Here is a 72,089-nt window from a genome sequence, read left to right on the forward strand (position 1 = left end):
TTCAGTGGATGCTGCGCGACAAAGCGTGTGTCGGTATATATCTGTACTGTGGGTGTTGCTGGACAACGGTGTTGGTATGTATCTGTACACTGTGTGTGGCTTGACAACGTGTCTCGGTATATATCTGTACTGTGGGTGTTGCTGGACAACGTGTCTCGGTATATATCTGTACAGTGGGTGTTGCTTGACAACATGTGTCGGTATATATCTGTACTGTGGGTGTTGCTTGACAGCGTGTGTCGGTATATATTTGTACAGTGGGTTTTGCTTGACAACGTGTGTTGGTATGTATCTGTACAGTGTGTGTGGCTTGATTACATGTATCAGTACATATCTGTACAGTTGGTGTTGCTTGACAACATGTGTCGGTATATATCTGTACAGTGGGAGTTGCTTGACAACGTGTGTCGACATATATCTGTACAGTTGGTGTAGCTTGACAACGTGTGTCGACATATATCTGTACAGTGTGTGTTGCTTGACAACGTGTGTCGACATATATCTGTACAGTGGGTGTTGCTTGACAACATTAGTCGGTATATATCTGTACAGTCGGTGTTGCTTGACAACATGTGTCGACATATATCTGTACAGTGGGTGTTGCTTGACAACATTAGTCGGTATATATCTGTACAATGGGAGTTGCTTGACAACGTGTGTCTGTATATATCTGTAGAATGGGTGTTGCTTGACAACGTGTCTCGGTATATATCTGTAGAATGGGTGTGGCTTGACGACATGTGTTGGTATGTATCTGTACAGTGTGTGTGGCTTGATCACATATATCAGTACATATCTGTACAGTTGGTGTTGCTTGACAACATGTTTCGGTCCATATCTGCACAGTGTGTGTGGCTCGACAACGTGTGTCGGTGCATATCTGTAGAATGGGTGTTGCCTGACAACGTGTCTCGGTATATATCTGTACAGTGGGTGTTGCTTGACGACTTGTGTCGGTATATATCTGTACAGTGGGTTTTGCTTGACAACGTGTGTCGACATAAATCTGTAAAGTGTGTGTGGGTTGACAATGAGTGTCGGTATATATCTGTAGAATGAGTGTTGCTTGACAACGTGTGTCTGTATATATCTGTACTGTGGGTGTTGCTTGACAATGAGTGTCGGTAAATATCTGTTCAGTGGATGTTGCGTGACAAAGTGTGTCGGTATATATCTGTACTGTGGGTGTTGCTGGACAACGTGTGTTGGTATGTATCTGTACACTGTGTGTGGCCTGACAACGTGTCTCGGTATATATCTGTACTGTGGGTGTTGCTGGACAACGTGTCTCGGTATATATCTGTACAGTGGGTGTTGCTTGACAACATGTGTCGGTATATATCTGTACTGTGGGTGTTGCTTGACAGCGTGTGTCGGTATATATTTGTACAGTGGGTTTTGCTTGACAACGTGTGTCGACATATATCTGTACAGTGTGTGTGGCTTGACAGTGAGTGTCGGGTATATATCTGTTCAGTGGATGTTGCTGGACAACGTGTGTCGGTATATATCTGTAGAATGGGTGTTGCTTGACAACGTGTGTCGGTATATATCTGTACTGTGGGTGTGGCTTGACGACATGTGTTGGTTTGTATCTGTACAGTGTGTATGGCTTGATCACATGTATCAGTACATATCTGTACAGTGGGTGTTGCTTGACAACATGTGTCGGTATATATCTGTACAGTGGGAGTTGCTTGACAACGTGTGTCGACATATATCTGTACAGTTGGTGTAGCTTGACAATGTGTCTCGGTATATATCTGTACAGTGTGTGTTGCTTGACAACGTGTGTCGGTATATATCTGTAGAATGGGTGTTGCTTGACAACGTGTCTCGGTATATATCTGTACAGTGGGTGTTGCTTGACAACATGTGTCGGTATGTATCTGTACAGTGGGTTTTGCTTGACAATGTGTGTCGACATATATCTGTAAAGTGTGTGTGGCTTGACAATGAGTGTCGGTATATATCTGTACAGTGGGTGTTGCTTGACAACATGTGTCGGTATATATCTGTACAGTGGGTGTTGCTTGACAACATGTGTCGGTATATATCTGTAGAATGGGTGTTGCTTGACACATGTGTCGGTATATATCTGTACAGTAGGTTTTGCTTGACAACGTGTGTCGGTATATATCTGTAGAATGGGTGTTGCCTGACAACGTGTCTCGGTATATATCTGTACAGTGGGTGTTGCTTGACGACTTGTGTCGGTATATATCTGTACAGAGTGTGTGGCTTGACAACGTGTATCAGTACATATCTGTACAGTGTGTGTGGCTTGACAACGTGTGTCGGTGCATAATCTGTACAGTGTGCGTGGCTTGACAGTGAGTGTCGGTATATATCTGTACAGTGGATGTTGCTTGATAACGTGTGTCGACATAAATCTGTAAAGTGTGTATGGCTTGACAATGAGTGTCGGTATATATCTGTAGAATGAGTGTTGCTTGACAACGTGTGTCTGTATATATCTGTACTGTGGGTGTTGCTTGACAATGAGTGTCGGTAAATATCTGTTCAGTGGATGTTGCGTGACAAAGTGTGTCGGTATATATCTGTACTGTGGGTGTTGCTGGACAACGTGTGTTGGTATGTATCTGTACACTGTGTGTGGCTTGACAACGTGTCTCGGTATATATCTGTACTGTGGGTGTTGCTGGACAACGTGTCTCGGTATATATCTGTACAGTGGGTGTTGCTTGACAACATGTGTCGGTATATATCTGTACTGTGGGTGTTGCTTGACAGCGTGTGTCGGTATATATTTGTACAGTGGGTTTTGCTTGACAACGTGTGTCGACATATATCTGTAAAGTGTGTGTGGCTTGACAATGAGTGTCGGGTATATATCTGTTCAGTGGATGTTGCTGGACAACGTGTGTCGATATATATCTGTAGAATGGGTGTTGCTTGACAACGTGTGTCGGTATATATCTGTACTGTGGGTGTGGCTTGACGACATGTGTTGGTATGTATCTGTACACTGTGTGTGGCTTGATCACATGTATCAGTACATATCTGTACAGTGGGTGTTGCTTGACAACATGTGTCGGTATATATCTGTACAGTGGGAGTTGCTTGACAACGTGTGTCGACATATATCTGTACAGTTGGTGTAGCTTGACAACGTGTGTCGGGTATATATCTGTACAGTGTGTGTGACTTGACAACGTGTGTCTGTATATATCTGTACAGTGGGTGTTGCTTGACAATGTGTGTCGGTATATATCTGTAGAATGGGTGTTGCTTGACAACGTGTCTCGGTATATATCTGTACAGTGGGTGTTGCTTGACAATGTGTGTCGGTATATATCTGTGCAGTGGGGGTGGCTTGACAACATGTGTCGGTATATATCGTTACAGTGGATGTTGCTTGACAGTGTGTGTCTGTATATATCTGTACATTTGGTGTTGCTTGACAAAGATTGTCGATATATATCTGTACAGTGGGTTTTGCTTGACGTGTGTCGACATATATCTGTACAGTGTGTGTTGCTTGACAACGTGTGTCGACATATATCTGTAGAGTGGGTGTTGCTTGACAACATTAGTCGGTATATATCTGTACAGTCGGTGTTGCTTGACAACATGTGTCGACATATATCTGTACAGTGGGTGTTGCTTGACAACATTAGTCGGTATATATCTGTACAATGGGAGTTGCTTGACAACGTGTGTCTATATGTGTAGAATGGGTGTTGTTTGACAACGTGTCTCGGTATATATCTGTACTGTGGGTGTGGCTTGACGATGTGTGTTGGTATGTATCTGTACAGTGTGTGTGGCTTGATCACATATATCAGTACATGTCTGTACAGTTGGTGTTGCTTGACAACATGTTTCGGTCCATATCTGTACAGTGTGTGTGGCTCGACAACGTGTGTCGGTGCATATCTGTACAGTGTGTTTGGCTTGACAACGTTTGTCGGTATATATTTGTACAGTGTGTGTGGCTTGACAACGTGTGTCGGTATATATCTGTAGAATGGGTGTTGCCTGACAACGTGTCTCGGTATATATCTGTACAGAGTGTGTGGCTTGACAACGTGTATCAGTACATATCTGTACAGTGTGTGTGGCTTGACAACGTGTGTCGGTGAATAATCTGTACAGTGTGTGTGGCTTGACAATGAGTGTCGGTATATAACTGTACAGTGGATGTTGCTTGACAACATGTGTCGGTATATATGTGTACAGTGGGTGTTGCTTGACAGCGTGTGTCGGTATATATCTGTACTGTGGGTGTTGCTTGACAGCCGCAGGTCGGTATATATATTTGTACAGTGGGTTTTGCTTGACAACGCGTGTCGACATATATCTGTACAGTGTGTGTGGCTTGACAGTGAGTGTCGGGTATATATCTGTTCAGTGGATGTTGCTGGACAACGTGTGTCGGTATATATCTGTAGAATGGGTGTTGCTTGACAACGTGTGTCGGTATATATCTGTACTGTGGGTGTGGCTTGACGACATGTGTTGGTTTGTATCTGTACAGTGTGTGTGGCTTGATCACATGTATCAGTACATATCTGTACAGTGGGTGTTGCTTGACAACATGTGTCGGTATATATCTGTACAGTGGGAGTTGCTTGACAGCGTGTGTCGACATATATCTGTACAGTTGGTGTAGCTTGACAATGTGTCTCGGTATATATCTGTACAGTGTGTGTGACTTGACAACGTGTGTCGGTATATATCTGTAGAATGGGTGTTGCTTGACAACGTGTCTCGGTATATATCTGTACAGTGGGTGTTGCTTGACAATGTGTGTCGGTATCTATCTGTGCAGTGGGGTGGCTTGACAACATGTGTCGGTATATATCGTTACAGTGGATGTTGCTTGACAGTGTGTGTCTGTATATATCTGTACATTTGGTGTTGCTTGACAAAGATTGTCGATATATATCTGTACAGTGGGTTTTGCTTGACGTGTGTCTACATATATTTGTACAGTTTGTGTTGCTTGACAATGTGTGTCGGTATATATCTGTACAGTGGGTGTGGTTTGACAACATGTGTCGGTATATATCTGTACAGTGGGTTTTGCTTGACAATGTGTGTCGACATATATCTGTAAAGTGTGTGTGGCTTGACAATGAGTGTCGGTATATATCTGTACAGTGGGTTTTGCTTGACAACATGTGTCGGTATATATCTGTACAGTGGGTGTTGCTTGACAACATGTGTCGGTATATATCTGTAGAATGGGTGTTGCTTGACACATGTGTCGGTATATATCTGTACAGTAGGTTTTGCTTGACAACGTGTGTCGGTATATATCTGTAGAATGGGTGTTGCCTGACAACGTGTCTCGGTATATATCTGTACAGTGGGTGTTGCTTGACGACTTGTGTCGGTATATATCTGTACAGAGTGTGTGGCTTGACAACGTGTATCAGTACATATCTGTACAGTGTGTGTGGCTTGACAACGTGTGTCGGTGAATAATCTGTACAGTGTGTGTGGCTTGACAATGAGTGTCTGTTTATATCTGTACAGTGGGTGTGGCTTGACAACATGTGTCGGTATATAACTGTACAGTGGATGTTGCTTGACAACATGTGTCGGTATATATGTGTACAGTGGGTGTTGCTTGCCAACGTGTGTTGACATATATCTGTACAGTGGGTGTTGCTTGAAGACATGTGTTGGCATATATCTGTACAGTGTGTGTGGCTTGATCACATGTATCAGTACATATCTGTACAGTGTGTGTGGCTTGACAACGTGTGTCGGTGCATAATCTGTACAGTGTGCGTGGCTTGACAGTGAGTGTCGGTATATATCTGTACAGTCGGTGTTGCTTGATAACGTGTGTCGACATAAATCTGTAAAGTGTGTGTGGCTTGACAATGAGTGTCGGTATATATCTGTAGAATGAGTGTTGCTTGACAACGTGTGTCTGTATATATCTGTACTGTGGGTGTTGCTTGACAATGAGTGTCGGTAAATATCTGTTCAGTGGATGTTGCGTGACAAAGTGTGTCGGTATATATCTGTACTGTGGGTGTTGCTGGACAACGTGTGTTGGTATGTATCTGTACACTGTGTGTGGCTTGACAACGTGTCTCGGTATATATCTGTACTGTGGGTGTTGCTGGACAACGTGTCTCGGTATATATCTGTACAGTGGGTGTTGCTTGACAACATGTGTCGGTATATATCTGTACTGTGGGTGTTGCTTGACAGCGTGTGTCGGTATATATTTGTACAGTTTGTGTTGCCTGACAATGTGTGTCGGTATATATCTGTACAGTGGGTGGGTTTGACAACATGTGTCGGTATATATCTGTACAGTGGGTTTTGCTTGACAATGTGTGTCGACATATATCTGTAAAGTGTGTGTGGCTTGACAATGAGTGTCGGTATATATCTGTACAGTGGGTGTTGCTTGACAACATGTGTCGGTATATATCTGTACAGTGGGTGTTGCTTGACAACATGTGTCGGTATATATCTGTAGAATGGGTGTTGCTTGACACATGTGTCGGTATATATCTGTACAGTAGGTTTTGCTTGACAACGTGTGTCGGTATATATCTGTAGAATGGGTGTTGCCTGACAAGGTGTCTCGGTATATATCTGTACAGTGGGTGTTGCTTGACGACTTGTGTCGGTATATATCTGTACAGAGTGTGTGGCTTGACAACGTGTATCAGTACATATCTGTACAGTGTGTGTGGCTTGACAACGTGTGTCGGTATATAGCTGTACAGTGGATGTTGCTTGACAACATGTGTCGGTATAGATGTGTACAGTGGGTGTTGCTTGCCAACGTGTGTTGACATATATCTGTACAGTGGGTGTTGCTTGAAGACATGTGTTGGCATATATCTGTACAGTGTGTGTGGCTTGATCACATGTATCAGTACATATCTGTACAGTGTGTGTGGCTTGACAACGTGTGTCGGTGAATAATCTGTACAGTGTGTGTGGCTTGACAATGAGTGTCTGTTTATATCTGTACAGTGGGTGTGGCTTGACAACATGTGTCGGTATATAACTGTACAGTGGATGTTGCTTGACAACATGTGTCGGTATATATGTGTACAGTGGGTGTTGCTTGCCAACGTGTGTTGACATATATCTGTACAGTGGGTGTTGCTTGAAGACATGTGTTGGCATATATCTGTACAGTGTGTGTGGCTTGATCACATGTATCAGTACATATCTGTACAGTGTGTGTGGCTTGACAACGTGTGTCGGTGCATAATCTGTACAGTGTGCGTGGCTTGACAGTGAGTGTCGGTATATATCTGTACAGTCGGTGTTGCTTGATAACGTGTGTCGACATAAATCTGTAAAGTGTGTGTGGCTTGACAATGAGTGTCGGTATATATCTGTAGAATGAGTGTTGCTTGACAACGTGTGTCTGTATATATCTGTACTGTGGGTGTTGCTTGACAATGAGTGTCGGTAAATATCTGTTCAGTGGATGTTGCGTGACAAAGTGTGTCGGTATATATCTGTACTGTGGGTGTTGCTGGACAACGTGTGTTGGTATGTATCTGTACACTGTGTGTGGCTTGACAACGTGTCTCGGTATATATCTGTACTGTGGGTGTTGCTGGACAACGTGTCTCGGTATATATCTGTACAGTGGGTGTTGCTTGACAACATGTGTCGGTATATATCTGTACTGTGGGTGTTGCTTGACAGCGTGTGTCGGTATATATTTGTACAGTTTGTGTTGCCTGACAATGTGTGTCGGTATATATCTGTACAGTGGGTGTGGTTTGACAACATGTGTCGGTATATATCTGTACAGTGGGTTTTGCTTGACAATGTGTGTCGACATATATCTGTAAAGTGTGTGTGGCTTGACAATGAGTGTCGGTATATATCTGTACAGTGGGTGTTGCTTGACAACATGTGTCGGTATATATCTGTACAGTGGGTGTTGCTTGACAACATGTGTCGGTATATATCTGTAGAATGGGTGTTGCTTGACACATGTGTCGGTATATATCTGTACAGTAGGTTTTGCTTGACAACGTGTGTCGGTATATATCTGTAGAATGGGTGTTGCCTGACAAGGTGTCTCGGTATATATCTGTACAGTGGGTGTTGCTTGACGACTTGTGTCGGTATATATCTGTACAGAGTGTGTGGCTTGACAACGTGTATCAGTACATATCTGTACAGTGTGTGTGGCTTGACAACGTGTGTCGGTATATAGCTGTACAGTGGATGTTGCTTGACAACATGTGTCGGTATAGATGTGTACAGTGGGTGTTGCTTGCCAACGTGTGTTGACATATATCTGTACAGTGGGTGTTGCTTGAAGACATGTGTTGGCATATATCTGTACAGTGTGTGTGGCTTGATCACATGTATCAGTACATATCTGTACAGTGTGTGTGGCTTGACAACGTGTGTCGGTGCATAATCTGTACAGTGTGCGTGGCTTGACAGTGAGTGTCGGTATATATCTGTACAGTCGGTGTTGCTTGATAACGTGTGTCGACATAAATCTGTAAAGTGTGTGTGGCTTGACAATGAGTGTCGGTATATATCTGTAGAATGAGTGTTGCTTGACAACGTGTGTCTGTATATATCTGTACTGTGGGTGTTGCTTTGACAATGAGTGTCGGTAAATATCTGTTCAGTGGATGTTGCGTGACAAAGTGTGTCGGTATATATCTGTACTGTGGGTGTTGCTGGACAACGTGTGTTGGTATGTATCTGTACACTGTGTGTGGCTTGACAACGTGTCTCGGTATATATCTGTACTGTGGGTGTTGCTGGACAACGTGTCTCGGTATATATCTGTACAGTGGGTGTTGCTTGACAACATGTGTCGGTATATATCTGTACTGTGGGTGTTGCTTGACAGCGTGTGTCGGTATATATTTTGTACAGTGGGTTTGCTTGACAACGTGTGTCGACATATATCTGTAAAGTGTGTGTTTGACAATGAGTGTCGGGTATATATCTGTTCAGTGGATGTTGCTGGACAACGTGTGTCGATATATATCTGTAGAATGGGTGTTGCTTGACAACGTGTGTCGGTATATATCTGTACTGTGGGTGTGGCTTGACGACATGTGTTGGTATGTATCTGTACACTGTGTGTGGCTTGATAACGTGTGTCGGGTATATATCTGTACAGTGTGTGCTGACTTGACAACGTGTGTCTGTATATATCTGTACAGTGGGTGTTGCTTTTGACAATGTGTGTCGGTATATATCTGTAGAATGGGTGTTGCTTGACAACGTGTCTCGGTATATATCTGTACAGTGGGTGTTGCTTGACAATGTGTGTCGGTATATATCTGTGCAGTGGGGGTGGCTTGACAACATGTGTCGGTATATATCGTTACAGTGGATGTTGCTTGACAGTGTGTGTCTGTATATATCTGTACATTTGGTGTTGCTTGACAAAGATTGTCGATATATATCTGTACAGTGGGTTTTGCTTGACGTGTGTCGACATATATCTGTACAGTGTGTGTTGCTTGACAACGTGTGTCGACATATATCTGTAGAGTGGGTGTTGCTTGACAACATTAGTCGGTATATATCTGTACAGTCGGTGTTGCTTGACAACGTGTGTCGACATATATCTGTACAGTGGGTGTTGCTTGACAACATTAGTCGGTATATATCTGTAGAATGGGAGTTGCTTGACAACGTGTGTCTATATGTGTAGAATGGGTGTTGCTTGACAACGTGTCTCGGTATATATCTGTACTGTGGGTGTGGCTGTGACGATGTGTGTTGGTATGTATCTGTACAGTGTGTGGCTTGATCACATATATCAGTACATGTCTGTACAGTTGGTGTTGCTTGACAACATGTTTCGGTCCATATCTGTACAGTGTGTGTGGCTCGACAAGGTGTGTCGGTGCATATCTGTACAGTGTGTTTGGCTTGACAACGTTTGTCGGTATATATTTGTACAGTGTGTGTGGCTTGACAACGTGTGTCGGTATATATCTGTAGAATGGGTGTTGCCTGACAACGTGTCTCGGTATATATCTGTACAGTGGGTGTTGCTTGACGACTTGTGTCGGTATATATCTGTACAGAGTGTGTGGCTTGACAACGTGTATGAGTACATATCTGTACAGTGTGTGTGGCTTGACAACGTGTGTCGGTGAATAATCTGTACAGTGTGTGTGGCTTGACAATGAGGGTCGGTATATAACTGTACAGTGGATGTTGCTTGACAACATGTGTCGGTATATATGTGTACAGTGGGTGTTGCTTGCCAACGTGTGTTGACATATATCTGTACAGTGGGTGTTGCTTGACAGTGTGTGTCGGTATATATCTGTACAGTGGGTGTGGCTTGAAGACATATGTTGGCATATATCTGTACAGTGTGTGTGGCTTGATCACATGTATCAGTACATATCTGTACAGTGTGTGTAGCTTGACAACGTGTGTCGGTGCATAATCTGTACAGTGTGCGTGGCTTGACAGTGAGTGTCGGTATATATCTGTACAGTCGGTGTTGCTTGATAACGTGTGTCAGTATTTATCTGTACAGTGTGTGTGGCTTGACAATGTATTTTGGTATATATCTGTACACTGGGTGTTGCTTGACAGTGTGTGTCTGTATATATCTGTTCAGTGGATGTTGCTGGACGTGTATCGGTATATATCTGTGGAATGGGTGTTGCTTGACAACGTGTCTCGGTATATATCTGTACAGTGGGTGTGGCTTGACGACATGTGTTGGTATATATCTGTACAGTGTGTGTGGCTTGATCACATGTATCAGTACATATATGTACATTGCGTGTGGATTGAGAACGTGTGTCGGTGCATAATCTGTACAGCGTGTATGGCTTGACAATGAGAGTTGGTATATATTTGTACAGTGGGTGTGGCTTGACAACGTGTGTCGACATATATCTGTACAGTGGATTTTGATTGAAAACATGTGTCGGTATATATCTGTATAGTGGGTGTTGCTTGACAACGTGTGTCGACATATATCTGTACAGTGGGTGTTGCTTGATAACATGTGTCGGTCCATATCTGTACAGTGGGTGTTGCTTGACAACATGTGTCGGTATATATCTGTACAGTGGGAGTTGCTTGACAACGTGTGTCGACATATATCTGTACAGTTGGTGTAGCTTGACAACGTGTGTCGGGTATATATCTGTACAGTGTGTGTGACTTGACAACGTGTGTCTGTATATATCTGTACAGTGGGTGTTGCTTGACAATGTGTGTCGGTATATATCTGTAGAATGGGTGTTGCTTGACAACGTGTCTCGGTATATATCTGTACAGTGGGTGTTGCTTGACAATGTGTGTCGGTATATATCTGTGCAGTGGGGGTGGCTTGACAACATGTGTCGGTATATATCGTTACAGTGGATGTTGCTTGACAGTGTGTGTCTGTATATATCTGTACATTTGGTGTTGCTTGACAAAGATTGTCGATATATATCTGTACAGTGGGTTTTGCTTGACGTGTGTCGACATATATCTGTACAGTGTGTGTTGCTTGACAACGTGTGTCGACATATATCTGTAGAGTGGGTGTTGCTTGACAACATTAGTCGGTATATATCTGTACAGTCGGTGTTGCTTGACAACATGTGTCGACATATATCTGTACAGTGGGTGTTGCTTGACAACATTAGTCGGTATATATCTGTACAATGGGAGTTGCTTGACAACGTGTGTCTATATGTGTAGAATGGGTGTTGTTTGACAACGTGTCTCGGTATATATCTGTACTGTGGGTGTGGCTTGACGATGTGTGTTGGTATGTATCTGTACAGTGTGTGTGGCTTGATCACATATATCAGTACATGTCTGTACAGTTGGTGTTGCTTGACAACATGTTTCGGTCCATATCTGTACAGTGTGTGTGGCTCGACAACGTGTGTCGGTGCATATCTGTACAGTGTGTTTGGCTTGACAACGTTTGTCGGTATATATTTGTACAGTGTGTGTGGCTTGACAACGTGTGTCGGTATATATCTGTAGAATGGGTGTTGCCTGACAACGTGTCTCGGTATATATCTGTACAGAGTGTGTGGCTTGACAACGTGTATCAGTACATATCTGTACAGTGTGTGTGGCTTGACAACGTGTGTCGGTGAATAATCTGTACAGTGTGTGTGGCTTGACAATGAGTGTCGGTATATAACTGTACAGTGGATGTTGCTTGACAACATGTGTCGGTATATATGTGTACAGTGGGTGTTGCTTGACAGCGTGTGTCGGTATATATCTGTACTGTGGGTGTTGCTTGACAGCGTGTGTCGGTATATATTTGTACAGTGGGTTTTGCTTGACAACGTGTGTCGACATATATCTGTACAGTGTGTGTGGCTTGACAGTGAGTGTCGGGTATATATCTGTTCAGTGGATGTTGCTGGACAACGTGTGTCGGTATATATCTGTAGAATGGGTGTTGCTTGACAACGTGTGTCGGTATATATCTGTACTGTGGGTGTGGCTTGACGACATGTGTTGGTTTGTATCTGTACAGTGTGTGTGGCTTGATCACATGTATCAGTACATATCTGTACAGTGGGTGTTGCTTGACAACATGTGTCGGTATATATCTGTACAGTGGGAGTTGCTTGACAACGTGTGTCGACATATATCTGTACAGTTGGTGTAGCTTGACAATGTGTCTCGGTATATATCTGTACAGTGTGTGTGACTTGACAACGTGTGTCGGTATATATCTGTAGAATGGGTGTTGCTTGACAACGTGTCTCGGTATATATCTGTACAGTGGGTGTTGCTTGACAATGTGTGTCGGTATCTATCTGTGCAGTGGGGGTGGCTTGACAACATGTGTCGGTATATATCGTTACAGTGGATGTTGCTTGACAGTGTGTGTCTGTATATATCTGTACATTTGGTGTTGCTTGACAAAGATTGTCGATATATATCTGTACAGTGGGTTTTGCTTGACGTGTGTCTACATATATTTGTACAGTTTGTGTTGCTTGACAATGTGTGTCGGTATATATCTGTACAGTGGGTGTGGTTTGACAACATGTGTCGGTATATATCTGTACAGTGGGTTTTGCTTGACAATGTGTGTCGACATATATCTGTAAAGTGTGTGTGGCTTGACAATGAGTGTCGGTATATATCTGTACAGTGGGTTTTGCTTGACAACATGTGTCGGTATATATCTGTACAGTGGGTGTTGCTTGACAACATGTGTCGGTATATATCTGTAGAATGGGTGTTGCTTGACACATGTGTCGGTATATATCTGTACAGTAGGTTTTGCTTGACAACGTGTGTCGGTATATATCTGTAGAATGGGTGTTGCCTGACAACGTGTCTCGGTATATATCTGTACAGTGGGTGTTGCTTGACGACTTGTGTCGGTATATATCTGTACAGAGTGTGTGGCTTGACAACGTGTATCAGTACATATCTGTACAGTGTGTGTGGCTTGACAACGTGTGTCGGTGAATAATCTGTACAGTGTGTGTGGCTTGACAATGAGTGTCTGTTTATATCTGTACAGTGGGTGTGGCTTGACAACATGTGTCGGTATATAACTGTACAGTGGATGTTGCTTGACAACATGTGTCGGTATATATGTGTACAGTGGGTGTTGCTTGCCAACGTGTGTTGACATATATCTGTACAGTGGGTGTTGCTTGAAGACATGTGTTGGCATATATCTGTACAGTGTGTGTGGCTTGATCACATGTATCAGTACATATCTGTACAGTGTGTGTGGCTTGACAACGTGTGTCGGTGCATAATCTGTACAGTGTGCGTGGCTTGACAGTGAGTGTCGGTATATATCTGTACAGTCGGTGTTGCTTGATAACGTGTGTCGACATAAATCTGTAAAGTGTGTGTGGCTTGACAATGAGTGTCGGTATATATCTGTAGAATGAGTGTTGCTTGACAACGTGTGTCTGTATATATCTGTACTGTGGGTGTTGCTTGACAATGAGTGTCGGTAAATATCTGTTCAGTGGATGTTCGCGTGACAAAGTGTGTCGGTATATATCTGTACTGTGGGTGTTGCTGGACAACGTGTGTTGGTATGTATCTGTACACTGTGTGTGGCTTGACAACGTGTCTCGGTATATATCTGTACTGTGGGTGTTGCTGGACAACGTGTCTCGGTATATATCTGTACAGTGGGTGTTGCTTGACAACATGTGTCGGTATATATCTGTACTGTGGGTGTTGCTTGACAGCGTGTGTCGGTATATATTTGTACAGTTTGTGTTGCCTGACAATGTGTGTCGGTATATATCTGTACAGTGGGTGTGGTTTGACAACATGTGTCGGTATATATCTGTACAGTGGGTTTTGCTTGACAATGTGTGTCGACATATATCTGTAAAGTGTGTGTGGCTTGACAATGAGTGTCGGTATATATCTGTACAGTGGGTGTTGCTTGACAACATGTGTCGGTATATATCTGTACAGTGGGTGTTGCTTGACAACATGTGTCGGTATATATCTGTAGAATGGGTGTTGCTTGACACATGTGTCGGTATATATCTGTACAGTAGGTTTTGCTTGACAACGTGTGTCGGTATATATCTGTAGAATGGGTGTTGCCTGACAAGGTGTCTCGGTATATATCTGTACAGTGGGTGTTGCTTGACGACTTGTGTCGGTATATATCTGTACAGAGTGTGTGTTGCTTGACAACGTGTATCAGTACATATCTGTACAGTGTGTGTGGCTTGACAACGTGTGTCGGTATATAGCTGTACAGTGGATGTTGCTTGACAACATGTGTCGGTATAGATGTGTACAGTGGGTGTTGCTTGCCAACGTGTGTTGACATATATCTGTACAGTGGGTGTTGCTTGAAGACATGTGTTGGCATATATCTGTACAGTGTGTGTGGCTTGATCACATGTATCAGTACATATCTGTACAGTGTGTGGCTGTGACAACGTGTGTCGGTGCATAATCTGTACAGTGTGCGTGGCTTGACAGTGAGTGTCGGTATATATCTGTACAGTCGGTGTTGCTTGATAACGTGTGTCGACATAAATCTGTAAAGTGTGTGTGGCTTGACAATGAGTGTCGGTATATATCTGTAGAATGAGTGTTGCTTGACAACGTGTGTCTGTATATATCTGTACTGTGGGTGTTGCTTGACAATGAGTGTCGGTAAATATCTGTTCAGTGGATGTTGCGTGACAAAGTGTGTCGGTATATATCTGTACTGTGGGTGTTGCTGGACAACGTGTGTTGGTATGTATCTGTACACTGTGTGTGGCTTGACAACGTGTCTCGGTATATATCTGTACTGTGGGTGTTGCTGGACAACGTGTCTCGGTATATATCTGTACAGTGGGTGTTGCTTGACAACATGTGTCGGTATATATCTGTACTGTGGGTGTTGCTTGACAGCGTGTGTCGGTATATATTTGTACAGTGGGTTTTGCTTGACAACGTGTGTCGACATATATCTGTAAAGTGTGTGTGGCTTGACAATGAGTGTCGGGTATATATCTGTTCAGTGGATGTTGCTGGACAACGTGTGTCGATATATATCTGTAGAATGGGTGTTGCTTGACAACGTGTGTCGGTATATATCTGTACTGTGGGTGTGGCTTGACGACATGTGTTGGTATGTATCTGTACACTGTGTGTGGCTTGATAACGTGTGTCGGGTATATATCTGTACAGTGTGTGTGACTTGACAACGTGTGTCTGTATATATCTGTACAGTGGGTGTTGCTTGACAATGTGTGTCGGTATATATCTGTAGAATGGGTGTTGCTTGACAACGTGTCTCGGTATATATCTGTACAGTGGGTGTTGCTTGACAATGTGTGTCGGTATATATCTGTGCAGTGGGGGTGGCTTGACAACATGTGTCGGTATATATCGTTACAGTGGATGTTGCTTGACAGTGTGTGTCTGTATATATCTGTACATTTGGTGTTGCTTGACAAAGATTGTCGATATATATCTGTACAGTGGGTTTTGCTTGACGTGTGTCGACATATATCTGTACAGTGTGTGTTGCTTGACAACGTGTGTCGACATATATCTGTAGAGTGGGTGTTGCTTGACAACATTAGTCGGTATATATCTGTACAGTCGGTGTTGCTTGACAACGTGTGTCGACATATATCTGTACAGTGGGTGTTGCTTGACAACATTAGTCGGTATATATCTGTAGAATGGGAGTTGCTTGACAACGTGTGTCTATATGTGTAGAATGGGTGTTGCTTGACAACGTGTCTCGGTATATATCTGTACTGTGGGTGTGGCTTGACGATGTGTGTTGGTATGTATCTGTACAGTGTGTGTGGCTTGATCACATATATCAGTACATGTCTGTACAGTTGGTGTTGCTTGACAACATGTTTCGGTCCATATCTGTACAGTGTGTGTGGCTCGACAAGGTGTGTCGGTGCATATCTGTACAGTGTGTTTGGCTTGACAACGTTTGTCGGTATATATTTGTACAGTGTGTGTGGCTTGACAACGTGTGTCGGTATATATCTGTAGAATGGGTGTTGCCTGACAACGTGTCTCGGTATATATCTGTACAGTGGGTGTTGCTTGACGACTTGTGTCGGTATATATCTGTACAGAGTGTGTGGCTTGACAACGTGTATGAGTACATATCTGTACAGTGTGTGTGGCTTGACAACGTGTGTCGGTGAATAATCTGTACAGTGTGTGTGGCTTGACAATGAGGGTCGGTATATAACTGTACAGTGGATGTTGCTTGACAACATGTGTCGGTATATATGTGTACAGTGGGTGTTGCTTGCCAACGTGTGTTGACATATATCTGTACAGTGGGTGTTGCTTGACAGTGTGTGTCGGTATATATCTGTACAGTGGGTGTGGCTTGAAGACATATGTTGGCATATATCTGTACAGTGTGTGTGGCTTGATCACATGTATCAGTACATATCTGTACAGTGTGTGTAGCTTGACAACGTGTGTCGGTGCATAATCTGTACAGTGTGCGTGGCTTGACAGTGAGTGTCGGTATATATCTGTACAGTCGGTGTTGCTTGATAACGTGTGTCAGTATTTATCTGTACAGTGTGTGTGGCTTGACAATGTATTTTGGTATATATCTGTACACTGGGTGTTGCTTGACAGTGTGTGTCTGTATATATCTGTTCAGTGGATGTTGCTGGACGTGTATCGGTATATATCTGTGGAATGGGTGTTGCTTGACAACGTGTCTCGGTATATATCTGTACAGTGGGTGTGGCTTGACGACATGTGTTGGTATATATCTGTACAGTGTGTGTGGCTTGATCACATGTATCAGTACATATATGTACATTGCGTGTGGATTGAGAACGTGTGTCGGTGCATAATCTGTACAGCGTGTATGGCTTGACAATGAGAGTTGGTATATATTTGTACAGTGGGTGTGGCTTGACAACGTGTGTCGACATATATCTGTACAGTGGATTTTGATTGAAAACATGTGTCGGTATATATCTGTATAGTGGGTGTTGCTTGACAACGTGTGTCGACATATATCTGTACAGTGGGTGTTGCTTGATAACATGTGTCGGTCCATATCTGTACAGTGTGTTTGGTTTGACAACGTGTGTCGGTATATATTTGTAAAGTGTGTGTGGCTTGACAACGTGTTTCGGTGCATATATGTACAGTGTGTGTGGCTTAACAACATGTGTCGACATATATCTGTACAGTTGGTGTAGCTTGACAACGTGTGTCGGTATATATCTGTACAGTGTGTGTGGCTTGACAACATGTGTCGGTCCATATCTGTACAGTGTGTGTGGCTTGACAACGTGTGTCGGTATATATCTGTACAGAGTGTGTTGCTTAACGTGTATCGGTGCATATCTGCACAGAGTGTGTTGCTTGACAACGTGTATCGGTGCATATCTGTACAGTGTGTGTGGCTTGACAACGTGTGTCGGTGGATATCTGTACAGAGTGTCTTGCTTGACAACGTGTGTCAGTGCATATGTGTACAGAGTGTTTTGCTTGACAACGTGTATCGGTACATATCTGTACAGAGTGTGTTGCTTGACAACGTGTATCGGTGCATATCTGTACAGTGTGTTTGGCTTGACAACGTGTATCGGTGCATATCTGTACAGTGTGTTTGGCTTGACAATATGTGTCGGTACATATCTGTACAGTGGGTGGTACTTGACAACGTGTGTCGGTATATATCTGTAGAATGGGTGTCGCTTAGTAACAAATACCGGTATACATCTTTACAGTGTGTTTCGCTTGACGTTTGTCGGTATATATCTGTACAGCATATTTCGCTTCTCGTGTGTCGGTATATATCAGCGAAAATAGGTGTCGATCGGTACATACGTATACAGTGGATGTTGCTTGACAACATATATCGGCATATATCTGTACAGTGTGTTTCCCTAAATAACATTTATATTTCTGTATATATACAGTACATATCTGAATTATAAGTCTGTTCGTCAGCTGAAACCTCCAGCTAAATATATTTACTGAATGTCGACTAAGCTTCAGAATTGTTATATGCAGAATATATTAGGAAGGTTGTTCTTTTTACCTCTCCACATCAGTTAGATCAACAAACACTACGAGGTGATACATTACTTTGGTGGTGGTCAAGGGACGAGATACACATTTTTCACGGCTGTTGGTCCAAGGGAAGCAACTCCTGATGTGTCAAGCGGACAACCTGGCAAATACTGGCAGTTGTCACTATAATGTGTGAAGCCCATTTCTGGTGTCCCTAGCCGTGATATTGCTGGAGTATTGCTAAATGCGGTGTAAACCCACACTCACTTGTTTCAACTTCAAAGAATGGCCTGTTTGGTTCAGGAAAACCCATGTGATGTCCCTGGAATATAAAACAACATTCACCGATTCATTCGAGAGTAATGCTCTTCATCATTCCATGTTCGACCACAATTTACTAATCCATTTCATACGCAGCGTTAATTTTCTAAAAAGATCAGTTGTGGTAATGGCGTTTTAACGAGTGTTCAATATTGTCAGGAAACCGATACAATAGATTAATGTAACAAGAAGATTTTCTATCATTTGTAAATCTGGAACAACAGAACTATGGTTACGTTGCTTTTGCTTAAAGTTTGTAAGTCATCACCTTCATCACCTAATACACAGCTTGTATCGAGGGCTTGCTCTGGTTCCGAATCTGGTGCAAAAAAACACCAACGCTTTTAAAAACCTTTTACATCAATCTTTTTTAGACAATCGTTTAGCTGTAGCCCTGTTTCAGGTGTTATGAACAGTTAAAAATGCATATTTTGAAAGGACATTCATCTAACTCCTAACTGACCATTTGGACATTGTTGATAAATCTTAGAACTGTTTGTTAAGACATTTACAAATCTTGTATTCTCAGTTTCCTAAAATGTGTTGAAATACGATCCTGAGTGAGTTATTGCTGTTAGATATTCATCTTCAAACCGAGAAATCTAACAGTCGCAAGTTATACGAAAGTCTAAGATCATAGAAAAAAACAGTTTTGTACATCGCAAAACATATGCAACTTTGATCAGAAAACAAAGAAGCGTCCAGTGGCTGTACATCAAGCACCGAGTGGTCAGGTTCGATGGACCTGACCACTCCCCGTACAATTGCTGTGGACAGTAAACGGACATCAAAGGGCGTTTGACCTCAGGGGGAAGTTCACTCAGACATAGAACTAAAATGACCCCGGTCAGTACGTTTACAACCACACACCTGTTACGTGCGTCACTTTGAAACCGGATTGCTCAAACAGAAATAGGTACTCGTGAAAGACATGAAATTTACTGATTTTATGCTTTGATTGGTTCCGCTTTATTGGTTCACAGGTGTGAATCAAGGAGAGAATGTTATGTCCGCCAGTCAGTACTATTTCGGCTTGTTTTCACAAGTCATACCGGTGTTAGACAGCATGAGCAATGATGCTGGCCTTTTGGTATTTGCCGTTTGTTTTCTTATGGAGATTTGCATCACATCGGGCAAGTGAGTGAGGGAGATGGATCACTCGATACAGAAACCGTACATGAACTGAATTATTCATAGGCAAGACAATGCATGTTGCATGTTTTTTTCTCGACCCGGACACCGTTTTCGATAACAATGCTTCATATTGTACACAAATTGTGATTTATTTAAAACGGGACAAACAAACATAACAACTTATATTGAATGCATGTGAAACATAGATTATGTGAAGGGTGTCCATCTAATTAATGCAATTGAATGCAAAAAACAAGTAGAAGAAACGCATGGGCGATTTTGAGAAAACTGGACTCATGTAGCTGCGGCAAAAGCAATACAATTATACTATTTCCTTCCAAAAAGTCATCTTTGTGTGATTGTAAACTACTTCATCGCCAAAACGCAGCAACTTTAAGTCTTTTCATTTGTTTTAGAAGCGTTTAAAGAAATGTTCGCCAAAACGTCACCAAAGAACATGCAAAGCCAAATGCATGTTCAAGTAAGCGGAAAAGCATGCGGAATCGATCACTGTAAAAAGGCAAACGTTGTGTTACATTTTGTCATTCGTTTTTGCCTGGAAAAGAGGAAATCATCATGCCACGACCGAGTGCCGCCAATCGAAACATCGCCATAGGCCGCCTTGAAGCTGGGGAGTCGCAGTCTGCAGTTACCCAACATCAACGTTAATCAGGGCACCATATCTCGCCTTTGGGATCGTTTCCTGCAGACCTAAGATCGTCCGAGAAGCAGCGATCCAAGAGTTACCACCCAAGCCCAGGACCGCTACATCCGGGTTGCTCACTTGCGTCATCGTCATGCCACAACGCATCCCTGGCTTGAGAAGAATTTCCGACCAAACTGTCACGAATCGATTGCGTGAAGTGGGGATTCGACCAAGAAGGCCAGTTGTCGCCCCTGTTTTGAGAGACTTCCATCGGCGCCATCGCTTGCAGTGGTGTCGTAGAGTGGACACTTTAGAACCTTAACTGGAACCTTAGCAACTGGAGGCGAGTCTGGTTCAGTGATGAATTACGATTTCTTCTTCACCGACTGGATGGAAGACAACGTGTTTTAGGTCAGAGAAATGAAAGTTTTGCTCCTAATTGCATTCGACAGGTCGGCAGATTCGGTGGAGTGTCATGGTGTGGGGTGTAATGTCCAGCACACAAAGACCTGGTTTAGTGGTGGTTCAGGGGGGATTTGACAGCAATTCGGTACATCAACGAAGTCCTTGCACGTCAAATGCTTCCGATTATGGACCGAGAGAGGAAGTTGTTCCAACATGACAGCGCGTCTTTACATACAGCACGCGTCAGGGCCCGCTATCGTGCCAATTCTAACGTCAATGTCTTGCCATGGCCTTCCTGATCACCAGATCTAAACCCAATAGAACAACTATGGATGAACTCGATCGACGTGTACGTCAACGTTAAAACACGTCTCAGACACTTCCACAACTGGCCATTGCATTGCAAGAATTCCGCAAGGGCAACTTCGTGGACTTATCCAGTCTATGCCGAGACGGTGCCCAGCAGTCAAGTAAACAGAAACACAACAATAAAGGCTGCTGTTGTGTTGCAATTACACGAAATCATTGCTTTTAGAATAACGCAATACATTCTTCTATAAATGTCTTATGCGTTTCTTTTCTTTTTGGAAGAGTGTATATTTAACACTCAGTTTTGATAGGAAAATCAGATATGTCTTTCTGTTTAATCATACACTTTATATATAACGAGAATTGTGTTGTGGAAATATAAAAAAATATCCTTATCAAAAGTTGTGTCCTACACAAAGAGCAATTGCCGTGGTCCAAGAGTGAGTTTACAAAGGTACAAATGGAATTTCCAAATTTAACGCAATATGGGCAAAAATGACGTTCGATCCAATTCCCTACTTCTAATATATTCCCGTGGGTTATATAAAGTAACAACATGATTTTCCTTTGTATGTGTTTGTGATGTGTGGCACCGATGAGGCAGGATGCGCTCGCCTTTTCACGAACAACCGGCATAATCATCGTTCGATAGGGGATTCTTAAGTTCATGATACAGTTGGAATCGTTCAACAGGCTTTTAGCACAGTTTCATGTGAAGGGTTCCATTGCTTTCTTTGAACGGTATACAGTAAAAGTAAACAAATACACGAACTTGATAATGTACAATACCTTTATTCAACTCCAATACATCATATGCAAGAAACAAAAGATGAACAATAATACTGTATTCTTTATGTACAAGACATTATGGCAGGTATTCACTGCTATAGGAACCTCTAATGTAACGATCGATGATATATACATGAAACAGACTACCATGTATTGCATCTGTGTTATAAAATGAAATGGAGTGGATATGCTCACAAATTACGAAATATACAAGACACTGAACACGCACGACAATAATGCATACCGGATGCCAAATTAATATGTTGAAGAACAGTTTGAGAAAACAAATGAATTGGACCAATGGAAAGGGTCTATAACGAATAATACAACATCGCTAAACAAATATATATAACATGTACTTAATAGGGACGTCAATCATTCGGGATGTACATTGACAACGTTCACACAAATATATTTAAGCCATCGTTGAACAAACATGGAAAAGTTGAAATATTGTAGTAAACTCTTTTACAGGAAGCATTTTACCTGATAGAATATGTTCTCTGTGACCTGTTTGTAATTTAAGTGACATGAAACAAAAATTTGTTTCTATTTTTCATTCGTATTATGAACTTAATTTTCAGAGCATTAACACATTAACAGCGTTACATATGTTAACCATGAACCAGTTAGGAATAGGAACAAAATAACAGAAATACATCAACAATAAAAATCAATGAGATGAGTACAAAATCCATACCCGAACTTGTCGAGAGATCACTTGATATCCTTCACAACATTGCTGAGGTTTATTAATCTAATAATGAAATATATGCCACTGCACACGAGGATGTTTCGTTCCAATAGGATATTAAATCACATGCTTTATATTAACACATTGTCAATTTAATCTCCTATGACGCAATCTCCATCCTCAGTTTCAAAATTCAACGAATCATACAGTTTCACTCAGCCCAGTGACGTGCAGGCCGCTGTAAACGCACCTTATTAGTGATCTAATTTTGTTAAGGACATCCAGTGACCCCTAAGCGCAAACACACAAAGGAAATATAGCCACACACATATACACGCGCTCACACAGACACACACGCACTCAAACACGCACAGAGACACGCAATTGATGTGATAGATGCTATGCCCCTCCTTGCATCATAAACAGGGGGACCATCTTCTCCAGGACATGTTTCTTTCCGAAAATATCAGCCTTTGCGTCTCTCAGATGCCGGTATACGACACTACGCGGGGTGCATCCGACCCGGAAGAAATTGATGTCACCTGTGAATAGAAAAAACATCAAGTCAAGGCAGAGATGGGTGTGGATGTGAAACCGGAATTAATTATACCTACATGATTTTCCTAATTCCCGTCACCCAGTGAGTTGATAAGCATATCGTGGTGAATGCTGTCATCTCCTCCACTGGGATTGCCCGATGTGATGGCAATTGGGCCAGACACAGACACCAGATAGGCCATGACGGAACTGTCGGGAACACGAATGCAGACGCTATCTTTTGTTCCAACGATATCGTAGGCATCACCGACCCCAAGATTGTACATCCATTCTCCTTTGGGTACAACACAGCTGATACCACCTGGGTAGCATCTTTCCATAAAGTTCCAAAGGAGAGGGCTGAAGTCGGGCTTGGCTGCTTTCAACTGATCCAAGTTGGACAGACACAGACATATGGGTTTTGTTGCAGGACGTTCCTTGACTGTGTAGAGCCTTCGAATGGACTCGGGGTGTTTGCAGGAGGCTCCTATGGCATACACGGTGTCTGTGGGAGTTCCAACCACACCACCATTACTCAGAATAGCAGCGGCGGCTCTTAGATCGGAGGATTTATTTGACTCGTACAGCGTGCATGGAGGGTAGCTTGTTTTGCCTTCAATTTCTGCTCTGGCGTCCTCCAAATGTTTGTCCACAATTTCCTGTGGTGTGCACCCCACTCGAAAATAGGTGATCTCACCTACAAGCACAAGGGAGAGATTGGATGTGAACAGACTTTACAAGCAGGGTGGCTTTCAGTTTACTTAATGAGTGATTCAGTATTACAAACGACCGAACTCTCCCCTCAGCTATGATATATCTTTGCCAAACGTTTACATTCTTCATGACTCGTCAAGAAAATGTTATACTTTGAAAACAGCTGTTCATAATTATAGCTCCTGAGCAGTTTGGTTCCACCTCCGAATGACATGTTTTGTATTAAGAATGGTAAAAGAAGTATTTCTTAGGAGTCACACATACCTTGGTCGATGTTCATACAGTTGACTACTGTTGATGCGCTCAGCTCTCGGGAATCGCCATCACAGATGACGCCATCAAGCTTGTGTCCTGCAAAAGAAATCCAGTATGGTATGAAAAGGGACTAAAAGTGCACATGAATTTCACTTTAAGTATGGACATCATTGCAGACATATGCACTCCCGTAAATACCATATCCTTCTGCTTTCAATATGTTGTAGCGAGATAAGCGCCTCATGAGTCACCTTGACTTTTGATGCAAATTACATGTATGTAAATGATACACATTTCAGCTCGCCGTTTTATTGAACCGATCATCTAAGGTGAAGAATGTTATACCATGTAGTAACCCGATTTGTAAACGTATACCTACCCAGTGAGTTGATAAGCATATCGTGGTGAATGCTGTCATCTCCTCCACTGGGATTGCCCGATGTGATGGCAATTGGGCCAGACACAGACACCAGATAGGCCAAGACGGAGCTGTCAGGAACACGGATGCAGATGTTGTCCTTTGTTCCAACGATATCGTAGGCATCACCGACCCCAAGATTGTACATCCATTCTCCTTTGGGTACAACACAGCTGATACCACCTGGGTAGCATCTTTCCATAAAGTTCCAAAGGAGAGGGCTGAAGTCGGGCTTGGCTGCTTTCAACTGATCCAAGTTGGACAGACACAGACATATGGGTTTTGTTGCAGGACGTTCCTTGACTGTGTAGAGCCTTCGAATGGACTCGGGGTGTTTGCAGGAGGCTCCTATGGCATACACGGTGTCTGTGGGAGTTCCAACCACACCACCATTACTCAGAATAGCAGCGGCGGCTCTTAGATCGGAGGATTTATTTGACTCGTACAGCGTGCATGGAGGGTAGCTTGTTTTGCCTTCAATTTCTGCTCTGGCGTCCTCCAAATGTTTGTCCACAATTTCCTGTGGTGTGCACCCCACTCGAAAATAGGTGATCTCACCTACAAGCACAAGGGAGAGATTGGATGTGAACAGACTTTACAAGCAGGGTGGCTTTCAGTTTACTTAATGAGTGATTCAGTATTACAAACGACCGAACTCTCCCTCAGCTATGATATATCTTTTTGCCAAACGTTTACATTCTTCATGACTCGTCAAGAAAATGTTATACTTTGAAAACAGCTGTTCATAATTATAGCTCCTGAGCAGTTTGGTTCCACCTCCGAATGACATGTTTTGTATTAAGAATGGTAAAGAAGTATTTCTTAGGAGTCACACATACCTTGGTCGATGTTCATACAGTTGACTACTGTTGATGCGCTCAGCTCTCGGGAATCGCCATCACAGATGACGCCATCAAGCTTGTGTCCTGCAAAAGAAATCCAGTATGGTATGAAAAGGGACTAAAAGTGCACATGAATTTCACTTTAAGTATGGACATCATTGCAGACATATGCACTCCCGTAAATACCATATCCTTCTGCTTTCAATATGTTGTAGCGAGATAAGCGCCTCATGAGTCACCTTGACTTTTGATGCAAATTACATGTATGTAAATGATACACATTTCAGCTCGCCGTTTTATTGAACCGATCATCTAAGGTGAAGAATGTTATACCATGTAGTAACCCGATTTGTAAACGTATACCTACCCAGTGAGTTGATAAGCATATCGTGGTGAATGCTGTCATCTCCTCCACTGGGATTGCCCGATGTGATGGCAATTGGGCCAGACACAGACACCAGATAGGCCAAGACGGAGCTGTCAGGAACACGGATGCAGATGTTGTCCTTTGTTCCAACGATATCGTAGGCATCACCGACCCCAAGATTGTACATCCATTCTCCTTTGGGTACAACACAGCTGATACCACCTGGGTAGCATCTTTCCATAAAGTTCCAAAGGAGAGGGCTGAAGTCGGGCTTGGCTGCTTTCAACTGATCCAAGTTGGACAGACACAGACATATGGGTTTTGTTGCAGGACGTTCCTTGACTGTGTAGAGCCTTCGAATGGACTCGGGGTGTTTGCAGGAGGCTCCTATGGCATACACGGTGTCTGTGGGAGTTCCAACCACACCACCATTACTCAGAATAGCAGCGGCGGCTCTTAGATCGGAGGATTTATTTGACTCGTACAGCGTGCATGGAGGGTAGCTTGTTTTGCCTTCAATTTCTGCTCTGGCGTCCTCCAAATGTTTGTCCACAATTTCCTGTGGTGTGCACCCCACTCGAAAATAGGTGATCTCACCTACAAGCACAAGGGAGAGATTGGATGTGAACAGACTTTACAAGCAGGGTGGCTTTCAGTTTACTTAATGAGTGATTCAGTATTACAAACAACCGAACTCTGCCCTCAGCTAAGATATATCTTTGCCAAACGTTTACATTCTTCATGACTCGTCAAGAAAATGTTATACTTTGAAAACAGCTGTTCATAATTATAGCTCCTGAGCAGTTTGGTTCCACCTCCGAATGACATGTTTTGTATTAAGAATGGTAAAAGAAGTATTTCTTAGGAGTCACACATACCTTGGTCGATGTTCATACAGTTGACTACTGTTGATGCGCTCAGCTCTCGGGAATCGCCATCACAGATGACGCCATCAAGCTTGTGTCCTGCAAAAGAAATCCAGTATGGTATGAAAAGGGACTAAAAGTGCACATGAATTTCACTTTAAGTATGGACATCATTGCAGGCATATGCACTCCCGTAAATACCATATCCTTCTGCTTTCAATATGTTGTAGCGAGATAAGCACCTCATGAGTCACCTTGACTTTTGATGCAAATTACATGTATGTAAATGATACACATTTCAGCTCGCCGTTTTATTGAACCGATCATCTAAGGTGAAGAATGTTATACCATGTAGTAACCCGATTTGTAAACGTATACCTACCCAGTGAGTTGATAAGCATATCGTGGTGAATGCTGTCATCTCCTCCACTGGGATTGCCCGATGTGATGGCAATTGGGCCAGACACAGACACCAGATAGGCCAAGACGGAGCTGTCAGGAACACGGATGCAGATGTTGTCCTTTGTTCCAACGATATCGTAGGCATCACCGACCCCAAGATTGTACATCCATTCTCCTTTGGGTACAACACAGCTGATACCACCTGGGTAGCATCTTTCCATAAAGTTCCAAAGGAGAGGGCTGAAGTCGGGCTTGGCTGCTTTCAACTGATCCAAGTTGGACAGACACAGACATATGGGTTTTGTTGCAGGACGTTCCTTGACTGTGTAGAGCCTTCGAATGGACTCGGGGTGTTTGCAGGAGGCTCCTATGGCATACACGGTGTCTGTGGGAGTTCCAACCACACCACCATTACTCAGAATAGCAGCGGCGGCTCTTAGATCGGAGGATTTATTTGACTCGTACAGCGTGCATGGAGGGTAGCTTGTTTTGCCTTCAATTTCTGCTCTGGCGTCCTCCAAATGTTTGTCCACAATTTCCTGTGGTGTGCACCCCACTCGAAAATAGGTGATCTCACCTACAAGCACAAGGGAGAGATGGATGTGAACAGACTTTACAAGCAGGGTGGCTTTCAGTTTACTTAATGAGTGATTCAGTATTACAAACGACCGAACCTCTCCCCTCAGCTATGATATATCTTTGCCAAACGTTTACATTCTTCATGACTCGTCAAGAAAATGTTATACTTTGAAAACAGCTGTTCATAATTATAGCTCCTGAGCAGTTTGGTTCCACCTCCGAATGACATGTTTTGTATTAAGAATGGTAAAAGAAGTATTTCTTAGGAGTCACACATACCTTGGTCGATGTTCATACAGTTGACTACTGTTGATGCGCTCAGCTCTCGGGAATCGCCATCACAGATGACGCCATCAAGCTTGTGTCCTGCAAAAGAAATCCAGTATGGTATGAAAAGGGACTAAAAGTGCACATGAATTTCACTTTAAGTATGGACATCATTGCAGGCATATGCACTCCCGTAAATACCATATCCTTCTGCTTTCAATATGTTGTAGCGAGATAAGCACCTCATGAGTCACCTTGACTTTTGATGCAAATTACATGTATGTAAATGATACACATTTCAGCTCGCCGTTTTATTGAACCGATCATCTAAGGTGAAGAATGTTATACCATGTAGTAACCCGATTTGTAAACGTATACCTACCCAGTGAGTTGATAAGCATATCGTGGTGAATGCTGTCATCTCCTCCACTGGGATTGCCCGATGTGATGGCAATTGGGCCAGACACAGACACCAGATAGGCCAAGACGGAGCTGTCAGGAACACGGATGCAGATGTTGTCCTTTGTTCCAACGATATCGTAGGCATCACCGACCCCAAGATTGTACATCCATTCTCCTTTGGGTACAACACAGCTGATACCACCTGGGTAGCATCTTTCCATAAAGTTCCAAAGGAGAGGGCTGAAGTCGGGCTTGGCTGCTTTCAACTGATCCAAGTTGGACAGACACAGACATATGGGTTTTGTTGCAGGACGTTCCTTGACTGTGTAGAGCCTTCGAATGGACTCGGGGTGTTTGCAGGAGGCTCCTATGGCATACACGGTGTCTGTGGGAGTTCCAACCACACCACCATTACTCAGAATAGCAGCGGCGGCTCTTAGATCGGAGGATTTATTTGACTCGTACAGCGTGCATGGAGGGTAGCTTGTTTTGCCTTCAATTTCTGCTCTGGCGTCCTCCAAATGTTTGTCCACAATTTCCTGTGGTGTGCACCCCACTCGAAAATAGGTGATCTCACCTACAAGCACAAGGGGAGATTGGATGTGAACAGACTTTACAAGCAGGGTGGCTTTCAGTTTACTTAATGAGTGATTCAGTATTACAAACGACCGAACTCTGCCCTCAGCTAAGATATATCTTTGCCAAACGTTTACATTCTTCATGACCCGTCAAGAAAATGTTATACTTTGAAAACAGCTGTTCATAATTATAGCTCCTGAGCAGTTTGGTTCCACCTCCGAATGACATGTTTTGTATTAAGAATGGTAAAAGAAGTATTTCTTAGGAGTCACACATACCTTGGTCGATGTTCATACAGTTGACTACTGTTGATGCGCTCAGCTCTCGGGAATCGCCATCACAGATGACGCCATCAAGCTTGTGTCCTGCAAAAGAAATCCAGTATGGTATGAAAAGGGACTAAAAGTGCACATGAATTTCACTTTAAGTATGGACATCATTGCAGGCATATGCACTCCCGTAAATACCATATCCTTCTGCTTTCAATATGTTGTAGCGAGATAAGCACCTCATGAGTCACCTTGACTTTTGATGCAAATTACATGTATGTAAATGATACACATTTCAGCTCGCCGTTTTATTGAACCGATCATCTAAGGTGAAGAATGTTATACCATGTAGTAACCCGATTTGTAAACGTATACCTACCCAGTGAGTTGATAAGCATATCGTGGTGAATGCTGTCATCTCCTCCACTGGGATTGCCCGATGTGATGGCAATTGGGCCAGACACAGACACCAGATAGGCCAAGACGGAGCTGTCAGGAACACGGATGCAGATGTTGTCCTTTGTTCCAACGATATCGTAGGCATCACCGACCCCAAGATTGTACATCCATTCTCCTTTGGGTACAACACAGCTGATACCACCTGGGTAGCATCTTTCCATAAAGTTCCAAAGGAGAGGGCTGAAGTCGGGCTTGGCTGCTTTCAACTGATCCAAGTTGGACAGACACAGACATATGGGTTTTGTTGCAGGACGTTCCTTGACTGTGTAGAGCCTTCGAATGGACTCGGGGGTGTTTGCAGGAGGCTCCTATGGCATACACGGTGTCTGTGGGAGTTCCAACCACACCACCATTACTCAGAATAGCAGCGGCGGCTCTTAGATCGGAGGATTTATTTGACTCGTACAGCGTGCATGGAGGGTAGCTTGTTTTGCCTTCAATTTCTGCTCTGGCGTCCTCCAAATGTTTGTCCACAATTTCCTGTGGTGTGCACCCCACTCGAAAATAGGTGATCTCACCTACAAACACAAGGGGAGATTGGATGTGAACAGACTTTACAAGCAGGGTGGCTTTCAGTTTACTTAATGAGTGATTCAGTATTACAAACAACCGAACTCTGCCCTCAGCTAAGATATATCTTTTGCCAAACGTTTACATTCTTCATGACTCGTCAAGAAAATGTTATACTTTGAAAACAGCTGTTCATAATTATAGCTCCTGAGCAGTTTGGTTCCACCTCCGAATGACATGTTTTGTATTAAGAATGGTAAAAGAAGTATTTCTTAGGAGTCACACATACCTTGGTCGATGTTCATACAGTTGACTACTGTTGATGCGCTCAGCTCTCGGGAATCGCCATCACAGATGACGCCATCAAGCTTGTGTCCTGCAAAAGAAATCCAGTATGGTATGAAAAGGGACTAAAAGTGCACATGAATTTCACTTTAAGTATGGACATCATTGCAGGCATATGCACTCCCGTAAATACCATATCCTTCTGCTTTCAATATGTTGTAGCGAGATAAGCACCTCATGAGTCACCTTGACTTTTGATGCAAATTACATGTATGTAAATGATACACATTTCAGCTCGCCGTTTTATTGAACCGATCATCTAAGGTGAAGAATGTTATACCATGTAGTAACCCGATTTGTAAACGTATACCTACCCAGTGAGTTGATAAGCATATCGTGGTGAATGCTGTCATCTCCTCCACTGGGATTGCCCGATGTGATGGCAATTGGGCCAGACACAGACACCAGATAGGCCAAGACGGAGCTGTCAGGAACACGGATGCAGATGTTGTCCTTTGTTCCAACGATATCGTAGGCATCACCGACCCCAAGATTGTACATCCATTCTCCTTTGGGTACAACACAGCTGATACCACCTGGGTAGCATCTTTCCATAAAGTTCCAAAGGAGAGGGCTGAAGTCGGGCTTGGCTGCTTTCAACTGATCCAAGTTGGACAGACACAGACATATGGGTTTTGTTGCAGGACGTTCCTTGACTGTGTAGAGCCTTCGAATGGACTCGGGGTGTTTGCAGGAGGCTCCTATGGCATACACGGTGTCTGTGGGAGTTCGGTCAGGCTCGCTGACGTGGTTGACCAATTGCGTAGATCGATGCTCATGATGTTGATCACTGGAATGTCTGATCGGGACTCGATCATGTACAGACCGCCGCCATTTAGTAGGAATGTTGTGCGGCATCAAGGAACAACTAACGCAAACCAAACCATTGTTATGCATGCACAAACCATTGTTATGAATGCACAAACCATTGTTATGAATAAATACACAAACCATTGTTATGAATGCACAAACCATTGTTATGAATGCACAAACCATTGTTATGAATGCACAAACCATTGTTATGAATGCACAAACCATTGTTATGAATGCACAAACCATTGTTATGAATGCACAAACCATTGTTATGAATAAATACACAAACCATTGTTATGAATGCACAAACCATTGTTATGAATACACAAACCATTGTTATGAATGCACAAACCATTGTTATGAATGCACAAACCATTGTTATGAATACACAAACCATTGTTATGAATGCACAGACCATTGTTATGAATACACAAACCATTGTTATGAATGCACAAACCATTGTTATGAATACACAAACCATTGTTATGAATGCACAAACCATTGTTATGAATGCACAAACCATTGTTATGAATAAATACACAAACCATTGTTATGAATGCACAAACCATTGTTATGAATGCACAAACCATTGTTATGAATGCACAAACCATTGTTATGAATACACAAACCATTGTTATGAATGCACAAACTATTGTTGATTAGAAATGGGTGTGGGATTTTGTAAAGTTTGATTTACGCTTATGGCCGCATTTGGCATGAATGTCATTTCAACACTTTCGGTGTTTGGCTGATATTGAATTGATATTTTCTCAAACGCGTATCATTTAGCAAACACTGCTAGAAATACGTTTAACCACTGCAGCACCGAGATATATAATCATTTTGTTGATATTGCAATATGTGTCCATCAAGTAAAATATTATAAAGTGGTTATGCCACTTTAAGATATGTGTTAAAATATCACAGTGACACACATATAACAGATATAAGAATATGAGAATATACGTACGTTGTTTCTGGTGTTCACAACGCTGTATCCTTGTACTCTTTCAAAATGACCAAGGTGAATAGATATCACTTGTAGATCCCTCGTTCTACAACAGTTGATGCTATATCCTGGTTCAGAGGTAGATACCGAAATTCGAAACTGAGGCCTCCGAGGGTAACGAGAAATGTAAAACACACTTGGAAAATAGAAGAAAACTCGTTGAAAACGCTATCTCCAAACTCCAAGAATCCCAGTGTTTTGTTCTCAAATCCCGTGTTTGCACAAGCTTTTAACGACGTTGGAAATGTAAAGAAAATCGTTAATAAAACGCTATCTTTCAATTCCAACTCGTCTCCTCCGATCTCAAAGAGAGCTTTGATAACACTGAACGCCATCGGTCGAATATATATACTCAACAGCAAATTAGGTTCGTGTGTGCGGTCAGCTGATTCGCGATTGACAAGGAGGCGTGGCTATTTGTTTCAAACACCACATTTGGACTTACGGAGGGACAGGATTGGCGGCCATCTTTCATCACGGCATGTGTAGGTGTCAATTTTAGTAACATCTCTCGCTACCCCGTGGATCGTGGAATATTTATTCAATAACAGCTGGTTGTCGATTGACGCATGCTGGGTTTTGCAGACGCGGTACGGTGTAGTCGATGTCACGTGGCACAGGTTGATGTTAAGGAAATGGACATCGACAGTAACTGTGATGATGTAGAGACACGAGTCGATTTCACTCAATCACAGCAGCTGATCGCTGTGTTGGCTCAACAAAGCCACGCGGGAGGTATTTAGGCTGTTATTATTGGGTGTATTTTTTCACTTATTACTTAGGGGGTCCGGGCAAAAGGTCGGGATATTTGTCAAAGGTTGAAGTTATCATACGTAATAGGCGTTAACTGGTGTAGACATTATTCATATTTTTTCATATTATGTACATATTGATATCCGTTCAATTAATAAATATTTACATTTTAATATTAATCACACATATAAAGATGATACATGATATACCTAAGCATATTGCAAGGTAAATGCTATTGATATTTGCATCAAATAAATCATTTTATTTTATGAAAATAGGAAACGACAATGACAGTATAATGATGACGATAATAGTAGATAAAATACTTCTAGTCATGCAATGATACACCCATGAAAAAATGCAGGATATCATTGCACATCAAAGCCGAATATTCCACGTTTATTCATAATTTCGATGAATAAAAAAATTATACTGGTCATCTGTTCTATTTTTGCACTACATATTTTCTTAATATAACACAATACCATATAAATAAACCATGTGGTTTAATTCGGATATAAATGTTATGAGGATTTAATATCTGTTTGATGTGAACTTCAAAGCGAAATCCTTGACTGTTTAACGCTATAATAAGCGCTGTAATATTTTTATTAATTTCACGCCATGTATTACGTAACCAAGTCAACATTCAGTGTTAACCACAAAAATTCATCATTACAAGATAGCAGGTTAGTTCTACATCCCTAATCCCCAAACCGTTAAGCGGAGGGTGTGTCACTGTTTGCTGCGTAATTCATTAGCGTTTAGAAAACCGCAAAATCGAAAACATGCAATCAAAAAAAACTTTAATCCCTTGAAACATTTTAAACGGAACTCTTGAACTTGGGGGATGAAACTCAAACATGTCACGAGTGACATTGGACAAGATGGGGTGTGGTGTTTTTCTAAAACCTGTTTCAGCTCGGTCAAGTTTCAAGCAAGACGTCATCCACAGTGCCGGCGTTGATGTCCGGACAACGACTTCCCCGCCCCGGGCGTAACCTTTTTAAAGCTTGCTTCCGTTGCTAGTGCTTTCTTTAACGTTCAAGTCGCACGCGACCCTTTCATGTAAGGCGCGTGTCCGTACTGACCAGTGCACGAGGTTATTTGATCACTGGGTTAACCGATCACAATGACCACTTCAATCAAGCTCTGTTTTCATTCATGGATGCGTCTGTTTCTCATTGTGTTTTGTTTCTTTAATGATTAAAAACTCGGTAAATATGTCACAATCAACTGTGAACCAAACGTTTGGTATGATGAGCAGTTTGTGGGATATTATATCTGAAATACATGCGCTTAGTCTTCACCATCAAATCATTCCTTCAAAATGTCCACGGCACTATGTTTTTGCTCAGGATATATTGATAACTATCGTGATGTGAATATTTTGAAACAAAAAAGCAACAAAAAAGAGCCATGGGACAATGCTTTGACATCGCTGTTTTTATATTCAAAATACTATAATTGTATTCATTTTTTTTAAATCGAAATATTCAGTAACGCCTTCTTTGTAAGGGATATGGTTCAAACATATCCAGGATATATAAGGGTTTTTTTCTAACTGAAAGAAATGACTGCATGTCGATATGCAAATGTTCAAGTTAAACAGAGGACTACACCTATTATATTTCAGAATATGTCTTTTTTCTATTTCTAACAACCAGGGTTCAGTCCCCCTTTGTGTTTTTTGTTTCGTCAAATACATCGAACACAAGGAAAAGGTGGCCTGTCACGTACGGCGAAGTCCGGTGTATTTTAACATGGGCTGGTGACGTAACGATTTAAAACACACGTTTTGGATGCTGTTGTCTACCTAATCTCTCCTTCACAACACAGGGCGTTTCAGTCTCACAGTCGTGTCGCATGATAAAAATCTCCATAGTTTTACATGAAACCTTACCTAAAAAATGTTGATAAGCCACAATATTTGCGGAAAACACTGTACCTCTTCGGCAAGAAACGTTTTTTCCAATAATTGTATAGTTGGCTTGAACAAGATGCATTGTTTGCCATACAGCACATTTTGAAGGAAATTGCAGAATTACACTTTGGGGGCGGAAATGTATTGTGTTTGAAACATGTATACAAAAGATACATTATAATGGTATGTATTGCGTGAATATTGTCTATAGCCGCAGTCAGCAATATTCAAGCTTCCCACAGTAACTAGAGACTGGGAGTATGATAAACGATTATAAGGATAGGATGACATCTCAACTAGACAGGATTGACACTGACCACCTGTTACCCATTTTACATTTCTGGCGTCAAAAGTTTGTTCATTGGTTGGTTGTTGTTTAACGCCACACTCAGCAATATTCCAGCTAGATGGCGGCGGTCTGTAAATAATAGAGTCTGGGCCAGACAAACCAGTGACCAACAGCATAAATACCCATCAACGCAATTGGGATACGATGACATGTGTCAACCAAGTCAGCGAGTCTGACCAACCAATCCCCTTAGTCGCCTCTCACTACAAGCATAGTTTACTGAAGACCAATTCTACCCCGGATCTTCACTTGTAGACGTATTTGGTATTAGTCAGAATCTGAACATTATTTCGCGAACAGCTGATGTCATCACCGATATTTACTGATCCATTGATACAATTGTAACCGCTATTTCTCCTTCAACGCCATTTGGGATCGGTTTCGGTCGATGATGGAGGCATTGACGTTTTATATTCCTTTCCATGACAATGGAGAGTGCAAGTCTTATAATAATTATTAACTTAAAAATATCGCGTTTGGGTTACGTCCCTTAATGCGAGTGCGAGGATAGTGGCACCGTAGTAGCATTATACACTCTGAATGTAGCAGAATGTATTATTATCATTTTAAGTTGCATGTGAAATAATAAGATTATTTTTTTATATCTCAATTAAGAGTATTCCATGGTAAGGTTTTCATCGGCATTATAGTTTCTTGCTGCTTTCAGCAATATTCCAACACGATCATGTAAGGGACATCAGAAATGGGTTTTACACATTTGCATCCATGTACGGAATCGAACCCAGGCCTTCGGCGTGACAAGTGGACGCTTGAACCATTAAGCTATCCCACCAGCCCATGCCATCAATGTAATTATGACCACGTGTTGTTCTCTGTCATCAAGAGGAACATCGGGGACATCAAAATAGTATTTAGGATCGCCTCCATTATATGAATTATATACATATTTTAATAACGGTTATGCCAGAAGGTAGGAATGACGTGTCTGACTTCAGAGAGGCTTCCGTGAGGGGAATTCCCTTCCGCAACCTGGAAGGAAAATGGCAAAATCGTCAAAAACACATTTTAGATATATTTTTTCAGCTTAACAAGTAATTTTTATAAATATTTTTTTTATTTCCATTTTTATGTTACAATTTCCATTACAACAGCTTTATGTTCTTAAATTAAAAGTATTTTAAGTGTACGGTGAATAGTGTTGATGTAAATACATAGTGTGTACATTACCTCTTATATATATAGTACACATATATACAAAATACATGTAGTTACAGTCAGTCAGTTATAGTATTTCGAGATTAACAAGTAATGTTGTCTGTTTAAAGCAAAATAATTTTGAAAACATTTAAATACAGGTCCGTTGTGACTATTAAAAACTTTACTATTAATGTGATATTTTCAGAATAATGTATAAGCTTGCTTGAATGAATTTAGATAGTGAAGTACAAGTGTGGACATTGGATTTGGTGTGTGTGTGTGTTTGTGCGTGCGTGTGTATGTGTGTTTGTGTAAGCGTTCGTGCGTGTGTACGTGTGTGTGTCTGTGGTGAACATGTCTGTGAGTCGGTACAGTCTTGAGTAATTTTCGTCTGTCTACATTGCCATACTCCTTAACGAATGTGTGTTTCACAGAGTGTACGAGGGAGTTAGAGAACGTGTGGGAAAGGTTTAACCAACACTTTTTAAACTCAACTCAACATTCATCCTCGTTGTACATTTTCCTCTAAAGACATGAAATACACACCACGTGACTCAGTGACGGAAACATTGCCGACATCAGTGACCCTAAAAGAAGACGGATGGACACCACCCGAAATCGTAACAGCAAAGTTCATTATTTTAAGTTTTGAACGTGATGTAGTTTACAGAAATTGTAACGTTAAAATGACGAAAAGCGCACTGCATAATGCATATATGTCTCAAGCATCTTACGAGCACAGTATATCCGCGATACTATGGCGCCCACAATTACCCCGACTAAGAATTCCCTCGTGTACTTTAATCTGTTTTTTGTATAGATGTCACGGTTTTGGCCTGATTTCGGGACATTTTAGAAAGACGGTATTGTAGGATGTACATTTGAACAAAAGCAAAGTCTGTGGACATTAACGTCACAGTGAAACAGACAATACAGACGCGAACGAGGAAGTGGTCTTGTTTGTTTCTGGGTCACGCTGTACACCGAGACTTGGCGACGCGACAGCCACAAGTCAGTAAGTATTACCTTAAAGCTATTGATGAATGTAGCCGAGCTAACTACATGTTAATTTTTAAGCTGTTGACATGATATGAGACCATCAATAGACGGCATTCATTTGAGAAATAAGTCCAGATAAAATAATTACCTAGTTAATCAGTACCGATAGTACTTCGGCGCTTGTATACACATGCAGTTATAGTTTCAATGTCCAATGTTAACGGTACTTGAAAATGGAGTCACGATGGCTCTAAATGAGACTTAGTGATTATTTCATTAATATGAGATAGTGAATGTAACTACAGAACTCTAATATTTAACTCTGTCAACTATATTAACATGTGTTTTATAATTACAAACTGTCGGGCAACGAAAGCCATACACTGATGTTTGATGATGGCTGGAGGTGAGGTGAGGTGAAATTGGGTTTAACGTCGTGCTTGAGAATATTTCGCTCATATGACGACGTGCATGCGTATGTATGTGTATGTGCGGCTGCTTGTACTAGCCCAGACTGAAGCTGGTTTTATAGTGCTAGCTCACTGAGTACCATGCCGCAGTGAAGCATGAATACCCCACTCAGACACATTATACTGACTCCGAGCCGACCAGTCCTTGTTGTACCCATTAATGCCGAGCGCCAGACAGGGACCAACAAGTACCATATTTTAACGTCTTTTGGTATCCGGGCAGACGCTCTAACCACTACACCACGGAGGCGGTCTGATGATGGCTGGAAATGAAACAACGAAGAAACAGTTATTCCATGGTTATGTATAGGATACGGGTATCATGGTTGTGGTATTGGTATCATAATAAAGATGCGGGTACCTTCAGTTTGCAGTTTCGGTGACTGTTTGATTTGATTTAAACATATTTTATTCAGTGAAGAAAGGGATGAGGAACAAGTTATCCAACTTAGGTAACCATCTCCCGAGTATTTACAACATGATAAATATACAACAACATACATGTAATATAGAAAGAAATATAGTACAGAAATGGTAGAGACCTATGTACAGAGATAGTTATTAAGACATATGAAAATATTTACAGCATTCAAGAAAAACGCTTGCTATTTGATATGTAATCCTGAACTGCTTTAAATATTGCATGATTTTGAGTATATGATAAGTTCTTGCAGCCATTTAAGATAGTTCTTGCTGTTTTACGGTGCCATTTTCATGACGTTTGTTGATAACTAGATTGTCTGGTCCAGGCTGGATATTTACAGACCGCCACCATATAACTGTAATATTTCGTTCAAAATCAATTCTTTAGTGTATATTTTATTTTACTGGGCAGTTTGTTATATATCTAAGGGAATGGTGTCTTGGCTTTGAATTGGAAGGAGTAGACTTATGGTTAGAGAGTTACCCTCATGGGTGCAATGTTTAACTCCAATTTCTTTACCCGTGAAGGTCCGGGTTAGAATGAACCTTCAGTAACCCATGCTTGTCTCCACCCGTGAAGGTCCGGGTTAGAATGAACCTTCAGTAACCCATGCTTGTCGTAAGAGGCGACTAACGGGATCGGGTGGTCAGGCTCGCTGACTTGGTTGACACATGTCATCGGTTCCCAATTGCGCAGATCGATGCTCATGCTGTTGATCCCTGGATTGTCTGATTACATACCGCCGCCATACAGCTGGAATATTGCTGAGTGCGGCGTAAAACTAAACTCAATCACTCACCAATTTCTGTTGTCCATGTTTTAGCTGGGATATTAACAACGGTAGAGTATAATCCTACTCACCAACTAAATTAAAATCGAGGCGACTATAGAGACGTTGGTTTGACGTATTGCAATCACAGCTGGTTCAGTAAACAATAGATGTACCTCCAACAGTAACGACACGAAGACATCTTCTGTAGAATGACAATACGTATGTTAAGAATGGCTTACAGATAAAACTAAGTCTTCTTTTCGTTCGGTATCCAACTAACTGATTAACTACACCAAGATTAAATATGAATGATTAAAAATGTTTCGTCCTTATCATCACCATTAACTGGTATGAAACAGAAAAACGAAGTTTATGTCGAGAATGGTTGTCCTGATTGCAATGAGGTCATTTCGATGTGCTTAAATAGAACTGAAACTATTTTTTAACAAATCCCCCCAAATCCCCCCTAAACGATCCCCACAAAAGATAGAGATTGACAAAAGGACAGAGTTATAAAAATGTCATAGCTTTCTTATAACACTTATTTCTTGTCATATAAAGAACGTAAGAAGCAAATTTGATATTACAATGTTTTATTCGTTATATTTACAGTACTATATGTACAATATGATGTTACCAATGTGCCTGCATTTGTGTATTATGTGCCTTTGGCCTAGAATTACAGAAATAATTATGTCTGTTATGAAGCTGACCAAGAGTGTTCGTTGAGGACGCTCTCGGATGTATATCCAGTTTACATCCTACCGGCGAAAATTTAGTATCTTTGTGCAAAAAGCTTTATGGTAACTGGTACACAATATACAATTCGCGAAATACCTTCGAGCCAATTTCACTTGAATGAAGTTTTCATTAAATTTCGGTTAGACTTAGCTGTCATCATCAACTCTTCATACCTGACTGCTGTCAACCATCCTGAACTACCACCGAGAACGTCCTCAACGAACACTCTCGGTCAAAAAGATAGAGTGATATAAAAGAGAGTGAGTGAGTGGGTGTGTTTAGTTTTACGCCGCACTCAGCAACATTCCAGCTATATGGCGGCGGTGTGTAAATAATCGAGCCTGGACAAGACAATCCAGTGATCAACAGCATGAGCATCCATCTGCACAACTGGGAACCGATGACATGTGTCAACCAAGCCAGCGAGCCTGACCACCCGATCCCGTTAGTCGCCTCTTACGACAAGCATGGATTACTGAAGATCAATATTCTAACCCGGACCTTCACAGGTCGATATAAAAGAGAGGGCAAAAAGTGAGTGAGTTTAGTTTACGCCGCTTTTAGCAATATTCCAGTAATATCACGGCGGGGGGACACCAGAAATGGGTTTCACACATTGTACCCATGTGGAGAATCGAAGAGAGGGCGAAAAGATAAAGATGAAGTGATAAAAGGATAGACTGATAATGATGAGCGAACATAAGCATAACTGGCGGCAGTTGGTTTGGCCGCATTCAAGTGTTACCGGGGCGAGCCTCTCCGCATGTAGAACATGTGTTGTGTTTCATGATGTCAAGTAGTGAGTGTAGATTGAGGTGTAGTGAACCAACGTCGTGGTCGGAACATGTCACGTACAATACACCGTACTTAGTGTGTTTCATATCGTACTATTTGAATTCCCTACATCAGAGATGAAGCACACTTCCTTCTATGATAGTCACTTTCATCGTATTTATATCGATAATGTATGGGAGAGTGAGTGAGTGAGTGAGAACTCAGTTTAACGCCGCTGTACTCAGCAATATTCAAAAGCTATATGGCGGCGGTCTGTAAAGCGAGCCTAATCGAGTCGCCTGGACCACAAAATCCAGTGATCAAAAGCATGAGCATCGATCTGCGCAACTGGGAACCGATGACATGTGTCAACCAAGTCTTGTTGGTCTCTGCGAGCCTGACCATAAGGACTGGTCCTCGTTAGTCGCCTCTTACGACAAGCATGGGTTACTGAAGGTTCATTCTAACCCGGAGTTTCACGGGTCTATGGGAGAGTGAGTGAGTTGGGTTTAACGCTGTTTTGAGCAGTATTCAGTTTATCACTTCGTGTAAGCTGGATGTGGAAAACAGTAACCCAAACTCTGTAGTACCAACATTTTAGCGCAATTTATTTGTGCTGTGATGATGCTTCGATGTAAACGGCATCTAGACTACACGTGGACAGACATATGTAGATAGGCAACTTATCCCATGCCATTCCATTCAGCAATCAATGTATCGTCACGCAAAGAGGCAATAAATTCAAATTGTTGTACAAGGATACGTGTTGGGGTATATATTGTACGAAAACCCAATGATGAGGGTCCAATGACATCGTATCAGAAACTGTTATCTAGCGTTGTCCTACCACCTTACTACAGGAATCGCTTGCTGTCAAGTCGTCGGTGATATGGCGTGAATACACAAGCGTATTCCACATTTCATATAATATATATATAATGATAAAATGACATTTGCTGCTTCCACATGTAATTCCATAATTATCACTGACTGACTGAGTTTGGTTTTACGCCGCTTTTAGCAATATTCCAGCAACATCACGGCGGGGGACACCAGAAATGGGCTTCACACCTTTTACCCATGTGGGGATTTGAACCCGGGTCTTCGGCGTGACGAGCCAACGCTTTAACCACTAGGCTATCCAACCGCCCCTATAATTATCAAATCACCTTAATTATATACAGGAGCGGTGGGGCAGCCTAGTGGTTAAAGCGAACGCTCGTCACACCGAAGATCCGGGTTCGATTCCCCACATGGGCACAATGTGTGAAGCCCATATTACTGGAATATTGCTAAAGACGGCGTAAAACCCAACTCACTCACTCACTTTATAACCTGGCCCCGACAATCGAGTGTCTAAGGGTATTCGGTATTTCGATCACAAATGAGTGAGTAGAATTTTACGCCGCTTTCAGATAAATTGACAAAATATTACGACAGGGAACACCAGAAATGGGCTTCACACATTGTACATACGCGGGGAATCGAACCTGATTACAAACAAAAGATTATATAAAATGTATTCCCTACTTGTACGTCCTTTGCTGCATTGAAAACCCCGAATCTCCAAATAAATGGCATTTCCAAGTTCTGTGGAGTTAAGGCATCAGTGCCACTACACTACAGTGACTGTCGACATTAATGCGTTAACCTAACCAGGCACAAGGCTGTTGTTATTACTGCTATCTCTCGGATAACTCGCCCCAGAGACACTCCACGTAGCTAAAGTAGAAGAGATATTCATGAAAATTTAATCGTAACGAGCATTTACAAGCTTTTTTTTATAAAAGAAAAATCAGACACTATCCATTTTGTGTTCTCTTGATCGGGAAGAACAGCCTTCACCTACCTCAATAGGCCTCGTCAACTCATCTGGACACACAGTGATAATGAACAGACAACAGATCTACCCGGCCCTAAGAGTGGTTGAGTAAGGATTTACGCCGCTTTCAGCCAAAGCCGCTTTCACGGCTGGGTGCTCCAGAAATGGGTTTCTGTACCCATGTGGGGTCTCGAACTAGGGTCTTCGGCGTGATGAGCAAACGCTTTAACCACTTGCCTACCCCTACCGCCGATCAAACACATGTGTAGATCAAGGGGAAGGGTTTCAGCGGAATATGTCTTTGAGGGCACTGCATGATAAGGTTCTCCTTCGAGGCGGAATAGACCCTCAGTATCCAATGGTTGTCCCAAGAGCTGGTTAACTTGGATCGGGTGGTTACCATGGTAACCTGGCTAATCGCGTGATACCATGTCCCGATGGCAGGTTGTTCATGCCGTCAGCCACTTGTTTGAATGCGGAATGTAGAGAATGAAGGACTCACAGACAAACAACATGACACGAGGGGTCATTGTAGTGATTTCGTGGTACTCTACATATCACAGTTGAAATGTGTTAGAATTGGGTTTTGGTTGGTAAGTTCTTTGGAGATATCATGTGTTGAAGTAGTATCACACCTCGTCGTTTTAGCCACCGAAATCACAATAAACATCACTACCCGAACACATATATGTGTCTGTCAAACAATCTCATTCAAATATGATATATTGCTCCAATACATGTTAAATGTTGAGAGGTATCACATCGGAGTTAAAAATTTGATTTTATTATTATCAGCTTACTTAGTTCATCCCTAAGGAGGGCGGTGAGATAGCCTAGTGGTTATATCGTTCGCGACCAGCGTTCGATTCCCCACATGGGTACAATGTGAGAAGCCCATTTCTGGTGTCTCCCGACGTGATATTGCTGGAATATTGCTAAAAGCGGCGTAAAACCAAACTCACTCTCTCATCCCTAAGGATGCTTTCCAAACTGAAAAAGAAGAGTCCACAAGTCACGTTTGATATGGGGATACATTTATTCTCTTGATCTCTTCTCTCAGAAATATTACCTACATCCATGAGAGCATCTTCAAGTCTACATGTTGGCCCCTTGGTTCCTCGTAGAATGTACGTTAAACCTCTGCATACATGGTATATACAATAACAATTGACAAGGGTACAAAATGGCACATACATTAAAGATAAACAATTTCCTGCCAATCAAAAGCTTTGCACAGACAGTGAAAATGCTACCGTTATAAGGCAAGAAGTAGCACGCAGTCAGTGGCGCGTTATGATGAAATCATTAACGTGCAAACTGTGAAACTTGGCTGCGTGTAGACATCCCTAAGTAGAAAATGGACTTTTCTATGCGTAAAGAATTGACTGTTCTATGGAAAAAGAATGGACTGTTCTATGCGTAAAGAATGGACTGTTCTATGCGTAAAGAATGGACTGTTCTATGCATAAAGAATGGACTTTTCTATGCGTAAAGAATGGACTGTTCCATGCGTAAAGAATGGACTGTTCTGTGCGTAAAGAATGGACTGTTCTATGCATCTCATTACACAACCATGATACAGAAACTATGTTTTCCTTACGATACAGTGTTGATCTACAAGTTCTCCCTACGTGCCTGTACAACGACATACTGCCGGTCCACAATAAGACTAAAGGTAAATATCTACCACCCATGTTAAATTGTTGCATATCACATACCGATGCTTACATCAATATACTACATTTAGCATAATAGTAGTATGCATGTTTCAGTTAAGTCAATACGTATCAACTGTAGACTGTTAGCATTGAGTGGTTTAAGTGACCGCTGTTAGATTTAACTAATAACACTGAAATGCAAGAAAACCGTTTTAATAAACTTTCAGAGACAACGATTCCTTTGAGATGCTGAAAAACTTATACGTACACAATCTTGTTAATAAGAACACATTCACAGTCACACTACAAACATTTGTAGATCTAACAAACCGATAACAAATGAAGATCTGTTTCATTCAATACTGCTTATTTCTTTGGTTCAACACGATTAAAATCAATCGGAAAGGCACCTTGTATATATCTTAAGCACGTCACCATGGTAACAGCAATAACAGCATCCCATGTTATTGACACCTGCTTTATGATTTGATATTGTCGGGATAGTTGGACACTTCGATCAGGTTGTCATCCGGGTCTCGGAAGTAGAACGAGGTGATTGGTCCAATGGCGCCATTCCTCTGTACCGGCCCCTCCATGATAGTGACGTTGCAGTTCTAAAATTCAAGTGACTGATTGAGATGCCATGTAAGACTGCTGATCGTCAATGGGACTAAAGCCAAAGTAGCGCAGGTTTTGGAGCTGAGAAACCAAGGATCCTATTCCGAGTCTGTTCGCAACGCTTTGGTCAAGTGGACAAATTCAAACACTCACTGTGTACTTCACAAGGATAACCAGCCGATATTGTGGAACCGCTTTGCAATAAACACTTATCATTTTGTTACACTCAATGACAAGATGATCCCCAAACTCATAATTTCAATTCCATGCATCGACATAAATATATTGCAGAAGCTGCATATAAACAAACGGTACCAAACAATGAAGTTGGGGCATATGTTTACCATGAAGAGCCACACACATTGTAACCAATCAGCTCAACCAAACTGATTACTTCTGTTCTTTATTTCATTTGGCACAAGTGATCATCTGTTGCATTTGGTGATTATCGTAGGACACTATATAGACGAACACGAATACACAATTCAATTTAGAAAGTGACCAAACGTAAGAAGAGTTTTATTTAGGATCACACTTGGGCTGAGTTGGTTCATGTACTGACTTTGTGTGCAGTTGCTTTGGTGCCTGACTCTAACAGGGTGTGCCTATCCAAACTTCAGGAGCATAGGATGGGCGATGCAAATGGAAAGTATGTCATCGGACAAATAGTCTGTGTTATCTACGGTAAAACAGATTACTTTGGTCACAAAATATGTAAACCAAGTGTATCGTTTTGTGGGTAGAGCTTGTGCACACTTCAATAGCCTAATCATACATGCATACGTAAGAAGCACACATCAACAAGCAAGGCTGCTCCTTATCAATCATAATTGTATTAAACTGCAGACAGTTCACTTTCGACCAGAAAAAATGGGAAAATAGTTCTATTCTGGTATTTTTTGCCTTAGTATTTAGTCCTATCCAGTACTGTTTTGTGATCATAATCAGTGTCCAAGTCCTTTCGCGTACTGTTTTGTTGTCATAATCAGTGTCCAAGTCTTTTCGCGTACTGTTTTGTTGTCATAATCGATGTTCAAGTCCTTTCTCGTACTGTTTGCTTGTCATAATCAATGTCCAAGTCCTTTCGTGTACTGTTTTGTTGTCATAATCAGTGTTCAAATCCTTTCGTGTACTGTTTTGTTGTCATAATCGATGTTCAAGTCCTTTCGTTTACTGTTTTTTTGTCATAATCGATGTTCAAGTCCTTTCGCGTACTGTTTTTTTGTCATAATCGATGTTCAAGTCCTTTCGCGTACTGTTTTCTTGTCATAATCGATGTCCAAGTCCTTTCGTGTACTGTTTTATTGTCATAATCAATGCCCAAGTCCTTTCGCGTACTGTTTTTTTTGTCATAATGGTTGTCCAAGTCCTTTCATGTACTGTTTTATTATCATAATCAGTGTCCAAGTCCTCTGAGTACTGTTCAAGTAATTTTACGTACTGTTTTATTTATGGCCAATGTTTGAGGTGCGTGAAGACTGCTATAGTACCTTCAGATGTTCCATGACCTGGTTCGGCTTCGTGTTGGTGATGAAACAGACATCAACCGACCCCGGAGTCGGGCAACTGGCCTTGGGATCAAGCTCCTTACCACGCTCGTGGAGGCCTATCTTAGAAAGGCCGAAAGTGAGCGCTTTACGACCCTGTAACAAAACGTTCATTTATCTTAGAGTACATCTTCCTTTGTTGATCTTACGCGTACTTAGTTCCGTATTCTGTTTTCACATTTAGCCTTAAGTTATGTTCTTTAATCTAAAGGAAAAACACAATTATCTTTAAAAGTACTTTACAACCTTAATCACTATCCTACAAATGTTTAGACCCTAAATGCGTTAATACCACCGAACACAGGTTGTCCAGTGTATGGAGCTCTTACTTTGATTATAGCGATCTCCATGCCAAGTACCCGATGGTAGAAGTCCACGGACTTGTTAATGTCGGCGACGGTGATGACGAAGTGGTCAACACGTTCAATCTTGAAACCGCTGACTGACCGCGGGGCAAATGTCGCAGCTGACCCATCCTGCAAGATGAATGTATTCTGAAAGTATCCCCATGTGTGCAATGAGTGAAGCCTATTCCTGATGTCCCCTCTGTGTTATTACAGGAGTATTGCTAAAAGCGGAGTAAAACCCAAGACACTCACTAGATCACGGTGTTATGGGTATCGTTGAGAGAAATCGTACCGAGGTCTTCGGCGTTGAAAGCGAACGCCTTAACCACTAGGCTACCCCACCGCTCCCGTGCTCAAGTGGGTAGAGCAGGCTGTATATTACCTAATACTTCGTGGCATTCGTTGATTATTACAGGACCCGACTGTATGCATATATTTGGGATCACACTTCCTTACATAGGTTGAGTGGGTTATATCGGATGGGATTCAACCCCAAAAGTACTGCAATTTGTACTACAGGTGCCCTGTAGACAAGATCTATGGTAAGCCAATGTTAAAGAAAGGGAGTTACGTCCTCATTGGACCCGTGAAGGTCCGGCTTAGAATGAACCTTCAGTAACCCATGCTTGTCGTAAGAGGCGACTAACGGGATCGGGTGGTCAGGCTCGCTGGCTTGGTTGACACATGTCATCGGTTCCCAATTTCGCAGATTGATGCTCATGCTGTTGATCACTGGATTGTGTGGTCCAGACTCGATTATTTACAGACCGCCGCCATATAGCTGGAATATTGCTGAGTGCGGCGTAAAACTAAACTCACTCACTCACTCACTCCGTCCTCATTGTATGTTATCATCCCTGTGACCTTACGAAATGTATCAAGCCCCCAACATTCGAAAATAAATTTGTTGTTCAGACTCTGACAATTGGTGTATCGTATCATGGATGATTGGATGCAGCTCGTAATCGAAGCCCGATGATCATAGCTCATGATTTGCCTGCTGTGACCAGATTTCCGGATTCAGAGTGAAGCGTCACATGACACTGGGGGGTTATTGGTGGTTGCGGTGATAAAATTGACTCTCTCACTTCCTGGCAGGAAGGCGGGCAATTTACAAACCACCAAGACTGCGGCATAAAACAGCATTTCTCCGCGTTCACATCCCATCACCAGCTTATAATATTGATGTAACCGGGGTCTTAAATACGCGCCCTCAGTTCCAGGAGCGATCTACGTGACTTGAATTATTCGCATCTCCTTTCTTGTGTATACTATTAACCTGACGACACATTAATAACTGACGCATAATATACAGTAGGTACTATCAGACATGGTACTTATCTTGTGATATCATAAAACTGTGAATGTCTGCTGCTGGTCTACAACCTTTATGTGGCATTGTATGTAAGAATGTAAACATCTGATAAGCGAACATCGGTAAATCACCTGTGAAGATCTGGGTTAGAATTCTTGGTTGACACATGTCATCGAATCCCAATTGCGTAGATCGATGCTCATGCTGTTTTCCTGGATTGTCTGGTCCAGACTCGATGATTTACAGACCGCCGCCATATAGCTGGAATATTGCTGAGCGCGGCGTAAAACTAAACTCACTCACACACAGTCACTCACATCGGTAAATCAACCGGTGCATATTGTGTCATAATCTCATTATTACACACATTCAAGCGTTATACATACAGTGGCAATAACTGAAGCTACATATTTAGTCAACCGCATCACGGTCGTAATCATATCACCAACAATACTTTTTTTTTACCTACTTAGTTTTGATAAAATATCCGTCGCGTCGTTACAGCTGAGTCATCCCATGTATTAAGCTATATGTACATTGTTCCCAGGACTGCAAGCATTAACTGACAATTTTGAAGCACAGCTTGTCACAATGAATGTTGGTAAGATGCATACATACAGTGCCAGTCGGTCACTATCACACAGCTTACGACCAATGGTAGTGTTACATATTACAATTAACTATAGCATAAAGTCCGAGACAACGTTTCCATGGGTATTTCATAAGAATATGACCTCCAGCAGTCTGACATAACTGAACGAACTGAACATACCTGTACGCTTGTTGTCATTATGATGCCGAGATCTATGTACTTCCACCTGCACTGTTCCAGGGAGACTATATAAGGGGGAGTGGCCACTCCTCGGAAAGCCCCTTAGCGTATATGCGCCTCGGCTCGTCACGTGACCAGTGTAGCCAATTGTTATTAGCATAATTGTTATTAGTGTCAGTATTAGTACAGTAGATTTGTAGTAAAGTTTCAAGTCGGCATGTTGTAGCTCACTGGCTTCAATTCTCAGTACACAGCGAAGAAAGACTAAATTATATCGCTAAAAACTTCTTTCACATATCCGTTTAATCTTTAGAAGGGAAATATACCTTTAGTTGTTTGCAAGTAATAGTGATAGTTTTAAAACTAAAAACAAATTGTTAGGGTGTATTTGAGTTGTGTGAAAAATATGACATATCGCCCATCTGCCATTGAAATACTACAGGGCGTTGTTTGAGTGTTTCTAGTTATTGTTCTAAAACATCTTCCACATACACCTTCAATTTTTATGAGGGGAATATACCATCAGGTGAAAGGTGTTTGCAAGTAATAGTGATAGTTGTATAATTTAAAAACAATTGTTAGGGTGTATTTGAGGTGTGTGAAAAATATGACATATCGCCGATCTGCCATTGAAATACTACAGGGCGTTGTTTGAGTGTTTCTAGTTATTGTTCTAAAACATCTTCCACATACACCTTCAATTTTTATGAGGGGAATATACCATCAGGTGAAAGGTGTTTGCAAGTAATAGTGATAGTTGTATAATTTAAAAACAATTGTTAGGGTGTATTTGGGGTGTGTGAAAAATATGACATATCGCCGATCTGCCATTGAAATACTACAGGGCGTTGTTTGAGTGTTTCTAGTTATTGTTCTAAAACATCTTCCACATACACCTTCAATTTTTATGAGGGGAATATACCATCAGGTGAAAGGTGTTTGCAAGTAATAGTGATAGTTGTATAATTTAAAAACAATTGTTAGGGTGTATTTGGGGTGTGTGAAAAATATGACATATCGCCGATCTGTTCTGATACGCCATTGATGCTTGTGATGCTTGAGTGTTATAGTTCTAAAACTTCTTTCTTTCTTGTTGATCTTAGTATGTGACAAAACTGGAAAGGTGTTTACAACACTTTGTGATAGTTCTAAACTTTCTGTTTTTGAGGGGTCTGTGACAGTGTCAGTTAACATTCTGTCAATGTCCATGCCATTCCACACATGCAATAAGATATCTGAATTAGTTACTAATGTAAAAAAAATGTCTCAAAGTAGATTTTTTTTAAAAAGGACAGCTGATGTTAACACATGTGTTCTACCGATAGTTTTGCGTTCTTTAACATGTTTGGGGAGGGATGGCCGTGGTGTATCATTTATTCGTTCATTCATTCACATATGTATTTCTTTTGTTCTTTTTCTTTATTTCTTTCATTCATTCACATATAATTCTTGCTCTTAATTCATTCATTCATTCATTGTAAAATTCCGACTGATACAATACACTGGCTGAAGTACTGTTAAACCAGGGAGACTATATAAGGATATAGATATAGATTATCCCTGGTTAAACGCAGCCGAAGTTGCGCTGGGAACGAACCAAGTCACTGTGTGCGTTGGAGCATGATTAGGCACACGTTAATTAGTACAAATGGTCAAGAAAGCAAGCGAGTGACCTATCCCTGTTCTAGAGTATCCCTGACTAATCACCTCCACCCGAGAGACTGCGAGCGACATGACCTAGATCGAATTGGTATTTTGATTCGTTCTACAGTACCGGGCAGAAACAGACTATCCCTGAATACCGGTTGTTTGGTCATGACGTATATGTCCAAATATCGTAATAAATAGAGGCGTAACAACAATTTCAAAAGACCTTTCAAAAACATAGAAATGTGTATGCTACATGCAATCCAGCTAAGGCTTCATCAGTTCTCCGTAGACTCGTGATCAACCCAGCTGACAGTTTTAATGTACAAAATCTATATATGTTTCCACTAGGTAATATTTTAGTGTGACAAATAGACATACATCATACACATTTCTTTTTTTTGAGCACGTTAGTTTTTTGCTTCTTTGGCAGACTTAAATATGTGGACTTGTCGATTGTCGCATCAGTCAATGTTTCGCTCTCAATAATTTTTATTTACCTCGAATCGACTATTTAGAGGCCTCTAGAATATTGCTGACTATGTCTTGTTTAACCCGTCAGTGATAGACCTTGATGCTATTTGTTGCGTCACCAACCCCTGTTGTGTAGCGCCACTAAGACTCCAGTGCCAATACTCAGGGTTACATATCTCATAAAAAGCAATAATTGCGCTTGTGCCGAGAGGGAACTCTCGTTGTTGCCAATGTTGGTCGTCAATGTCGACTCACGTACCTGCACAATTAACCTGACACAATTCGTTTTGTATTATTACCTTAAGAAAATGTAAGTTATAGATATGTCTGATATCTGGATGGGTGAATGTATCTCGGAAATGATGCAGTGTTTGATAATGGCGATGGCGATCTAACACGATCGCAGTGGCCATGTACAACTTGCTCCTATGGCCAGTACTGATTGTTAGTGAAGCACGACCGTCAAACATTTTACCGTTATGATTACGGTATATTTTCTAACAGTACACCTTAAGATTTACAGTCCCTTAACTGGTAGCGTGGCTGCCATCATTTTACCGTTACCGGTATCATAATGACAACAAGCGTACAGGTATGTTCAGTCCGTTCAGTTTTGTCAGACTGCTGGAGGTCATATTCTTATGAAATACCCATGGAAACGTTGTCTCAGGTTTTATGCTATAGTAAATTGTAATATGTAACACTACCATTGGTCGTATGCTGTGTGATAGTGACCGCCTGGCACTGTATGTATGCATCTTACCAACATTCATTGTGACAAGCTGTGCTTCAAAATTGTCAGTTAATGCTTGCAGTCCTGGGAACAATGTACATATAGCTTAATACATGGGATGAGTCAGCTGTAACGACGCGACGGATATTTTATCAAAACTAAGTAGGTAAAAAAAAAGTATTGTTGGTGATATGATTACGACCGTGATGCGGTTGACTAAATATGTAGCTTCAGTTATTGCCACTGTATGTACAACGCTTGAATGTGTGTAATAATGAGATTATGACACAATATGCACCGGTTGATTTACCGATGTGAGTGACTGTGTGTGAGTGAGTTTAGTTTTACGCCGCGCTCAGCAATATTCCAGCTATATGGCGGCGGTCTGTAAATAATCGAGTCTGGACCAGACAATCCAGGAAAACAGCAATTGGGATGCGATGACATGTGTCAACCAAGAATTCTAACCCAGATCTTCACAGGTGATTTACCGATGTTCGCTTATCAGATGTTTACATTCTTACATACAATGCCACATAAAGGTTGTAGACCAGCAGCAGACATTCACAGTTTTATGATATCACAAGATAAGCATCATGTCTGATAGTACCTACTGTATATTATGCGTCAGTTAATAATGTGTCGTCAGGTTAATAGTATACACAACAAAGGAGATGCGAATAATTCAAGTCACGTAGATCGCTCCTGGAACTGAGGGCGCGTATTTAAGACCCCAGTTACATCAATATTATAAGCTGGGGATGGAATGTGAACGCGGAGAAATGCTGTTTTATGCCGCAGTCTTGGTGGTTTGTAAATTGCCCGCCTTCCTGCCAGGAAGTGAGAGAGTCAATTTTATCACTCTGGATCCGGAAATCTGGCCACAGCAGGCAAATCATGAGCAATAGTCATCGGACTTCGATTACACGTTGCATCCAATCATCCATGACTCGATACACCGATTGTCAGAGCATGAAGAACAAATTTTTTTTCGAATGTTGGGGGTTGATACATTTCGTAAGGTCACAGGGATGATAACATACAATGAGGACGGAGTGAGTGAGTGAGTTCAGTTTTACGCCGCACTCAGCAATATTCCAGCTATATGACTGTCTGTAAATAATCGAGTCTGGACCACACAATCCAGTGATCAACAGCATGAGCATCGATCTGCGAAATTGGGAACCGATGACATGTGTCAACCAAGTCAGCTAGCCTGACCACCCGATCCCGTTAGTCGCCTCTTACGACAAGCATGGGTTACTGAAGGTTCATTCTAAGTCGGACCTTCACGGGTCCAATGAGGACGTAACTCCCTTTCTTTAACATTGGCTTACCATAGATCTTGTCTACAGGGCACCTGTAGTACAAATTGCAGTACTTTTGGGGTTGAATCCCATCCGATATTTGAAGACACACAATCAGCTGCGAGCACCAAAGTCAGCGATATAACCCACTCAACCTATGTAAGGAAGTGTGATCCAAAATATATGCATACAGTCGGGTCCTGTAATAATCAAAGAATACCACGAAGTATTAGGTAATATACAGCCTGCTCTACCCACTTGAGCACGGGAGCGGTGGGGTAGCCTAGTGGGTAAGGCGTTCGCTTTCAACGCCGAAGACCTCGGTACGATTTCTCTCAACGATACCCATAACACCGTGATCTAGTGAATGTCTTGGGTTTTACTCCGCTTTGAGCAATATTCCTGTAAAACCACAGAGGGGACATCAGGAATCGGCTTCCCTCATTGCACCCATGGGGGATACTTTCAGAATACATTCATCTTGCAGGATGGGTCAGTTGCGACATTTGCCCGGCGGTCAGTCATCAATTTCAAGATTGAACGTGTTGACCACTTCGTCATCACGGTCGCCGACATTAACAAGTCCGTGGACTTCTACCATCGGGTACTTGGCATGGAGATCGCTATAATCAAAGTAAGAGCACCATACACTGGACAACCTGTGTTCGGTGGTATTAACGCATTTAGGGTCTAAACATTTGTAGGTTAGTGATTAAGGTTGTAAAGTACTTTTAAAGATAGTTGTGTTTTTCCTTTAGATTAAAGAACATAACTTAAGGCTAAATGTGAAAACAGAATACCGAACTAACTACACGTAAGATCAACAAAGGAAAATGTCCTCTAAGATAAATGAACGTTTTGTTACAGGGTCGTAAAGCGCTCACTTTCGGCCTTTCTAAGATAGGCCTCCACGAGCGTGGTAAGGAGCTTGATCCCAAGGCCAGTTGCCTGACTCCGGTTGCGGTTGATGTCTGTTTCATCACCAACACGAAGCCGAACCATGTCATGGAACATCTGAAGGTACTATAGCAGCCTTCACACACCTCAAACATTGGCCATAAATAAAACAGTACACAAAATTACTTGCACAACGATTATGACAATCAACAGTACTCAGAGGACTTGGACACTGATTATGACAATAAACCAGTACATGAAAGGACGTGACATCAACTTTGACAATGAAGAGTACGCGAAATCACTTGAACTTTGATTATGACAATAAAACAGTATGTGAAAGGACTTGAACATTGATTATGACAATAAACCAGTACACGAAAGGACTTGGACATCGACTACGACAATAAACAGAGCGCAAAAGGAATTGAACATTTATTATGACAATAAATCAGTTCACGAAAGGACTTGAACATTGATAATGACTATAAACCAATACGCAAAAGGACTTGGACACAGATTATGACAATACAACAGTACGCGAAAGGACGTGGACATCCATTGTGACAACAAAACAGTATGCGAAAGGACTTGGACACCCATTATGACAATATATCAGTTCACGAAAGGACTTGAACATTGATAATGACTATAAGCCAATAAGCGAAAGGACTTAGACACAGATTATGACAATAAAACAGTATTCGAAAGGACTTGGACACAGATTATGACAACAAAACAGTACACGAAAGGACTTGAACACTGATTATGACAATAAAACAGTACACGAAAGGACTTGGACACTGATTATGACAACAAAACAGTACACGAAAGGACTTGGACACTGATTATGACAACAAAACAGTGTAAAAAGGGCTTGGGCACAGTACAATAAAACAGGACTTGAAAGGACTTGGACACTGATTATGGCAATACAACAGTACACGAAAGGACTTGGACACTGATTATGACAGCAAAACAGTACACGAAAGGACTTGGACACTGATTATGACAACAAAAGAGTACACGAAAGGACTTGGACACTGATTATAACAACAAAACAGTATACGAAAGGTCTTGGACACTGAGTATGACATTAAACCAGTACACGTAAGGACTTGGACATTGATTATGACAACAAAACAGTACACGAAAGGACTTGGACACTGATTATGACAACAAAACAGTGTACGAAAGGGCATGGGCACTGATTATGAAAATAAAATAGTACACGAAAGGACTTGGATACTGATTATGACAATAAAACAGTACACAAAAGGACTTGGACAATGATTATGACAACAAAAAAGAACGCAAAAGGATTTGGACACTGATTATGACAATAAAACAGTACACGAAAGGATTTGGACATTGATAATGATAACAAAACAGTACCCGAAAGGACTTGGACACCCATTATGACAATAAAACAGTACACGAAAGGACTTGGACACTGATTATGACAATACAACAGTACACGAAAGGACTTAGACATTGATTATGACAGCAAAACAGTACACGAAAGGACTTGGACACTAATTATGACAATAAAACAGTACAGTAAAGGACTTGGACACTGATTATGACAACAAAACAGTGTACGAAAGGGCTTGGGCACTGATTATGACAATAAAACAGTACACAAAAGGACTTCGTCACTGATTATGACAACAAAACAGAACGCGAAAGGATTTGGAGACTGATTATGACAATAAAACAGTACATGAAAGGATTTGGACATTGATTATGATAACAAAACAGTACATGAAAGGACTTGGACACTGATTATGACAATACAACAGTACACGAAAGGACTTGGACACTGATTATGACAGCAAAACAGTACACGAAAGGACTTGGACACTGATTATGACAACAAAAGGGTACACGAAAGGACTTGGACACTGAATATAACAACAAAACAGTATACGAAAGGTCTTGGACACTGAGTATGACATTAAACCAGTACACGTAAGGACTTTGACATTGATTATGACAACAAAACAGTGTACGAAATGGCTTGGGCACTGATTATGACAATAAAATAGTACACGAAAGGACTTGGACACTGATTATGACAATAAAACAGTTCACAAAAGGACTTGGACACTGATTATGACAACAAAAGAGAACGCGAAAGGATTTGGACACTGATTATGACAATAAAACAGTACACGAAAGGATTTGGACATTGATAATGATAACAAAACAGTACACGAAAGGACTTGGACACCCATTATGACAATAAAACAGTACACGAAAGGACTTGAACACTGATTATGACAATACAACAGTACACGAAAGGACTTTGACATTGATTATGACAGCAAAACAGTACACGAAGGACTTGGACACTAATTATGACAACAAAACAGTACACGAAAGGACTTGGACATTGATTATGACAACAAAACAGTACACGAAAGGACTTTGACATTGATTATGACTATAAAACAGTACACGAAAGGACTTAGACATTGATTATGAAAACAAAACAATACACGAAAGGGCTTGGACATTGATTATGACTATAAAACGGTACACGAAAGGACTTGGACACTGATTATGAAAACAAAACAGTACACGAAAGGGCTTGGACATTGATTATGACTATAAAACAGTACACGAAAGGACTTGGACATTGATTATGACTATAAAACAGTACACGAAAGGACTTGGACATTGATTATGACAAGAAAACAGTACACGAAAGGACTTAGACATTGATTATGACTATAAAACAGTACACGAAAGGACTTGGACATTGATTATGACAATAAAACAGTACACGAAAGGACTTGGACATTGATTATGACAAGAAAACAGTACACGAAAGGACTTAGACATTGATTATGACTATAAAACAGTACACGAAAGGACTTGGACACTGATTATGAAAACAAAACAGTACACGAAAGGACTTGGACATTGATAATGGCAACAAAACAGTCATGGTAAACATATGCCCCAAATTCATTGTTTGGTACCGTTTTTTTATATGCAGCTTCTTCAATATATTTCTGTCAATGCATGGAATTGAAATTATGAGTTTTTGGCGATTATCTTGTCATTGAGTGTAACAAAAGGATAAGTGTTTATTGTAAAGGGGTTCCAAAATATCGGCTGGTTATCCTTGTGAAGTACTCAGTGAGTGTTTGAATTTGTCCACTTGACCTCGAATAGAAACCATTCAAACACACTACAAACATCAGTGTTTGGTACCTTAGTCATTTAACGTTTTAAGATGTAGTGCTTGAGAGGGTGGCTATTTATAGTTGTTTCCCTCTGCTTCAAACGACCCAAGCTTTCCGAACAGACTCGGAATAGGATCTTTGGTTTCTCAGCTCTAAACCTGCGCTACTTTGGCTTTAGTCCCATTGACGATCAGCAGTCTTACATGGCATCTCAATCAGTCACTTGAATTTTAGAACTGCAACGTCACTATCATGGAGGGGCCGGTAGAGAGGAATGGCGCCATTGGACCAATCACCTCGGTCTACTTCCGAGACCCGGATGACAACCTGATCGAAGTGTCCAACTATCCCGACATCAAATCATAAAGCAGGTGTCAATTACATGGTTATTGCTGTTACCATGGTGACGTGCTAAGATATATACAAGGTGCCTTTCCGATTGATTTTAATCGTGTTGAATCAAAGAAATAAGCAGTATTGAATGAAACAGATCTTCATTTGTTATGGGTTTGTTAGATCTACAAATGTTTGTAGTTTGACTGTGAATGTGTTCTTATAAACAGGATTGTGTACGTATATGTTTTTCAGCATCTCAAAGGAATCGTTGTCTCTGAATGTTTATTAAAACAGTTTTCTTGCATTTCAGTGTTATTAGTTAAATCTAACAGCTGTCACTTAAACCACTGTCAATGCTAACAGTCTACAGTTGATACGTATTGACTTCACTGAAACATGCATACTACTATTATGCTAAATGTAGTACATTCATGTAAGCATCGGTATGTGATATGCAACAATTTAACATGGGTGGTAGATATTTACCTTTAGTCTTATTGTGGACCGGCAGTATGTCGTTGTACAGGCACGTAGGGAGAACTTGTAGATCAACACTGTATCGTAAGGAAAACATAGTTTCTGTATCATGGTTGTGTAATGAGATGCATAGAACAGTCCATTCTTTACGCATAGAACAGTCCATTCTTTACTTATAGAACAGTCCATTCTTTACGCATAGAACAGTCCATTTTTTACTTAGGGATGCCTACACGGAGCCAAGTTTCACAGTTTGCACGTTAATGATTTCATCATAACGCGCCACTGACTGCGTGCTACTTCTGCCTTATAACGGTAGCATTTTCACTGTCTGTGCAAAGCTTTTGATTGGCAGGAAATTGTTTATCTTTAATGTATGTGCCATTTTGTACCCTTGTCAATTGTTATTGTATATACCATGTATGCAGAGGTTTAATGTACATTCTACGAGGTACCAAGGGGCCAACATGTAGACTTGAAGATGCTCTCATGGATGTAGGTACTATTTCTGAGAGAAGAGATAAAGAGAATAAATGTATCCCCATATCAAACGTGACTTGTGGACTCTTCTTTTTCAAAAGCATCCTTAGGGATGAGAGAGTGGGTTTAGTTTTACGCCGCTTTTAGCAATATTCCAGCAATATCACGGCGGGAGACACCAGAAATGGGCTTCTCACATTGTACCCATGTGGGGAATCGAACGCTGGTCGCGAACGATATAACCACTAGGCTATCTCACCGCCCTCCTTAGGGATGAACTAAGTAAGCTGATTATAATAAAATCAAATTTTTAACTCAGATGTGATACCTCTCAATATTTAACATGTATTGGAGCAATATATCTTATTTGAATGAGATTGTTTAACAGACACATATATGTTTTCGGTGACTTCGGTGGCTAAAACGACGAGGTGTGATACTACTTCAACACATGATATCTCCAAAAACCCAATTCTAACACATTTCATCTGTGATATGTAGAGTACCACGAAATCACTACTCTGACCCCTCGTGTCATGTTGTTTGTCTGTGAGTCCTTCATTCTCTACATTCCGCATTCAAACCAGTGGCTGACGGCATGAACAACCTGTCATCGGGACATGGTATCACGCGATTAACCAGGTTACCATAGTAACCACCCGATCCAAGTTAACCAGCTCTTGGGACAACCATTGGATATTGAGGGTCTATTCCGCCTCGAAGGAGAACCTTATCATGCAGTGCCCTCAAAGACATATTCCGCTGGAACCCATCCCCTTGATCTACACATGGGTTTGATCGGCGGTGGTTAAAGCGTTTGCTCATCACGCCGAAGAACGTAGTTCGAGACCCCACATGGGTACAGAAACCCATTCTGGAGCACCCAGCCGTGATATTTTGGGCTGAAAGCGGCGTATATCCTTACTCAACCACTCTTAGGGCCGGGTAGATCTGTTGTCTGTTCATTATCACTGTGTGTCCAGATATAGAGATGACGAGGCCTATTGTGGTAGAGAAAGGCTGTTCTTCCCGATCAAGAGAACACAAAATGGCTAGCGTCTAAGTTTTGCTTTAAAAACAGCTTGTAAATGCTCGGTACGATTAAATTTTCATGAATATCTCTTCTACTGTAGCAGCGTGGAGTCTCTCTGGGGCAAGTAATCCGAGAGATAGCAGTAATAACAACGGCCTTGTGCCTGGTTAGGTTGACCCATTAATGTCGACAGTCATCGTAGTGTAGTGGCACTGATGCCTTAACTAACCCCACAGAACTTTATTTGGAGATTCGGGGTTTTCAATACAGCAAAGGACGTACAAGTAGGGAATACATTTTATATAATCTTTTGTTTGTAATCAGGTTCGATTCCCCGCGTATGTACAATGTGTGAAGCCCATTTCTGGTGTTCCCTGTCGTAATATTTTGTCAATTTATCTGAAAGCGGCGTAAAATTCTACTCACTCATTTGTGATCGAAATACCGAATATCCTTATACACTCGATTGTCGGGGCCAGGTTATATAGTGAGTGAGTGAGTTGGGTTTTACGCCGTCTTTAGCAATATTCCAGTAATATCACATCGGGGAACGCCAGAAATGGGCTTCACACATTGTGCCCATGTGGGGAATCGAACCCGGGTCTTCGGCGTAACGAGCGTAGACTTTAACCACTAGGCTACCCAACCCCTCTTTTATATAATTAAGGTGATTTGATAATTATGAAATAACATGTGGAAGCAGCAAATGTCATTTTATCATTATACATATATTATATGAAATGTGGAATACGCTTGTGTATTCACGCCATATCACCGACGACTTGCCTGCAAGCGTTTCCTGGAGTCAGGTGGTAGGACAACGCTAGATAACAGTTTCTGATACGATGTCATTGGGCCCTCATCATTGGGTTTTCGTACAATATATACCCCAACACGTATCCTTGTACAACAATTTGAATTTATTGCCTCTTTGCGTGACGATACATTGATTGCTGAATGGAATGGCAAGGGATAAGTTGCCTATCTACATATGTCTGTCCACGTGTAGTCTAGATGCCGTTTACACCGAAGCATCATCACAGCACAAATAAATTGCGCTAAAATGTTGGTACTACAGAGTTTGGGTTACTGTTTTCCACATCCAGCTTACACGAAGTGATAAACTGAATACTGCTCAAAACAGCGTTAAACTCAACTCACTCTCCCATAGACCCGTGAAGGTCCGGGTTAGAATGAGCCTTCAGTAACCCATGCTTGTTGTAAGAGGCGACTAACGGGATCGGGTGATCAGGCTAGCTGACTTGGTTGACACATGTCATCGGTTCCCAATTTCGCAGATCGATGCTCATGCTTTTGATCACTGGATTGTGTGGTCCGGACTCGATTATTTACAGACCGCGGCCATATAGCTGGAATATTGCTGAGTGCGGCGTTAAACTAAACTCACTCACTCACTCACTCTCCCATACATTATCGATATAAATACGATGAAAGTGACTATCATAGAAGGAAGTGTGCATCATCTCTGATGTAGGGAATTCAAATAGTACGAGATGAAACACACTAAGTATGGGGTATTGTACGTGACATGTTCCGACCACGACGTAGGTTCAGTACACCTCAATCTACACTCACTACTTGACATCATGAAACACAACACATGTTTTACACGCGGAGAGGCTCGCCCCGGTAACACTTGAATACGGCCAAAGCAACTGCCGGCAGTTGTGCTTATGTTCGCTCATCATTATCAGTCTATCCTTTTATCACTCCATCTTTTCACCTTGTGCAAAGAGGAGTACAACATGTTCAGGGATTACCGCCGGCATGTACGTGGTGACATGCCTGAAGATGTCCAGCCGGAAAAGTCACCTTTCTTCAGAATAGTGGACGGTACCGAAGTGGAAAACATGTCCCTCGAGTTGGCCCGCTTCCATAGGATAAGAGGTTTCCTTAAAACCAACGAGGGAAACAAACGTAGGACATATACAGCCACAGATGTTCGAAAAGCTTTGGAGACTGAAGTGGCAAGGCAGCATCCCAATGATGCTGCAAAACGTAAGATGGCCAGTGACTAACTTGCACATGGCCAAAAAACAATACATAAATACTATGCTAAAAAAACACCCTTACAGGCTGCTAGTGAGTGTGCATTTGTAGAGGTTGTCATCAAGCAAGCAGCTAGTACATCAAACGTTGAGGAACCTGTCTCGGCGTCAATTCCAGCAGATTCCTCCACCCAGCCCCAGGCCCCAACCCCCAAACCCTGAAGGTAGGGGGAAAGGGAAAGGCAAAAGTAAAGGCAAAGGAAAACTCATCAAGCCCAAAAGGTAAGAAATTAGGTGGATAGTGGAAGGTAGGGGGAAGGGAAAGGTAAAAGTAACAGGGAAACATGATCAAACCATGATCAACTATAGGATAGAAGTAATAGGATATAACCTGTAATTCCATAACCTAAAGTCAGTTTCGATCCATTAGGTTTATACAACAGTAGTAAAGGGGTTCGGTGTTCGAACTTGCTGTTGTGGGAATGGTGCAGGAAAATGAAAATGGCACTCTTAAAAGAGCAACCTCCACGTGGTGAGTGCTGGTCAATACGAATAGCTCTTAAATGTTTCTTTGGGGTGGTTCCGACGAGCCATAAATCACCATTGTGCAAGTTGTTTCATATGTAGACGTACGTGTATTTCGTAATATTTATCATTCATTTATGCGATTATTTATATATATATATAATATGTCTTTTCAGCTATAATTTCTATATCCATGGTTCGACTTAGATATCTATAATGCATATGAAAGCCCTTTCAAATTCGTTTCTAACGACAAATAACACCTACATGTAATGTCGCTTGTTTATTCCTGCGTCACACCCACTATCAGCGGGGGGTAATAAGTCCTATATCCGTTGTGCGATCCTTAATATCTATAATGCATATGAAAGCCCTTTCAAATTTGTTTCTAACGACGTACAACACGTACATGTGCGACATTTCGCAAAGCTGCAAACGTCTGTACATAATGCCGCATCTGGTGTGCGTCGCCGACGCTATCAGCGCATATCAGCGCATGTTTCGTTCGGTAATTATTTCTGTATCTGTTGTTGGATCCTTGACATCTATCATGTATTTGAAAGGCCTTTCCAGTGCACTTCTAACAACGTATAACATGCATATTTGCGACGTTGTGCAAAGGTACTAGACATGTCCGAATATAATGCCGCGTTTGATGTCCGTGTCACCTGCGCTACCAGTGGAAGATGAGTTCGGTTCTAATTTCATTATACAAGTTTGGATTTTGAATATCTATAATGCATTTGAAAGGCTTTTTCAGTGCGTTTCTAACGACGTAAAACATGCACATTTGTGACGTTGTGCAAAGGTACTAGACATGTCCGAATATAATGCCACATGCGATGGCGGTGTCACCTGCGCTATCGGCGGAAGATGAGTTCGGTTCTAATTTCATTGTGCATATTTGGATTTTTTATATCTATAATGCTTTCAAAAGGCCTTTCCAGTGCGTTTCTAACGAGGTATAACATGCACATGTGCAGCATTTTGCAAAGGTGTTACACACATCTGAAAATGCCGCCGCCTGTGGTGTCCGTGTCACCTGCGCCATCAGCGGATGTAGTGTTGGCTATAATTTCTATACCCATCGTTCGATCTTCGTATCTATGTGGGGCCAGATAACACCTGTATCTCTGATATAGGTATGCAGTCGGGGACGGTATAGACTGTGCTATACTGTATATGTAAAATAGTAAACGCAATTCGACCCCCGCGTTAAAGCCGGCGGTGTGACAGAGCAGACACCTTCAGCTGGGAACATTGGGACGTGACTTGTTTTGCCACGCACCTGTCACGTGTTACCTTAACCTATTTTCATCTCAACTAGGCCACATTTTCAGGATTTCACATCTTTTAAAAGCAACATCAAATCGCAAACATGTTAAAATTTCATTAAATAAATTAAAAAATATATTTACATATCTAGGATCCGGTTTCAAAGGTACATAGTAGACTCTGATCTCTTTGCAGAAATAGCAGCGCAAGCGAGTTAGATTCAAAATATTCAAATGATAATGTGAACTCAGATTAAATGATGTAGATGAATCTGACCGTAAAAGACTATTCTAAACAAGCCAAAGACAATGTCATACAAAATTACTTTTACCAGAGACAATGTCTGTATTTAAGACAAGGCTGTTTCAAGACAGCAAGTCGCTGTCCACGGTTGCGTCCCTTTGGCACGCAAGGAACTGAAGATCTTGGGTCCAAATCTCAGATTCGTTCGCATTATATTTCAAGGTTTCACAGCACCCGTCTGTGCTCATGGATTTCAACAACGTGCACGTGGTCAATATCCACGACCTGCGTCAGTTTGGACTTTCCTCCCACGTGACATAACTGGAATACAGCTGAAACCTGTGTAAACCAAACTCACAGTACACGAGAGCTGCAATTACAAGAAGACTTTGTAACGAGTCATCAAACAATTTCAAAATTTACAATATTTTATTTTCAAAGTATTTAATCAGCACATGCGATATTAAGAACATTGGTTTTAATTAAATTTTGTTTTAAATATCATTCAAAGTTTCTTTATTAACTCCTGTAAATACTGGATTTGATAAACAATGTTTTTCCGCGCAGTAAATCTGGCCCAGAAGCCTATTTATTTATAAAGTAGGTCAACCACATTCCTCTCGTGATAATCTTGCACATAGAAACTGTCTCAATCTCATTGCTGTAAACCTTGTAACAAGATTATGCAATTCAGGATGCAAATATAAATATGTTGAATGTCTAACATATCGAGAATGTTGAGAACTAACAGACCCGATATCAAAAGAATTTCTAATGTCTTCTTGATTATGTCATAAGTTATGATGACTTTCTTCAATCACATCAGTTGTGACTTTGCATTTACATTTTTGCCAGAACTTTTATCAACGATTCTGGTTTAAAAAAATAGTTTCTCCTTTGCTGTGAACTGTATTCTAGGTATGTGATGGCGTGTCTGTTTAATGTGTGAGAAAAGCCCGAAGCGATACAGTTCTCATCCTAGTCTGTTTCACCGTCCCTGAACCACATTATATTCCCGACTGCCTAGCCCTCTCTGTAATGCTAATGTCCTAAATGAAACAAGTCTAGATTTCTTCTGGTCTCTCAGGGGCTCCTTTTCAATTTAAATGGGTTTGTTTGTTACTATCAAAATTATATATTCAGAGACTAAGCGTTAGTCTATTCTCATCATTTCGGGGCCTTGTTGAAACTCACTGCCACGGATATGCTGGTGACATACCTAGTAACGCGATCATCGCAAACCGACAGTAATAGAAAGCACTAAGGAGTGTTTGCCTAAGGGACGCAACTCCGCGGCAATGTTCAAATGAAGAGAACACCGTTACTTTGTAAAGTGAATTTACATAACGTCGACATATAATATGAGTCTAAGAATACATATCACCCAGAGCACGTAGACAGAACGTTACTTAAATCAGCTTTGTTGCCCAAACATGTTCAGGGATTACCGCCGGTATGTACGTGGTGATATGCCTGAAGATGTCTAGCCGGAAAAGTCACCTTTCTTCAGGAAAGTGGACGGTACCGAAGTGGAAAACATGTCCCTCGAGTTGGCCCACTTCCATAGGATAAGAGGTTTCCTTAAAACCAACGAGGGAAACAAACGTAGGACATATACAGCCACAGATGTTCGAAAAGCTTTGGAGACTGAAGTGGCAAGGCAGCATCCCAATGATGCTGCAAAACGTAAGATGGCCAGTGACTATCTTGCACATGGCCAAAAACAATACATAAATACTATGCTAAAAAAACACCCTTACAGGCTGCTAGTGAGTGTGCATTTGTAGAGGTTGTCATCAAGCAAGCAGCTAGTACATCAAACGTTGAGGAACCTGTCTCGGCGTCAATTCCAGCAGATTCCTCCACCCAGCCCAGGCCCCAACCCCCAAACCCTGAAGGTAGGGGGAAAGGGAAAGGCAAAAGTAAAGGCAAAGGAAAACTCATCAAGCCCAAAAGGTAAGAAATTAGGTGGATAGTGGAAGGTAGGGGGAAGGGAAAGGTAAAAGTAACAGGGAAACATGATCAAACCATGATCAACTATAGGATAGAAGTAATAGGATATAACCTGTAATTCCATAACCTAAAGTCAGTTTCGATCCATTTCAGTCTCCAAAGCTTTTCGAACATCTGTGGCAGTATATGTCCTACGTTTGTTTCCCTCGTTGGTTTTAAGGAAACCTCTTATCCTATGGAAGCGGGCCAACTCGAGGGACATGTTTTCCACTTCGGTACCGTCCACTTTTCTGTGAAAAAAGGTGACTTTTCCGGCTAGACATCTTCAGGCATGTCACCACGTACATGCCGGCGGTAATCCCTGAACATGTTGTACTCTTCTTTGCACAAGGTTGTGCTGACCAGGAAGCTCGTGGACGTCTTGTGGTCCATGAAAGAAATCTGGTACCTCCCGGCAACAGATCGTGCCTTATCAAAGTCAGCCAACTTCATACAGGATGCCACTGAAGGTCTTTGGACATGACCAAGTTGAATTATCCCACAAGACAAGTACCGCATCACCCGATCCAGGATGTGCCTAACCTCCTGTCTGGTTGCAGGATCCCGTGTACCTCTTTTGAACAACGGAAATGGGCGGCGATTGTCTGGTTTCATCTCGGAATTCTGCAACAGGCTTATGGGCTTCTTCGCGGTTATATTGTCTACTTACGCCTGTATATGAACAATGTGTAGCACTTGTACACCTACGGGAATTATCGAAAACCCTGGGTGACATTTTAACATATGTTTGACAGTAGGTGAGAAAGGATTTGACTGCTGACATGTAATTTTTAATGCTACCTGCAGAAACCCCGTTTTGAGAAAGTACCAAGTTAAAATAATGTATTTCATCTACGTGCTCAAAAATATCAAAATTGATACAAGCCATATTACTATTTAAGGAATGCATGTTTTTGGATATTATAGAAAAACTTCATGTGTCACCAGCATTACGCCCTGCTTTTTTAAGAATATTGGTTAAATATTGCTTAAACCCTGAAAGTGTGGGTTCACTTCCAGGGAACCTATCGTATAAGCCAGTGTTAGTTAGATTAGCCCTGACTGAGTTGTGTTGGTAATTATACCGAGTACCACTTCTGGTCAACCCAGTTAAACCAGTACTGGTACTCGGCATTGGATTATTATTTGAAGGCGAGGCTACAGGTGCGTCGTCTCCTTGTATTGTATGACCAAAGTGTTTTAGTACCCTGATGTACTCACGGATTTTGGTTTTGTTGATGGTGTATGTGCCACAAAATGCCGATAGAGCCGACATGGATACAATCTGAGTAGCGGTATAAGACTCGATTTGGCGGCGACTTTGGGCATGTATGGCGTTTATAGCAGCATTAGAACTGTTAGGATAACAGTTTTTTGAATGCACGACGCCTTTGTAGTATGTTTTGCACTTTTGACAAACCACTGATACTTTTGTGGAAGGCATATTGGCACAAATTCACTGTACTATGTTTCTGGGAGCTACAGAAAAGGGCCTGGATGTCACAGTTTTGTACTTGGATATTTTAAGAACCGTATTTATGCTATGTATCAGTTTGATATATTGAGCAGCGTAGATGACTAATTAAAAACAAGCAAAAGGTAATAAAAGTAAAGTTCACTTGCCAATAGGGATCGTCAACGCTGACTGATAATCGTCCACTAAGACACTCGGTCTGTGATGATGATATTGTGAGCATTCACTTATATTACCACGTCCCAGCCAGATAGCCAATGGAATGATTTAGATGAAGCTCACTGTCATGTGACCAAGTCGGATGTTTTTAAGGGCAAGGAGGAAATTGTAAAATTGCCCATCTCCATTCTATGCATGATGTCCATTTGGAGGGGCAAGGACATGCCAAAAGGTGTGAATTGCCCATGCCAAAAAAACCAAGCATTCTATGCACAAGGTTGAAATCAGTCGGGCGACAAGATTATAAAATCACAAAGCTGGGGCTTATCAAGAGGAGGTGGCCCAGGCAAAGTGATATTAACAAAACGTGGGCAAAACAGGTGACGAAATTAAATTTGCTGATTAGTGGTACATCTCCGGCAATTACCTGCTACGCCTCAGACTAAACAGTGAACACAGCAGAGTGATATCCAGCTAATTAAGTGATAATTAGATTTACAGGAAGCTAGAGATGTGCATGTATATACAACCAATCCATGAGGACAGATCAAACAGACGTTATAAAAACAATGATGATACATAGATGTGATATATAGAGTGTGATATACAGCTAATTAAGTGACAATAGAGGCGGCTTTTGTGATAAATTATAGCTGTCATAACGCCGACGGGCCGACGGAGCATGCACGCCAGATCATAGAGTATGTATTCTTCCCTATAATGGTTAACTCTATAGACGTAATAATAATAATAATAATAATAATAATAATAATAATTGATTTATAGAGCGCCTATTTCCAAAAGATATTGCTCAATGGCGCTATGAAAAGAAAAGATTGTAGACAGTGTCTATGGAAAAGAGAGTTTGAACAGATGAGTTTTGAGGGCAGTTTTGAAAGCATCAGCAGATTCTATTTCTTTTAGGGTGAGTGGTAGAGTGTTCCAGAGATAGAGGGCTGCAGCAGAGAACGCTCTTGATCCCATGGCTGTTTTGACGTGAGGCTGTGTAAGCAGTAGGGAGTTTGACGAGCGGAGCAATCGGCTTGGAACATGGAGATGAATGAGGCTTTTAAGATATTGAGAAAACATGTTTTCATAGATGCAGCTGTGTGTAAGAAGAAGAAGTTTGTATTGAATTCTGCTTGATACAGGAAGCCAGTGAAGAGTTTGGAGGATAGGTGTCACAGTTTGGTAGCGTGGTGCACGGGCAACAACACGGGCGGCTGAATTCTGAATCCGTTGGAGTTGTGAAAGGAGCTGTTGAGGAATGTTGTAATAGAGGGAGTTGCAGTAATCAAGTTTAGAGAGAACAAGGCTGGTCGTTAGAAGCTGGGCGGTGTTGAAGTCTAAAAGGGTTCGGATCTTGCTAATATTGAAGATATGGTAGAAGCATCCTTTGCTGAGTGATTTGATTTGATTTTCTAATGACATTGTTGATTGAAAGATGACACCAAGATTTTTTTGCAGAGTCAGACTGCATGATAACATCTTGTCCAATTTCAAGAGATAAACTGTCAGGCACTTTGGAAAGTTGATGCCTGGATCCGATGGTTAAGAACTCAGTCTTTGTGTCATTCAATTTCAGAAAGTTCAAGGTCATCCAGTCTCTTATTTCAGCAATACATTGTTGTATCTTCAGTGCACAACCTTGAGCAAGGTTAGGCTCCGCTGACAGATATAACTGATTGTCATCAGCATAAAGATGAAATTTCAGTGAGTGCTTTCGGACAATGTCACCAATGGGAAGAATGTACAGACAAAACAGTAAAGGTCCAAGGACAGATCCTTGGGGAACGCCATAGTGGAGTGGTGATGCAGTGGAGCGTACAGATTCCACTTTGACGGACTGTGACCTATCAGATAGGTAAGAACGTACCCAGTCAAGGACAATTCCATCGATACCGACTCTGACCTTCAGACGCTGCAGAAGAATTTGGTGATCAACAGTATCAAAAGCACTGGAGAGATCCAAAAGAACAAGGAGAGTCACCTGACGCTGGTCCATGGCAGTCATGATGTCATTGTGTACGTGGACTAGCGCAGTCTCTGTACTGTGCTTTGACCTGTATGCTGATTGGTAGGGCTCCATCAAGTCATGTTGCTGAAGGTGTTCCACAATTCTGTTTGCAACTATCTTCTCGAGACATTTATACAGAAAGGACAAATTTCACACTGGCCTGTAGTTTCTGAAATTGTCTGCATCAAGGGTTGGTTTCTTCAACAGTGGTGTGATCACAGCCTGTTTATAGACACTTGGTACTTCACCACAACTAAGAGAAGTGTTGAAAATGTCCAATACAGCTGGTAGTAGATGAGAAAACGTGGATTTTGTGAGCCAGGTGGGCAGAACATCAAGAGATGATGTTTTCACTTTTGCTGCAGAAACGACCAGCTTCAAATCAGGACCTGTAAGAGTTCTAAATGTGGTGAGTGGCTGTCCTGTGAAAGGAACCTCAACAGAGACCATGGTGCACAGTTCCTGTCTACTTTGCAAATCACTCCGAATGTCTTCAATTTTCCTGGAGAAGAACGTCACAAACTCCTCTGCTAAGTTCTTCAGATCACTGTGTTCAGGAAGACAACAGTCGGAATTTCGGTTGAGGAGGTTACTGAGGAGAAGGTGTAGTTGCCGCGGATTGTTTTTACTCTCCTTAATGTTTTTCGAGATGAATGCCTGCTTTGCGGAACGTAATTCACTGTTCACCATATTGCGAGCATGGCAATACATTTGACGATGAATTTCTAGGTGTGTTTTTCGCCAAATCTTTTCAGCGGCACGGCGCTTCTTTTTCAAGTCACGGATATTGTCATTATACCATCCTGTATTTGGGCGTATAACAACCACTCTGGATTTCAGGGGTGCATGACTGTCAAGAATCCGCTCAAGTGTTTCATCAAACCTGAGGACTTTGGCATTCACATCTGTTGCATCAGAAACTCGGTCAAACACCTCCGAGGTGTCAATATCAAATGCAAAATCATCGATGTTAATGTTTCTAGTCTTTCGATATGAGAGTACCTTGCGTGGTGGCATTGGCTTACTCAGATCAAAAATACATTTAATAACAAAGTGATCAGAAATATTCTCATCAGTAACTGTCACACTCTTCACTAATCCACAGTCTTCTTTGGTGAGAACCAAGTCCAAGATGTGACCTGATTTATGGGTGACAGCGGAAACATGTTGTTTGAGAGTAAAACTGTTCAAGAGATCACAGAACAATTTTGAATTGGAGTCTGAAAGTGAATCAACGTGGATATTGAAATCACCCTCAGAAATCAGCGGATACAGACCTTTATTACCCACGTGGTCAACGTATGGGTAGTTGCATACTAATCTCGTACGTCACACGTGTGTCGTATCGCGTTGACCTGTGTCGTAACGACTTGACCTGAGATTCTAACGATTTGATTGGATAACCGATGACCTCTCAGTTAGGTCACGTTGTGACGGAACTACTTGTTCATTCATAACATACACGTGAATTCATTCATTCTACAACTTAGATGCATTGTGGGAATGTAAACATTGCGAAAGTTGCCGTGTAGCTGTTTAATTGTGAGTCGAACTGAGACATTATATCCGTCGAAAAACATAAACGCAATGTTTCCACCAGTGATGTTAGCCGAGTGCAGCAGTTGCAAACCAAGAAACGGGGTGCTACGGAGTAGTTTATTGTAGGAGGCTGTACGAGAGGCGATGACAACTGACATGCATCGTGACGTCGGTTACCAAGGGGACAGACGAGAATGGCGTAGTGACGTCAATACAGTGTGACGCCATGCAAAAGTGTACTACAGAACAAAATTCTTCCGCAACCTCTTTATGAAACCGGTTTCGGTTTGAAACCATAACAATAACAAAAATACGCTATTTTGTCAATTCAATGCATGTAAGACGTGGGTAATAAATAAAATACCACACTCGGTCTCATTACATACGAATTATACGAAACTTGTGCCCTTCCTATGGTTTCTGACCTCGCTTTTGAAGGGCACAAGTTTCGTATAATTCGTATGTAATGAGACCTCGTGTAGTATTTTCTATTTAGTATGGGACTGTGTCTGGATAAGCATTGTGTTTAACGTTCTCTGCCATCAATACTACTCCAAACAGGCTAAGGACGTGGTTCTTACTTAATAGCCGGATGCACATACCAGGGGTGTAAAAAGAAGTTATTTTTCATTTTACAATCGCCATCGCGGTCATATAAAGGTTTTATTATGTACAGAAGTGTAGTCGGGTGTCAACATTAAAAAAACACGAAAATGTACATTTCAAACTGCCTTTTACACTGACACTTTCCATTTGTATGAAACGTGATTGACGCGAAATGTATGTCAACTTGTAACCACACGCATACCTGTGTAGGCACGATGAGTGCAAACACATCTTCAGTCCTTATTCACTTTGATTAGTCAGTTAACTGTGTTCAACTTAAATCCAGGTAAAATCACAGGTGAAATGAATATTCATATTTACTACCTATGGACTTCAGTTTCGGTAATGAAATGTTTAAAAAAACACATGGGGAAAAGAACATTTTAAAAAAATAACAGAAAAAAATATTTCCTTTCTATGTTAATAAAAACAAGTATCAAATAGTCTTATTCCGATTTCCAAGACATTGATATGCAATGATTAAAAGAGTACAAAAAACAAACGTCAAATGTAAGCTAAACTGTGTATGTTAATAGCTATATTTATTAGGTAGTTGTGTTACATACACAATACACAAACGTATATCAGTTTTTCAAAAATTTGAATTAAAATAAAAACTAATCAGGGAAGGGGATTAGTTAGAGAAGCCATTTTGTGTTCTCTTGATCGGGAAGAACAGCGTTGCTCTACCTCAATAGGCCTCGTCAACTCGATATCTGGACACACAGTGATAATGAACTGACAGCAGATCTACCCGGTCCTAAGAGTGGTTGAGTAAGGATTTACGCCGCTTTCAGCAATGTTCCCAAAATATCACGGCTAGGTGCTCCAGAAATGGG

The 72,089-nt window shown here is 41.5% G+C and overlaps 3 protein-coding genes across 3 annotated transcripts; 1 reads left to right on the top strand and 2 right to left on the bottom strand.

Moving 5' to 3' along the window:
• Positions 1–23,380: 23,380 nt before the first annotated feature.
• On the bottom strand, positions 23,381–31,123 carry LOC124266116. Its single transcript, XM_046700932.1, has 14 exons — positions 30,883–31,123; positions 30,513–30,599; positions 30,056–30,231; positions 29,634–30,021; positions 29,264–29,350; positions 28,387–28,983; positions 28,017–28,103; positions 27,139–27,735; positions 26,769–26,855; positions 25,891–26,487; positions 25,521–25,607; positions 24,643–25,239; positions 24,273–24,359; positions 23,381–23,991 (listed from the first exon to the last, which is right to left on the bottom strand). Exons 1-14 carry the CDS (start codon positions 31,121–31,123, stop codon positions 23,381–23,383), a joined length of 4,326 nt encoding a protein of 1,441 aa, XP_046556888.1.
• Positions 31,124–44,068: 12,945 nt separating this feature from the next.
• LOC124265194 (glyoxalase domain-containing protein 5-like) lies at positions 44,069–48,927 on the bottom strand. Its single transcript, XM_046700020.1, has 4 exons — positions 48,834–48,927; positions 46,729–46,875; positions 46,343–46,495; positions 44,069–44,848 (listed from the first exon to the last, which is right to left on the bottom strand). Exons 1-4 carry the CDS (start codon positions 48,849–48,851, stop codon positions 44,714–44,716), a joined length of 453 nt encoding a protein of 150 aa, XP_046555976.1. The 5' UTR covers positions 48,852–48,927; the 3' UTR covers positions 44,069–44,713.
• A 2,601-nt stretch (positions 48,928–51,528) lies between these two features.
• Positions 51,529–57,451, top strand: LOC124266127 (glyoxalase domain-containing protein 5-like). The gene is made up of 4 exons (XM_046700943.1): positions 51,529–51,546; positions 53,482–53,628; positions 53,862–54,014; positions 57,320–57,451. Exons 1-4 carry the CDS (start codon positions 51,529–51,531, stop codon positions 57,449–57,451), a joined length of 450 nt encoding a protein of 149 aa, XP_046556899.1.
• The last annotated feature ends 14,638 nt before the right edge of the window (positions 57,452–72,089 follow it).

Source organism: Haliotis rubra, unplaced genomic scaffold, assembly GCF_003918875.1.
Source record: "Haliotis rubra isolate DU_JTF1 unplaced genomic scaffold, ASM391887v1 Scf10, whole genome shotgun sequence".
Lineage (NCBI taxonomy): Eukaryota > Metazoa > Mollusca > Gastropoda > Lepetellida > Haliotidae > Haliotis > Haliotis rubra.

Coding starts and splice junctions, on each gene's coding strand:
- LOC124266116 (XM_046700932.1), bottom strand. CDS start 31,123: ATGGAAAGATGCTACCCAGGTGGTATCAGCTGTGTTGTACCCAAAGGA. Junction 30,600..30,882: donor TATGCTTATCAACTCACTGG/GTAGGTATACGT, acceptor TTTCTTTTGCAG/GACACAAGCTTGATGGCGTC. Junction 28,984..29,263: donor CTGTATGAACATCGACCAAG/GTATGTGTGACT, acceptor TTGTGCTTGTAG/GTGAGATCACCTATTTTCGA.
- LOC124265194 (XM_046700020.1), bottom strand. Junction 46,496..46,728: donor TGGAGATCGCTATAATCAAA/GTAAGAGCTCCA, acceptor GTTTTGTTACAG/GGTCGTAAAGCGCTCACTTT. Junction 44,849..46,342: donor AGGTCATGGAACATCTGAAG/GTACTATAGCAG, acceptor CTTGAATTTTAG/AACTGCAACGTCACTATCAT.
- LOC124266127 (XM_046700943.1), top strand. Junction 53,629..53,861: donor TGGAGATCGCTATAATCAAA/GTAAGAGCACCA, acceptor GTTTTGTTACAG/GGTCGTAAAGCGCTCACTTT. Junction 54,015..57,319: donor ATGTCATGGAACATCTGAAG/GTACTATAGCAG, acceptor CTTGAATTTTAG/AACTGCAACGTCACTATCAT.